We start from the raw sequence: 70,473 nt of genomic DNA, 5'->3' as shown, positions 1-70,473 counted from the left end.
GTGAGTACCCTAATCATGTCTATAGGCTCTCTAAGGCGCTTTATGGGCTCAAGCAAGCCCCAAGAGCATGGTATGAATGCCTTAGAGATTTCCTTATTACAAATGGCTTCAAAGTCGGCAAGGCCGATCCTACACTCTTTACTAAAACTCTTGAAAATGACTTGTTTGTATGCCAAATTTATGTTGATGATATTATATTTGGGTCTACTAACGAGTCTACATGTGAAGAGTTTAGTAGGATCATGACACAGAAATTCGAGATGTCTATGATGGGGGAGTTGAAGTATTTCTTAGGATTCCAAGTAAAGCAACTCCAAGAGGGCACCTTCATCAGCCAAACAAAGTACACTCAAGACATTCTAACCAAGTTTGGGATGAAGGATGCCAAACCCATCAAGACACCCATGGGAACTAATGGGCATCTCGACCTCGACACGGGAGGTAAGTCCGTAGATCAAAAGGTATACCGGTCGATGATAGGTTCTTTACTCTATTTATGTGCATCTCGACCGGATATTATGCTTTCCGTATGCATGTGTGCAAGATTCCAAGCCGACCCTAAGGAAGCTCACCTTACGGCCGTAAAACGAATCTTGAGATATTTGGCTTATACTCCTAAGTTTGGGCTTTGGTATCCTAAGGGATCCACATTTGATTTAATTGGTTATTCCGATGCCGATTGGGCGGGGTGTAAAATCAATAGGAAGAGCACATCGGGGACTTGCCAGTTCTTGGGAAGATCCTTGGTGTCTTGGGCTTCAAAGAAGCAAAATTCGGTTGCTCTTTCCACCGCCGAAGCCGAGTACATTGCCGCAGGTCATTGTTGCGCGCAATTGCTTTGGATGAGGCAAACCCTGCGGGACTACGGTTACAAATTAACCAAAGTCCCTTTGCTATGTGATAATGAGAGTGCAATCAAAATGGCCGACAATCCCGTCGAGCATAGCCGCACTAAGCACATAGCCATTCGGTATCATTTTCTTAGGGATCACCAACAAAAGGGAGATATCGAAATTTCATACATTAACACTAAAGATCAATTAGCCGATATCTTTACCAAGCCGCTTGATGAACAATCTTTTAACAAACTTAGGCATGAGCTAAATATTCTTGACTCTAGAAACTTCTTTTGCTAGATTGCACACATAGCTCATTTATATACCTTTGATCAAATCTCTTTCATATGCTATGACTAATGTGTTTTCAAAGTCTATTTCAAACCAAGTCATAGGTATATTGAAAGGAAATTGGAGTCTTCGGCGAAGACAAAAAGGCTTCCACTCCGTAACTCAACCATCGCCGTCGCTCCATACCACTCTCCATCCTTGGGGGAGAAAGCAAAAGGACTTCGTCTTTGGTATACTCTTAACTCATTTGTTTATGACCAAAGGGGAAGAAACTACTTCGAGGGCTCTAATGGTTCCGTTTTTGGCGATTCATGCCAAAAAGGGGGAGAAATGAGCCCAAAGCAAAAGGACCGCACCACCACCAATTTCAAAAACTTAAGTGTTGAATATTTTCAATTGGTAGCCTATTGAGTTCAAAAGGGGGAGAAAGTAGTATTTCAAAATGATATATCAAAACCCTCTTGAACACTAAGAGGAGTATCTCATTTAGGGGGAGTTTTGTTTAGTCAAAGGAGAAGCATTTGAAACAAGGGGAGAAATTTCAAATCTTGAAAATGCTTTGCAAAATCTTATTCATTTACCTTTGACTATTTGCAAAAGAACTTTGAAAAAGATTTACAAAAGAATTTGCAAAGACAAAACATGTGGTGCTATCGTGGTCCAAAATATTATATAAGAAAGAAACAATCCTTGCATATCTTGTAAGTATTTATATTGGCTCAATTCCAAGCAACCTTTACACTTACATTATGCAAACTAGTTCAATTATGCAATTCTATATTTGCTTTGGTTTGTGTTGGCATCAATCACCAAAAAGGGGGAGATTGAAAGGGAATTAGGCTTACACCTAGTCCCTAGTTAATTTTGGTGGTTGAATTGCCCAACACAAATAATTGGACTAACTAGTTTGCCCAAGTGTATGGATTACACAGGTGTAAAAGGTTCACACTCAGCCAATAAAAAGACCAAGTTTTGGATTCAACAAAGGAGCAAAGTGGGAACCGAAGGCTCTCTGGTCTGGGAGCACCGGACTGTCCGGTGTACACCGGACAGTGTCCGGTGCACCACCGGACAGTGTCCGGTGCACCAGAGGACTCCAGCTCAAACTCGCCACCTTCGGGAATTTCCAGAGGCACTCGCGCTATAATTCACCGGACTGTCCGGTGTACACCGGACAGTGTCCGGTGCGCCAAGGAGGAGTGGCCTCAGGAACTCGCCAGCTTCGGGAAACTCCAACGGCTAGTCCGCTATAATTCACCGGACTGTCCGGTGTGCACCGGACTGTCCGGTGCGACTCCAGAGCAACGGCTAGTCGGCGCCAACGGCTACCTGCGGCGCATTAAATGCGCGCGCAGCGCGCGCAGAAGTCAGGCGCGCCCATACTGGCACACCGGACAGCAAACAGTACCTGTCCGGTGTGCACCGGACACCCAGGCGGGCCCACAAGTCAGAAGCTCCAACGGTCAGAATCCAACGGCAGTGATGACGTGGCAGGGGGCACCGGACTGTCCGGTGTGCACCGGACTGTCCGGTGCGCCATCGAGCAGACAGGCTCCCAACGACCACATTTGGTGGTTGGGGCTATAAATACCCCAACCACCCCACCATTCATTGCATCCAAGTTTTCCACTTCTCAACCACTTACAAGAGCTAGGCATTCAATTCTAGACACACCAAAGAGATCAAATCCTCTCCAATTCCACACAAGGCTTTAGTGATTAGCGAGAGAGATTTGACGTGTTCTTTTGAGCTCTTGCGCTTGGATTGCCTCTTTTCTTTCTCACTTGTTCTTGAGATCATAACTCCATTGTAATCAAGGCAAGAGGCACCAATTGTGTGGTGGCCCTTGCGGGGAAGTTTTGGTTCCCGGCTTTGATTTGAGAAGAGAAGCTCACTCGATCCGTGGATCGTTTGAGAGAGGGAAGGGTTGAAAGAGACCCGGCCTTTGTGGCCTCCTCAACGGGGAGTAGGTTTGCAAGAACCGAACCTCGGTAAAACAAATCTCCATGTCTCACTTGCTTATTCGCTTGGGATTTGTTTTCCGCCCTCTCTCGCGGACTCGTTTCTTTATTACTAACGCTAACCCCGGCTTGTAGTTGTGTTTATATTTGTAAATTTCAGTTTCGCCCTATTCACCCCCCCTCTAGGCGACTTTCAGGTACAACGACCAGAGATCGTCAAAGAATAAATGCCGCACATGATTTATATGATCATTGCTCCAAAATGCATCTTCTGGCACAACAAATGTGAATTCCTCGAGTTTGTATTTGTTGCTAGCCACCATGTACCACTCATGCATTCTAATCTCCGGAGTCGACAACTTAGAAAGTTGCACCGTCGTTAAGAACGGCCTCCCATTCACAAATTTAGGAGGAACATCCTCCTTCTTGTATACCGAGATATTGGTTTTAAGACGTAATGATTCTCGAGTATGAATCATTCCATCTTCTTCCCATACTTCAAAATTGTCTATTTGGGTCGACCGTGTGCCTACTCCATGAGATGCTGATACCGCTTTTGATTGATTAGTCATAACTCTCTGCAATTTATGCAGGTAGCGTGCCACTGATTCTGACGGTTTCTTGACATCGTCAGTGGCGATTCGCTTATGAATTTTCTTTGAAATAGTTGGTCCTTCAACATTGGTGCCAACCTTTGGTTCCTTTTTGATGTTGACGTCGACATTCTGAGGAACAATTTTGTCTACGTCCCCCTCGTCGAGTTCCTTCGCAAGAGGCAATATGATTGTTTCAACGATTTTTTTGGAGGTCGGTGTCATATTTTCCTGCACCATGGGGTGTGGAATGATCGAACTAGCTTTTTGTTGCATTGGTGTTGAATTCGGCTCATCACCAAACTTGATGTCGCGTCGATGCCAAAGGACCAACTCGTTCATTGCCTCCTGCAAAGTTATGATCCCCTCAACTGGAAAATCTATCTCCCAATCTTCACAACCACTGTCTGTGATTTCTAGAACTTGGACCACAGCATAGTGTGGCGGGACAGGATTGTCCTTGTAGTTAACAAGTCCTGGTTTTACCATACCAGTAGCAGCTTGCTTTGTTTTTGTCCCAGATCGATTGATTGGAATATGAAGAAAGCAAGGCTTGTCCTCAACAATATCGTCTACAGGGTACTTGGTCAAGTCTTGCACAGATCCAACGCTGCTAGGGACTATAGGTGGACTCATGTGGCTTGGCTTGAGTTCAAATGATATGCATTCTGTTTTCTTCATTTTGTTCATCACGTCATTAATAGCCTTTTGTACCCTTTCATCAATAGTCTCTTCAAGGGTCCTTTTTGACTTCTCGTGTTTCCTATATGACGACGCATACTCTGGAAACGCCTCTCTCCAGGAAATCTTAGAAGAGATTCCCCGAGCCCGTCCAGTGTGTTCAGGATTGCCTAGTGCTGCAGTTAGTATGTCATTCTCCCTCCTAGGCTTAAATTCTCCTTTTTTTTCTCTTATCTGCATATTCTTGAATTTTTGTCGAAACTTCGCCTACCAATTCTGGATGCAAAAGTTTGCCGTCCTCACTCAAACCTGCCCGACCTAAGATCCAACGAATAGCTCTCTCATCGATATCTTTTAATATTGGGTCCAAAGTGCCGTTAGTTATAGCTTCCTCGATAATCCTGTTCCACTGCACAACTTTATGGTGATATTCGCTTGACCCCAGACGATGGGGGTGTTTGTTCATCTTCGCTCTCTGAGAATTAGTTTCGCCTAGTTCTTTGGCCTTCAGTTCGGTCTTCTGACGAACAAATTCCTCCCACTGAGCTTGAGTGATTTCCCCATTTTCTTGGGCGGAGGAACCTTATTCTTCTTAACAAAGTCCCTATTCATCTCGGCCTTCCACCCACGAAACATCTTGGCCATAGCAGAGAGCATCGACTTCCTTACTGCATCCTCTGTGCCTTTTGGGAACTTGAATGACTCAGACAACTTAGCCCATAGCTTGTTGCGGGTGTCTTCATCTAAATCCTTCCATTTTTGAAGTGTGATTGGCACTATATCTCTAACAGTAGACCCGCAGGAATTTCGAAACTTTGTAACCACGTCAAGTGGTTCTTCAGGAAACCCCTCTGCATTTAGTTTTGTTACGTACATAACTGCACCTTCTTTCATCTGATTTGGACCTCGTCGTCCTCGTTTCCGCTTATGTGAAACGGATGATTCAGGCATCGGAGCATCCTCCGTGTTTCGTGTAGAAGATGCATCCTCTTTCTTCTCTTCATTTGAAATCTATATAGTGAAAAAATTAATGGCCTTTCATATATGAACATTATTTTACAATATAGTCGGCATATTTCTATTTACCTCTTCATCGTTGGGAATATAGTCGGCATCAAGCTCATCTGATGTTTTTTTTCTTCCTTGGAGGTATAGGAGTACAAGGATTGTCGTCACTAGAACTATCCTCCCCGCTCCCTTCACCGGAGCTGCTCGTTGTCTGCCATTCAAGTTTGGTCGCGTCTTCATCAACTTTGTTAGACGCACTGGTGCAGACCACATCCATACTAGGCTGCTCGTTGTCTGCCATTCAAGCTGGTTCCATCAATAAAGGGATATACTGTTAGTCTGATATACTGGTTCCATCAATAAGGGAACTTGGAGAAAAGGTGATTCAAAAGAAATCGAGCCCAAACCCCCCTACAGGGCAGGATCGGGTCGGGAAGCAAGCTCGCAGATAGAAGGGCACTTTCCAATGCAGTTAGACAGAGAAGGCATGGCTGTGATGTTATAATGCTGAAGGACCCCCAAGAAGAGATTATGCCCTATAGTCTACCACCTCTCGTTATTTGTGGGCTTCACCGAGGGCGGGAAACATTTGGTGACATCAAACGACCTTCGGGCTGGGGACGTCTGCGAGCTTGTTAAGGGGCCAGACGATGGTGAGCCGGTGTACTCTGTCCGGATGTGTGGTCACAAAATTTAAAGCCGCCCCGGCTTCATCTGTGCGCTTCTCTTCTCTTATGTCGGCTACTAAGATCACTTAGCACCCCACCTAAGAGAAGAGAAGCACACACATGCAGCCGGGGTGGCTTTTAATTTTGTGACCACACATCCGGACATAGTACACCGGCTCAACATCGTCTGGCCCCTTAACAAGCTCGCAGACGTCTTCAGCCCGAAGGTCGTTTGCTATCACCAAATGTTTCCAGCCATCGGTGAAGCCCACAAATAACGGGAGGTGGTAGACTACAGGGCTTAATCTCTTCTTGGGGTCCTTCAGCATTATAACATCACAGCCATGCCTTCTCTGTCTAACTGCATTGGAAAGTGCACTTCTATCTGCGAGCTTTCTTCCCGACCCGATTCAGGCATTCCGCCGATGCCATTCTCCATATAAGTCCCAAACAGAGAATAGGGATGAGGTAGTCAAGATTGTAGGTTCCATCAATAAGGGAATTTGGAGAAAAGGTGATTCAAAAGAAATCGAGCCCAAACCCCCCTACGGGGCAGGATCGGGTCGGGAAGCAAGCTCGCAGATTGAAGGGCACTTTCCAATGCAGTTAGACAGAGAAGGCATGGCTGTGATGTTATAATGCTGAAGGACCCCAAGAAGAGATTAAGCCCTGTAGTCTACCACCTCCCGTTATTTGTGGGCTTCACCGAGGGCGGGAAACATTTGGTGACATCAAACGACCTTTGGGCTGGGGACGTCTGCGAGCTTGTTAAGGGGCCAGACGATGGTGAGCCGGTGTACTCTGTCCGGATGTGTGGTCACAAAATTTAAAGCCGCCCCGGCTTCATCTGTGCGCTTCTCTTCTCTTATGTCGGCTACTAAGATCACTTAGCACCCCACCTAAGAGAAGAGAAGCACACACATGCAGCCGGGGCGGCTTTTAATTTTGTGACCACACATCCGGACATAGTACACCGGCTCAACATCGTCTGGCCCCTTAACAAGCTCGCAGACGTCTTCAGCCCGAAGGTCGTTTGCTATCACCAAATGTTTCCAGCCATCGGTGAAGCCCACAAATAACGGGAGGTGGTAGACTACAGGGCTTAATCTCTTCTTGGGGTCCTTCAGCATTATAACATCACAGCCATGCCTTCTCTGTCTAACTGCATTGGAAAGTGCACTTCTATCTGCGAGCTTGCTTCCCGACCCGATTCAGGCATTCCGCCGATGCCATTCTCCATATAAGTCCCAAACAGAGAATAGGGATGAGGTAGTCAAGATTGTAGGTTCCATCAATAAGGGAATTTGGAGAAAAGGTGATTCAAAAGAAATCGAGCCCAAACCCCCCTACGGGGCAGGATCGGGTCGGGAAGCAAGCTCGCAGATAGAAGGGCACTTTCCAATGCAGTTAGACAGAGAAGGCATGGCTGTGATGTTATAATGCTGAAGGACCCCAAGAAGAGATTAAGCCCTGTAGTCTACCACCTCCCGTTATTTGTGGGCTTCACCGAGGGCGGGAAACATTTGGTGACATCAAACGACCTTCGGGCTGGGGACGTCTGCGAGCTTGTTAAGGGGTCAGACGATGGTGAGCCGGTGTACTCTGTCCGGATGTGTGGTCACAAAATTTAAAGCCGCCCCGGCTTCATCTGTGCGCTTCTCTTCTCTTATGTCGGCTACTAAGATCACTTAGCACCCCACCTAAGAGAAGAGAAGCACACACATGCAGCCGGGGCGGCTTTTAATTTTGTGACCACACATCCGGACATAGTACACCGGCTCAACATCGTCTGGCCCCTTAACAAGCTCGCAGACGTCTTCAGCCCGAAGGTCGTTTGCTATCACCAAATGTTTCCAGCCATCGGTGAAGCCCACAAATAACGAGAGGTGGTAGACTACAGGACTTAATCTCTTCTTGGGGTCCTTCAGCATTATAACATCACAGCCATGCCTTCTCTGTCTAACTGCATTGGAAAGTGCACTTATATCTGCGAGCTTGCTTCCCGACCCGATTCAGGCATTCTCCATATAAGTCCCAAACAGATAATAGGGATGAGGTAGTCAAGATTGTAGGCGCTAGTGCTCAACTACTAGCATCTATAGATATGGACACAAGTCCAAATTTGGTGCTACTCGGCACCATCGATATCACTAGAAAAAAAATACATCAAAGAGATCCACTTCCCAATAGTACTCGAAGATAGTTCATTGACTTGACACTCTCTAAGAGGTTCATACAAAATACATTATCTCTAAGAGTGAAACCTACGATACTCATATCGTGTTGTTTAGGACTAAACATCAACAACCCCTTGACTGGTCGCTATCATACTCAATTCCAAAATATTTTTCCAATATGTCGGCTTGAGTAAGGAGATCTGGGCTTGGGAGTTCCTCCAAATCATCTGCAGCTTCATCATCTTCAGCATATTGCAGGGCTTCATCTTGAATAATTTTAGCCCTCTTGGAGTCAGCATACTTTTTGATGGACAGAGCACACTTCTCAAGCATGTCGCATACATCTCCAATTTGAAACAAAGTGGTCTTAAGTGTGTACACTGATTCCGGTTCACTAGTATCCACAACCCCATCAGTCACTAGACTGCGAATGATGTCAACATGTGTCTCGATGACTCGAACTGAGCTCTCAACCATGTCAAGTGGCTCTTTTTCCATCTCTAAAACTGAAAATGGCCAAGTCTCACAATCAAAATTGAGATCGCAACAAAGGCAGGGATCAGAGGGAAAACAAGGATGTGGCTTATAGGGCAAAAAGAGGGGTCCAAATAACATTGTCATGGCTATGAACAAGTCAAAGATGGGAGATAAGAACAAGTCTTATAACATAGGGTTGGGAAGCAAAGATAGGTAGTCAAAAAACTAAGAAGGGAGATAAGAACAAGTCTTATAACATAGGGAGATAATAACATTGTCATGGCTATGTACTTCCATGATGTATGTGGCCATAAGCACATTTGCCCTAATGATTATCAAACAAAGATAGGTAGTCAAAAAACACTAAAAATAGTTGCATCAACTATCCATGACAAGATCAAACAACTGACATCGATGGAGGGACACAAAATTCTTCATTCGAAGGATACTAACACCTTAATGGTATACAAACATTTAATCACAAGGGATACAAGCTACTAAAGCAAAAATGGTGACCTTAACAAAATATGTAAGTGAAAACACCAATAATATAAGCATAATGACCAACATTAACAATATAAGATTAACAATAATTAATCTAAGCACTGATAATTAATCTAATGTACACTATCTGCAATGTAGTGCACCATGATCAAGGAGTGCACTGAGGAATCAAGGCATGACTAGCAGAAACAAGTAATCAAGGCATGAATTTGTAACAAGTAATCAAGGCATGATCAAGGAGTGCACCGAGGAATCAAGGCATGACTAGCAAAAACAAGTAATCAAGGCATGAATTCGTAACAAGTAATTAAGGCATGAACAAGGAGTGCACCGAGGGCTCGGAGATGGGCACGGCGGCGCACTCGACGCTCGGGCTCGGCGGCGCTCAGGCTCGGGGACGGGGACGGCGGCGCTTGGCCTCAGGGACAGGGACAGAGGCACTCGGGCTCGGAGATGGAGACGGCGACGCTCGGGCTCGGAGATGGAGACGGCGACGCTCGGGCTCGGAGATGGGGACGGGGACGGCGGAGTTGGGCTCGGGGACGGCGCGGCGTGGCGGGCGCCCAGCTCGGAGACGGTGGCGCTTGGGCTCGGGCTCGGCGACGGCGTGGCGGGCGCTCACGGCTCGGAGACGGGGACGGGAACGGCGGCGCAGTATCAGCCTGGCGGCGTAGTATCAGCTCCGGGCGAAACCTAAACCCTAAACCACCGTACCGAGGCTTTTATATTGTAAACACATCACAGGCGGATTTTAAGAAAAACCGCTTGTGATGTATAACATCACAAGCACTTTTCTATTTCGACCGCCTGTGATATGTAAACTTCACAGGCGGTCGAAATAGAAAAGCGCTTGTGATGTTAAACATCACAAGCGGTTTTTCTAAAAATCCGCCTGTGATGTGTATGTAGTATAAAAGAATCGGTGGTTCCAGCGCAGGAACCCTAACTTCCGGAGCCCGACACGCCACTAGGCTGCGCACTGTAGCGGCGACGGATTTTTTTGATCTACGGGGAGAAGGTTTTGTTTTTGATTTTCGGGCTTGATTTCAAGAGTTTATGCATATATATGATCTCCGTTTGTTTTCTTTCTCATTTTGATACGAATTTTTGCCTCAATTTTGTAATATAGACCGGAATTGAAGAAAAACTCAGGAATTCCAAGATTTGGACTTGTAGTTGATCTAATTTAAAGATTTTTTATGAAGAGTTGTCTCACCTCAAGGTACCTATATTGCTGCAATCTTGTTTCATTTTCATGCACATTAATTCGTTCATGATTTAGGGATTAAATTCAATTAATTAGGGATATTTTAATTTTTTTGTCTCATGTGCTAGGTACATCTCGATATGATCTTGTTTCACTTTCATGAACATTTATTTTTTCATGTTACATCTCGATATTGACGTTAATCAATATAGGGATAGGTAATGGACCGAGGTTGGATGTACAATGTGCCAAGACCACATCCGTCGTACATTCGAAATTTGAGAAGCTTTATTGAAGTGGCCAACAAGCACGCGAATTTGCGAAAGAGCAAGGAGATATTATGTCCGTGCATCGATTGTGATAATAAGATAGCTTGGAGAGATATAGGAGTAATCCAATCACATCTGCTAAAAAGAGGGTTTAAAAACAATTACACGATATGGTCAGAACATGGTGAGTTGGATCCGTGTGAAGTGCCTGGTAATGACGAGAGAGTTGTCAGAATTTTAGATCTTAAAGTTGATGGTAAAGTGGATAATGTGGATGCTAATCAAGATTTTGAAGAATTTGATTGTGAAGAGATGTTGCGCCATATGGAACCAGAAATGTTAAGTTCTGTGGGATCGCAGAAAGGGCTATCTAAAATGGAGGGACTGGAAAGTGCCTCAAAAGAACCTTTATATGATGAATCAAAGGGTTGTGACAAAGAGTTTACTACACTGCGTACAGTTCTAGAACTTCTGAAGTTGAAGGCTAGCGCCGGATGGTCTGATACTAGCTTCACAGATCTTTTGAATTTTCTGTCTCAATTACTACCAAAACCCAACAAACTACCAACAAGCACTTATAAAGCGAAGAAGCTTATATCTCCCATAGCTCTGGGTGTGCAAAAAATTCATGCATGTCCGAACCATTGTATTCTGTATCGTGGCGATTTTGAGAACGCATCAAGATGCCCAGTTTGCAATGTCAGTCGATACAAGAAGAGCTACAATCAAGACTGTGTAAAAAAATTCCCGAAGAAAAATAAAAACAAGAAATCCACTATTGGACCTGAAAGTGACGATGACACTTTTGATGACATGGATGGGAAAAAGAAGTCAAAGAATCCAGCTTTGGTGATGTGGTATCTTCCAGTAATTGATCGCTTAAAACGTTTGTTCTCAAATCCTAGGGAGGCTGAGCTTATGCGTTGGCATGCTAAAAATCGCAAGCAGAATAACAAACAGATTTGACACCCTGCTGATGCATCACAATGGAAAAATTTCGATCTTATGTATCCTGAGTTTGCCAAAGAAACCAGAAATGTAAGATTTGCTTTGGGTACAGACGGAATGAATCCATTTGGTGAAAAAAGAAGTGTACATAGCACCTGGCCCGTGACTTTAACGATGTACAACCTTCCATCATGGCTGTGTCACAAAAGAAAGTATATTATGTTGACTATTCTTATTCAAGGTCCGAAATCAGCTGGTGTTGATATTGATGTGTTCCTAGAACCTCTTATGGAAGATATGACAAAGCTCTGGAATGAAGGAGTTAGAATATGGGATGAGTATTGCCGTGAGTATTTCAACTTAAGAGCAATTATATTTGTTACCATCCATGATTCTCCCGGTGGCGCCACACTATCAGGGCAAAAGACTAAAGGAAAGAATGGTTGTGTAGTGTGCGTCGATGGAACTGCTTCCATGTACCTTAAATCATCCAAGAAGCTGGTGTTCATGGGACACAGACGGTTCTTGATGAAGCAGCATAAGTACCGAAAGATGAAAGAGGAATTTAACAATCAACTGGAAAGTGAAGGTGCACCAAAGCCTTATAGTGGGAAACTTGTTTTTGAAATTGTAAAGAACATTCATGTTGTATTCGAAAAGGGAAAAAAACAAAGGAGAAAAGAGAAAGAGAACTGACCCTTCAACTTACACAACTTTCAAGAAGCAATCAATATTTTTCAAGTACCTCCCATACTGGAATGATATGGAAATTTGCCACAACATTGATTTGATGCATGTAACAAAAAATGTTTTTGACAGCATCATTGGAACCTTGCTGGGCATGCCGAGTAAGACAAAAGACGGACTTAAATCACGCAATGATCTAGTAGATCTTCAAATCAGACCGGAACTTCATCCAGTGGATAGTGGCAAAGGGAAGCCTTACCTCCCCCCAGCTAGCTACAACTTGTCAGTTGAGGAGAGAACAAAGATTTGCAAATGTTTGCGTGGGGTCAAAGTGCCCACAGGTTTCTCATCCAATATCAGCAGACTAGTCAGGATGAAGGAATTGTCTCTATTTGGCTACAACTCTCATGACTGCCATGTGATGATGACGGTGTTCCTCCCAATTGCGGTAAGAGCCCTCGAAACAGAGCATGTCAAAGTTGTCATCACACGCTTGTGTTACTTTTTCAATGCGGTTTCACAAAAAGTAATAGCTTTAGAAGACTTGGACTATCTAAAGGCATACATCATCGAGACTATGTGCAAGCTTGAAATGTGTTTTCCTCCATCATTTTTTGATATGCAAGTACACCTAATCATACATCTCGTGGATCAGATAAAAATATTAGGGCCACTATATTTACATCATATGTTTCAGTTGGAGCGATACCTGGGAGTATTAAAAGGTTATGTGCGAAATCGCGCTCACCCAGAGGGTTCAATCATGGAGGGATACACTACAGAAGAAGTGATTGAGAGCTGTATAGATTACATCAGTGACGGAACAATGATAGGTGTGCCTGTACCTAAACATGAGGGTAAACTATGTGGGAGAGGGAGAATGGGCAAGAAAACTTTTCGCGTTGAGGATTACAAGCTAGTACATTGTGCTCATGGTAGTGTACTACAACATCTCACGATAGCCGAGCCTTACATAGAGGAACACCTGAATGAGCTTCGTAAAGAAAATCAGAACCGCACAGAGGACTGGATCATGAGGGAGCACAAACATCGTTTCAGCGAATGGTTAATGGACAAAAACATCCCATTCGGAGACTCTTCAGAAGAGAAAACAATGAAGAATTTGGCTTCTGGGCCATCGTGTTTTGTGACATCATGGCAAGCATATGACATCAATGGGTACACATTCTACACTAAATCAAAAGACATGAAAAGTGTTGCACAAAATAGCGGTGTTCGTATCGATGCTTTTGACCTACATGGACAGAAGACCACATATTTTGGATTCATAGAGGAAATATGGGAACTTGATTATGGCCCAAGCATGAAAATACCCTTATTTAAGTGCCAATGGGTACAACATCCCGTGGGGGTGATAGTGGATAACTACGGACTCACACTGGTAGACTTAAAGAAAGTAGGATATAAAGATGACCCGTGGGTTCTCGCCGAATGTGTTGCACAAGTGTTCTATGTACTCGATCCAGCAGATGAGAAGATGCATGTAGTTATTTCTGGAAAGCAAAAATTGTTGGAGTTGAGAATGTGGGAGACCAAGATGAGGAATACAATAAGTATGAAGAGATGTTCGTCTTTAACGGTCCAGAGAGAATCAAGCGTGTGGAAAAGAAAATTGATAAGAACTTAAAGCCATACATGCGGAAAAATGGTAGTTCATGAAAAATTGTATGAATCAAATTGTATTTGCTATCATGTATGATCGACTATGAATTGTGGTTACCAATTAATTTAAAATCTCTCTAGTTATCTATGTGTGCTATTATAATTCATTTAAATTGTATTTGCATATTATTGTTAAAAATTAAATATTAATTCATTTAAATTGTATTTGCATATTTCTGTTAAAAATTAAAATTATTTTCATATTTAAATTGTATTTTTCATATTTTTACAATCACAGGCGGTTTTGTCTTAGGGTCCGCTTGTGAAAAGGATAGAGCACCACAGGCGGTCCTAAACAAAAACCGCTTGTGATACTATTACATCACAAGCGTACTAAACCGCCTGGGACATCACAGGCGGTTTTCTAACCGAACCGCCTGTGATGTAAAAAGCCTACCGCTTGTATAGAGCCAAATTGTACTAGTGGAGCAACCAGGTACATAAAATAAATTTAAACATGATATGACTATATAATACGTAGGCAAGGAACTAAAATATAAGTAGATAACGTTGTTTTTCCTTAATAGTTGATACCAGTTGTAGAGTGCATTTAGAGTACAATACATACTAAGTAGTATTCAACCATCACACATCAACACTTAGCAATAGTGTGCTTGCAGGTGTTAAGTCAATATGTACAGATCCATAAATAGTCTACCAGTAGGTTCATATGTACAGGGAAGCATTCATGGTCCAAAAGTGATGGTTGCTCTTGATAGGTGCGCAAAAGCAAATACCTGTGTAGGAAGGAGGGAAAAAATATTAGAGTTGTTGGAAGTTTTTTTCCGAATAGTTTGCTAATGTTGCTGTGTAAAAGGGTGAGTGGAATACATTATGTTGACTGTGTATAAGTATATTTGCGGTGTATGAATAAGGTTTGCACATGGTGTTATACCTCCATGAACTTGATGACGATCTAGGAGCTTTTCTTTTTTGGGTCTGTAAGATCTGGTGCGCCTTTGTTAGTGTGGCTATGTTTTATCCTGTATAATATCATGAATGTTGTATTAGCGTGGAAAATAAGATGTATCATTTAAAAGAAGGTCGTCGTTGGTACTGCTATTATGTTCAACTATCTTTGTAATACATACCTTTTCGGTGGTGACGATAACTCTTGGTTGTTGACTTCACTTATGTGCTGGTCATCACCCTGTGATTAAGTGCATAAAATATATGAATGTAGTTTGCTATGACAAAGTGGAAGTTCATTTTGTCTTAGTTTATTTATTCTGTGGGTATTGTTTGTATCAATTTATATCTGGTATTAAAATGCAATAGATATGTACCTTTGTGAGTGCATGGAAATTAAGTATTTAGCAGTACTAAAGGTACCTCTGTGTCATGCGGCATATCTGAATATATTAGAACACGTCGTGCCTGTTGAATAGACTTCATTAAGTTGTATGCATGAAGGAATGATATGTTTATAATAGGCTGTACATGGCAAGAAAAATAAGAAGTTTCGTACCTCGTTTTTTTCGTTGCTACAGGTAGATAGTTTTGCCATTGATGTTGCTGGAGAGTCTTGTGTGGTCGGAAGGCTAGGTATTTCATCTTGTGTATGCAACTCTTGTTGAGGATGGCTAGGCATGTTAGATGGTATGAAGGACTGTCTTCCATGATTTGTTAAAATAGACAGAATAGAGAAGACTCTATTTGTGACTGAGTAGGCTGACATATTGATGGCAACTGCAAGGGTAAATTTCAGACACACAATAGCGGCTAGGGCTGCTGGGGGACCCTGAGAAGTTGTAACTGCTGTAACAAGGTTGTCACAAGGTTTTCCTACTATTTTTCTGGCTATGCTATCAAAACAAAAGAACTCTGCTTCACATGTCCCATCAGTAGCAATGAAGCTGAGCTTGTATCTGTCAATGGAAAATATGAGTATTTCGAAGCAGCAATTAAGTTTGTAGTAAAGATAAGATTTTATCAAGATGAAATAAATGGTAGTAAATCAAATGTGTGTGCTAAGATTTACCTAAAGTTAATATCTGTGCAGCCACCTGATGTGCAGTGATATCCAGTTGAAGTTTGAGATGAAGATTTGTGGCACCTGGAGCAAGATGGGTACCACCATTTGCTGTTTTGCACAATGCGTGAGATAGTAACAGTGCATCTGTAGCCTTCTGGCTGCAGTATAAAAGAGAAAAAAGATGTACCAAGTCAGACAAACATATCGTAGATGTGTTAGATAAGTGAAATATAGGAAGATTTAGTAATGAATACGGGAAACATGTCTGGATCTATGTCGAGCAGCTCTTCAACAGTCTTGTGTTCCAAATTTGGTGGTTGAGAAACCTGGATTTCTTCTTCGGCTGCTGTGGGTTGTATTAGTTGGAGGTCATTGTTTTGCAACCTTCAATTGATGTCACAACCATGATCAAATAAGACTTAGTTTTAGTATATTTTTTTAAAAGTTCCTTTTATGTTTTATACTATCATCTTTTTATAAGTGAAAGAGTGATAAGAAATACAAGCAAATATAACACTATTCAAAAAACAATTCTTTTTTGTAGATACTGATTCTAGGCATCGACGATTTTTGTTTTGCACTGTCTTTGATTTTTTTGATAGAGCAAAAGAAATGAAAGTCTTGTTTAGTTTTAGTTAAAAAATAAATGTAAGTATTGAGTATTTTCTAAAGAGGGAGACCAAATTGGTCTGAATGTAATATATAAAGAGGTAATGGTAAAAACAAGGTTTATGTACAATTTCATTTTAAATATTACTACTGGTAGCTTAGTACATTGTAGCTTAATAAACTGTTAGATAATTGTGGGCATAAGATTAGATAGGAGCATATTTGAAATGTGATATAAAAATAGTGAGTGTTTGAAGGAATTGTATCCAAATTTTATTTCGTTTTACCTGCTGTAGTAGGTCTGCGCCTCAGGAATTCCAGGATTGAAGTACCATGAACTTGCTGTAGTACCACTTAGGTATGGTTGACTTACATTACATGTAGATTATGTGTTATCATATTTGTTGGAATAAATAATTCAAATGTTTTTTTTGAAAAGCTTGGATCATAACCTTTGAATCGTTTAGCAAGAAATCCAACAAGCAGTATGACAATAGGCTGGTTGATGCTTTGATTGTAAACATCACTGATAGAAAAGTTTGATGCTTGATTTCCCCAAAGAGTAATTTTTAGAGACATGTCACTGAAGAAATAAGAACAATATAGCTAGTATGAATACACAATCTGATGTAAGGATTAGTTGTGTAAAGATTTTGTAGTACTTGTCATGCATTTTATATGGCAAGATTGTAGCAGTAATACATAAAGGAGAATTTTATACCTTGCATTCTTGATGTAGATGTCTCTGATGATGGTTGAGTTGTTGTAGCCAATTAGATGTGGAGGATCAATTTGTGTCAACATTCCAAGGACATCTATATTATTGGAGAAGTAAATTATTCATTTGTAAATGATGTGTATATCCTTGTAACCTAAGTGAGTGTACTATAATTTATCAAAATGTTTCTTACCAATCAAGTAAGTTCTATTGTCAATGTTATCTTCGATGTTTTCAAAGGATGTGAGCTTGTAGATATATCTTGGAAACATTTGTGGTGGATCTTTGACTACTTTGGCTTGAGTGTACAGAGTGAATTGTATCATGAAGTTATTGTCAACAGGTTTGAAATAGTTTCTGGAAGGCGTGACCCGAAAGCGTTTGAGCTCATATACTTTTTCAATTTCTATCAGTGAGCCTTTGTCAACTGCCAGAGCCGCTGCAATCTCAGCGTGGATGGACGTACCCTGTCATCATAGTAAGATAATAAGTATAGATGACATGACATTGTATGTCAAGTAAGTATTGTGGCTACTTATCTTGAAACACATCGAATTTAATTTTATATAAAATCAATGAGAAAGTGGCCAAAATCTAGGGAGAAGACTATGAGAGATGTAAGTGACATCATATGTATGAATAATAATATGAGGTTTTATCTGAAGTGATTTGGTACTCAAATTCTATAGTGAACCCAAATTACATGTAGAAGATAATACTAGGGATCGTGCTAGCTAATAGTTACTACAAAATTGGCTGTTAGGATATATACTTGATGGTAAAATAAAGATACAAAGTCAATGAGAGGAACTACTTGTGGTACCGGTACTGAAAGCAAACTGAAGCGTGCAAATCAAGTACTAGGGGTGCGCACCAAGTGCTAACATATTACTGTAAAAACAGCCATTGAAGTACATGGTATATGGTATGCAGTTCTCATTTTTTTAAAAAAATACAATTGGGTTGAAGGATATAATATGCCCTGCAGATATACACAATCTATGTCAACCTTATAAACAAGACTATGGTATGCTTGTATTTCCCAACTGGTTGGTTTATATTCTGCAAAACTCCCAAAATTTGAATAGAAAGTTTATTGCTCTCCAAGTTAGTTTTGATTCAAGACATCATTTTTGTGTTGATACAATAATTTTAAACAAAAGCTACTGTATGATGTGGATTGTCTTATAGATCAACTAATCTAGAATAGGATTTTCTGTAGTGATTTAAGTTGATGCTGAGCATGCACTTTGGGGATCAGGGATCTGTAGAGCGGCCAAACGCCCAACATTTGTTTCAGTCATTTTTTCACCAATAGAAATAGGATCTAGTTCCTGCATGCAGGATATAGATTGGGTGCTTAGGGAAGGGATAAATTTCAGTTTATTAAGCAAGGCAAATATCTTTGCTGGCCTTCCCACATATGCTGTTGTCTATATTGTCAAGATAAACATATGTAATTAACTGGTTCTGAAGAAGACGACGAAGTAATAAAACGATGATAATGTTGTTCTAAGTTTAAAAACATTATTGTATAAAACAACATGTAAATGTTCTTTGAAGCGGCTCTGGTAGTTGACAAAGGCGGGTCATGATAATGTTGTTCTAAGTTTAAAAATATTTGATCTAACTATTTATTCAATCATTCAAAAGAAAGCCTAAATGCATAAAGAAATTTATTCAATCTTTTAATTTATTAAAAAATGTTCTGAATAAACAACATGTAAATGTTCTCCACGAGGATAACATGTTGTTTAGGTGTATAAGCTGTAGTTTACGTGCAAATGCTCTGAATACTGGCAACAATATGGAAAACATATAGAAGAATTATATTGTTTTCATGTAGTTATCTTTAAAACAGATTATTTAGTTTAGTATACACACTCGTCAGCTAGCATTAGTATATGTGCAAATGGCTTGAATAATGGAAGTAACTTTGGAAACACTTAGTATAGTACCTGTTCATCAGCTAGAACCAAATTAATGTGTTGCAGAGGGCCGTCATTTGTAGCACCTCGGAATTCCCATTTTCTGATCACACACACTCTTATGACAACATTGGTAGATTGAGGATGTAATTCTGCCACAGGTGTGAATAACATTGTTACTTGGTATATCTGCACATAGAGAAGTAGAATTGCTTAGCAAGTTATTGGCAATGTACAGTGACAGACACAAATTTGCACTGTATAAAGTGGATAATGAGATTGATAATGTGATAGTCGCCTAGAGGGGGGTGAATAGGGCGAAACTGAAATTTACAAATATAAACACAACTACAAGTCGGGTTAGCGTTAGTAATAAAGAAACGAGTCCGCGAGAGAGGGTGGAAAACAAATCGCAAGCAAATGAATGGTGTGACACGCGGATTTGTTTTGCCGAGGTTCGGTTCTTGCAAACCTACTCCCCGTCGAGGAGGCCACAAAGGCCGGGTCTCTTTCAACCCTTCCCTCTCTCAAACGATCCCACGGATCGAGTGAGCTTTCTCTTCTCAATCACTTGGAACACAAAGTTCCTACAAGGACCACCACAAGTTTGGTGTCTCTTGCCTTAATTACAAGTGAGTTGATCACAATGAAAGAATCAAGAACAAAGAAAGCAATCCAAGCGCAAGAGCTCGAAAGAACACAAGCAAATCACTCTCTCGAGTCACTATGGTGTTGTGTGGAATTTGGAGAGGATTTGATCTCTTTGGTGTGTCTAGAATTGAATGCTAGAGCTCTTGTAGTAGTTGGGAAGTGGAAAACTTGGATGCAATGAATGGTGGGGTGGTTGGGGTATTTATAGCCCCAACCACCAAAAGTGGCCGTTGGGAGGCTGCCTGTTCGATGGCGCACCGGACAGTCCGGTGCACACCGGACATGTCCGGTGCCCCCGCCACGTCATCACTGCCGTTGGATTCTGACCGTTGGAGCTCCTGACTTGTGGGCCCACCTGGATGTCCGGTGCACACCGGACATCTACTGTTCCTTGTCCGGTGCGCCAGTATGGACATGCCTGACTTCTGCGCGCGCAGAGCGCGCATTAATTTCGCTGCAGGTAGCCGTTGGCGCCGAATAGCCGTTGCTCCGGAGTTGCACCGGACAGTCCGGTGCACACCGGACAGTCCGGTGAATTATAGTGGACTAGCCGTTGGAGTTTCCCGAAGCTGGCGAGTTCCTGAGGCCGCTCCTCCTTGGCGCACCGGACACTGTCCGGTGTACACCGGACAGTCCGGTGAATTATAGCGCGAGTGCCTCTGGAAATTCCCGAAGGTGGCGAGTTCGAGTTGGAGTCCTCTGGTGCACCGGACATGTCCGGTGGTGCACCGGACACTGTCCGGTGGCACACCGGACAGTCCGGTGCGCCAGACCAGAGGTGCCTTCGGTTGGCCCTTTGCTCCTTTGTTGAATCCAAAACTTGATCTTTTTATTGGCTAAGTGTGAACCTTTTACACCTGTATAATCTATACACTTGGGCAAACTAGTTAGTCCAATAATTTGTGTTGGGCAATTCAACCACCAAAATTAATTAGGGACTAGGTGTAACCCTAATTCCCTTTCAATCTCCCCCTTTTTGGTGATTGATGCCAACACAAATCAAAGCAAATATAGAAGTGCATAATTGAACTAGTTTGCATAATGTAAGTGTAAAGGTTGCTTGAAATTGAGCCAATATAATTACTTACTAGATATGCATGGATTGTTTCTTACTTATATAATATTTTGGACCACGCTTGCACCACGAGTTTTGTTTTTGCAAACTCTTTTGTAAAACCTTTTCAAAGTTCTTTTGCAAATAGTCAAAGGTAAATAAATAAGATTTTGTCCCCCTGTTTCAAATGCTTCTCCTTTGACTAAACAAAACTCCCCCTAAATGAGATCCTCCTCTTAGTGTTCAAGAGGGTTTTGATATATCATTTTGAAATACTACTTTTCACCCCCTTTTGAACATAATATGAAAACCAATTGATAATATTCAACACTAAGTTTTTGAAATTGGTGGTGGGCGGTCCTTTTGCTTTGGGCTCATATTTTCTCCCCCTTTGGCATGAATCGCCAAAAACGGAATCATTAGAGCCCTCGAAGTGCTATCTTCCCCTTTGGTCATAAATAAATGAGTTAAGATTATACCAAAGACGAAGTCCGGTCCTTTTGCTTTGGGCTTTTACTTTCTCCCCAAAGACAAAGTCCTTTTCTTGGTGCTCATGCTTTCTCCCCCAAGAATGGAGAGAGACTTGGAGCGTCGGCGAGGGATGAGTTACGGAGTGGAAGCCTTTGTCTTCGCCGAAGACTCCAATTCCCTTTCAATATACCTATGACTTGGTTTGAAATAGACTTGAAAGCACATTAGTTATAGCATATAAAAGAGACATGATCAAAGGTATATAGAAGAGCAATGTGTGCAATTTAACAAAAGAAGTTCCTAGAATCAAGAATATTGAGCTCATGCCTAAGTTTGTTAAAAGATTGTTCATCAAGAGGCTTGGTAAAGATATCGGCTAATTGATCTTTAGTATTAATGTATGAAATCTCGATATCTCCCTTTTGTTGGTGATCCCTTAAAATGTGATACCGAATGGCTATGTGCTTAGTGCGGCTATGCTCGACGGGATTGTCGGCCATTTTGATTGCACTTTCATTATCACATAGCAAAGGGACTTTAGTTAATTTGTAACCGTAGTCCCGCAGGGTTTGCCTCATCCAAAGCAATTGCGCGCAACAATGGCCTGCGGCAATGTACTCGGCTTCGGCGGTGGAAAGAGCGACCGAATTTTGCTTCTTTGAAGCCCAAGACACCAAGGATCTCCCCAAGAACTGGCAAGTCCCCGATGTGCTCTTCCTATCGATTTTGCACCCCGCCCAATCGGCATCCGAATAACCAATCAAATCAAATGTGGATCCCCGAGGGTACCAAAGCCCAAACTTAGGAGTATAAGCCAAATATCTCAAGATTCGTTTCACGGCCGTAAGGTTAGCTTCCTTAGGGTCGGCTTGGAATCTTGCACACATGCATACGGAAAGCATAATATTCGGTCGAGATGCACATAAATAGAGTAAAGAACCTATCATCGACCGGTATACCTTTTGATCCACGGACTTACCTCCCGTGTCGAGGTCGAGATGCCCATTAGTTCCCATGGGTGTCTTGATGGGCTTGGCATCCTTCATCCCAAACTTGTTTAAAATGTCTTGAGTGTACTTTGTTTGGCTAATGAAGGTGCCCTCTTGGAGTTGCTTCACTTGAAATCCTAGAAAATACTTCAACTCCCCCATCATAGACATCTCGAACTTCTGTGTCATAATCCTACTAAACTCTTCACATGTAGACTCGTTAGTAGACCCAAATATAATATCATCAACATAAATTTGGCATACAAACAAGTCATTTTCAAGTGTTTTGGTAAAGAGTGTAGGATCAGCCTTTCCGACTTTGAAGCCATTAGCAATAAGGAAATCTCTAAGGCATTCATACCATGCTCTTGGGGCTTGCTTGAGCCCATAAAGCGCCTTAGAGAGCTTATAGACATGGTTAGGGTACTCACTGTCTTCAAAGCCGGGAGGTTGCTCAACATAGACCTCTTCCTTGATTGGTCCATTGAGGAAGGCACTTTTCACGTCCATTTGATAAAGCTTAAAGCCATGGTAAGTAGCATAGGCTAATAATATGCGAATTGACTCAAGCCTAGCTACGGGTGCATAGGTTTCACCGAAATCTAAACCTTCGACTTGAGAGTTTGGCCACAAGTCGAGCTTTGTTCCTTGTCACCACACCATGCTCATCTTGCTTGTTGCGGAAGACCCATTTGGTTCCTACAACATTTTGGTTAGGACGTGAAACTAAATGCCATACCTCATTCCTAGTGAAGTTGTTGAGCTCCTCTTGCATCGCCACCACCCAATCCGAATCTTGGAGTGCTTCCTCTACCCTGTGTGGCTCAATAGAGGAAACAAAAGAGTAATGCTCACAGAAATGTGCAACACGAGATCTAGTGGTTACCCCCTTATGAATGTCGCCGAGGATGGTGTCGACGGGGTGATCTCGTTGGATTGCTTGGTGGACTCTTGGGTGTGGTGGCCTTTGCTCTTCATCCTCCTTATCTTGATCATTTGCAAATCCCCCTTGATCTATGCCGTCATCTTGAGGTGGCTCATTTGATTGATCTTCTTTTTCATCAACTTGAGCCTCATCCTCATTTTGAGTTGGTGGAGATGCTTGCATGGAGGAGGATGGTTGATCTTGTGCATGTGGAGGCTCTTCGGATTCCTTGGGACACACATCCCCAATGGACATGTTCCTTAGCGCGATGCACGGAGCCTCTTCAATACCTATCTCATCAAGATCAACTTGCTCTACTTGAGAGCCGTTAGTCTCATCAAACACAACGTCACAAGAAACTTCAACAAGTCCTGAGGACTTGTTAAAGACTCTATATGCCCTTGTGTTTGAATCATATCCTAGTAAAAAGCCTTCTACAGTCTTAGGAGCAAATTTAGATTTTCTACCTCTTTTAACAAGAATAAAGCATTTGCTACCAAAGACTCTAAAATATGAAATGTTGGGCTTTTTACCGGTTAGGAGTTCATAAGATGTCTTCTTGAGGATTCGGTGTAGATATAACCGGTTGATGGCGTAGCAGGCAGTGTTGACCGCTTCGGCCCAAAACCGATCCGAAGTCTTGTACTCATCAAGCATGGTCCTTGCCATGTCCAAAAGAGTTCTATTCTTCCTCTCCACTACACCATTTTGTTGTGGGGTGTAGGGAGAAGAGAACTCATGCTTGATGCCCTCCTCCTCAAGGAAGCCTTCGATTTGAGAGTTCTTGAACTCCGTCCCGTTGTCGCTTCTAATTTTCTTGATCCTTAAGCCGAACTCATTTTGAGCCCGTCTCAAGAATCCCTTTAGGGTCTCTTGGGTTTGTGATTTATCCTGCAAAAAGAACACCCAAGTGAAGCGAGAATAATCATCCACAATTACAAGACAATACTTACTCCCGCCGATGCTTATGTAAGCTATCGGGCCGAATAGGTCCATGTGGAGTAGCTCAAGCGGCCTGTCGGTCGTCATGATGTTTTTGTGTGGATGATGGGCTCCAACTTGCTTTCCTGCCTGGCATGCGCTACAAATCCTGTCTTTCTCAAAATGAACATTTGTTAATCCTAAAATGTGTTCTCCCTTTAGAAGCTTGTGAAGATTCTTCATCCCAACATGGGCTAGTCGGCGGTGCCAGAGCCAACCCATGTTAGTCTTAGCAATTAAGCATGTGTCGAGTTCAGCTCTATCAAAATCTACTAAGTATAGCTGACCCTCTAACACACCCTTAAATGCTATTGAATCATCACTTCTTCTAAAGACAGTGACACCTATATCAGTGAAAAGACAGTTGTAGCCCATTTTGCATAATTGAGATACAGAAAGCAAATTGTAATCTAATGAATCAACAAGAAAAACATTTGAAATGGAGTGGTCAGGTGAAATAGCAATTTTACCCAAACCTTTGACTAATCCTTGATTTCCATCCCCGAATGTGATAGCTCGTTGGGGATCTTTGTTTTTCTCGTAGGAGGAGAACATCTTCTTCTCCCCTGTCATGTGGTTTGTGCACCCGCTGTCGAGTATCCAACTTGAGCCCCCGGATGCATAAACCTGCAAAACAAGTTTAGTTCTTGACTTTAGGTACCCAAATGGTTTTGGGTCCTTTGGCATTAGACACAAGAACTTTGGGTACCCAAACACAAGTCTTTGACCCCTTGTGCTTGCCCCCAACATATTTGGCAACTACTTTGCCGGATTTGTTAGTCAATACATAAGATGCATCAAAGGTCTTAAATGAAATGCTATGTTCATTTGATGCATTAGGAGTTTTCTTTCTAGGCAACTTAGCACAGATTGGTTGCCTAGAGCTAGATGTCTCACCCTTATAAATGAACGCATGATTAGGGCCAGAGTGAGACTTCCTAGAATGAATTCTCCTAATTTTGCTCTCAGGATAACCGGCAGGGTACAAAATGTAACCCTCGTTATCCTGAGGCATGGGAGCCTTGCCCTTAACAAAGTTAGACAATTTCTTAGGAGGGGCATTAAGTTTGACATTGTCTCCCCTTTGGAAGCCAATGCCATCCTTGATGCCAGGGCGTCTCCCATTATAGAGCATACTTCTAGCAAATTTAATTTTTTCATTTTCTAAGTTATGCTCGGCAATTTTAGCATCTAATTTTGCTATATGATCATTTTGTTGTTTAATTAAAGCCATATGATCATGAATAGCATTGATATCAACATCTCTACATCTAGTACAAATAGTGACATGCTCAATGGTAGATGTAGAGGGTTTGCAAGATTTTAATTCTACAACCTTAGCATGCAAGATATCATTCTTAGTTCTAAGGTCAGAAATGGTAGCATTGCAAACATCAAAATCTTTAGCCTTAGCAAGTAAATTTTCATTCTCAGTTCTAAGGCTAGCAAGAGAAATGTTCAATTCTTCAATCCTAGCAAGCAAATCATCATTATTATCTCTAGGGTTGGGAATTGAAACATTGCAAACATGAGAATCAACCTTAGCTAACAAATTAGCATTTTCATTTCTAAGGTTGTTTTTTGTTTCATGGCAAGTGCTTAGCTCACTAGATAATTTTTGACATTTCTCAATTTCTAGAGCATAAGCATTTTTAACCTTAACATGCTTCTTATTTTCTTTAATAAGGAAGTCCTCTTGAGTGTCCAAAAGGTCATCCTTTTCATGAATAGCACTAATCAATTCATTAAGTTTCTCCTTTTGTTGCATGTTGAGGTTGGCAAAAAGAGTACGCAAATTATCTTCCTCATCACTAGCATTATCATCACTAGAGGATTCATATTTAGTGGAGGATTTAGATTTAACCTTCTTTTTGCCGTCCTTTGCCATGAGACACTTGTGGCCGACGTTTGGGAAGAGGAGTCCTTTGGTGACGGCGATGTTGGCGGCGTCCTCGTCGTCAGAGGAGTCGCTTGAGCTTTCGTCGGAGTCCCACTCCCGACAAACATGGGCATCACCGCCCTTCTTCTTGTAGTACCTCTTCTTCTCCTTTCTTCTCCCCTTCTTGTCGTCGCCCCTGTCACTGTCACTTGATAATGGACATTTAGCTATGAAGTGACTGGGCTTACCACACTTGTAGCAAACCTTCTTGGAGCGGGACTTGTAGTCATTCCCTCTCCTTTGCTTGAGGATTTGGCGGAAGCTCTTGATGACGAGCGCCATTTCCTCATTGTCGAGCTTGGAGGCGTCTATTGGTTGTCGAGTTGGTGTAGCCTCCTCCTTCTTCTCCTCCGTCGCCTTGAATGCGATGGGTTGAGCTTCGGATGTAGATGGATTATCAAGCTCGTTGATCTTCCTCGAGCCTTCGATCATGCACTCAAAACTTACAAAATGCCCGATTACTTCCTCGGGGGTCATTTTAGTATATCTAGGATTACCACGAATTAATTGAACTTGAGTAGGGTTAAGGAAAATAAGAGATCTTAGAATAACCTTAACCACCTCATGGTCATCCCACTTTACGCTCCCGAGGTTGCGCACTTGGTTCACCAAGGTCTTGAGCCGGTTGTACATGTGTTGTGGCTCCTCCCCTTTGCGAAGCCGGAACCGACCGAGCTCCCCCTCGATCGTTTCCCGCTTTGTGATCTTTGTGAGCTCATCTCCCTCGTGCGCGGTTTTGAGCACATCCCAAACCTCCTTGGCGCTCTTCAACCCTTGAACCTTGTTATACTCCTCTCTACTTAAAGAGGCGAGGAGTATCGTTGTTGCTTGAGAGTTGAAGTGCTCGATTTGGGCCACCTCATCCTCATCATAATCTTTATCCCCTACGGATGGTACCTGTGCACCAAACTCAACGACATCCCATATACTTTTGTGGAGTGAGGTTAGATGAAATCGCATTAAATCACTCCACCTAGCATAATCTTCACCATCAAAAGTTGGTGGTTTGCCTAATGGGACGGAAAGTAGAGGTGCATGTTTAGAAATGCGAGAATAGTGTAGGGGGATCTTACTAAACTTCTTACGCTCTTGGCGTTTAGAAGTTACGGAGGGCGCATCGGAGCCGGAGGTCGATGTTGATGAAGTGTCGGTCTCGTAGTAGACCACTTTCCTCATCCTCTTTTGCTTGTCCCCACTCCGATGCGGCTTGTGGGAAGAAGATTTTTCCTTCTTCTCTTTGTGGTGAGAAGAAGATTTCTTCTCCTTCCCTTTGTTGGAGGAGCTCTTCTTCTTCTCCCTCCTTTTGGTGCGGGACTCTTCCGATGAAGTGCTCCCATGGCTTGTAGTGGGCTTTTCGCCGGTCTCCATCTCCTTCTTGGCGTGATCTCCCGACATCACTTCGAGCGGTTAGGCTCTAATGAAGCACCGTGCTCTGATACCAATTGATAGTCGCCTAGAGGGGGGGTGAATAGGGCGAAACTGAAATTTACAAATATAAACACAACTACAAGTCGGGTTAGCGTTAGTAATAAAGAAACGAGTCCGTGAGAGTGGGTGGAAAACAAATCGCAAGCAAATGAATGGTGTGACACGCGGATTTGTTTTGCCGAGGTTCGGTTCTTGCAAACCTACTCCCCGTCGAGGAGGCCACAAAGGCCGGGTCTCTTTCAACCCTTCCCTCTCTCAAACGATCCCACGGATCGAGTGAGCTTTCTCTTCTCAATCACTTGGAACACAAAGTTCCTACAAGGACCACCACAAGTTTGGTGTCTCTTGCCTTAATTACAAGTGAGTTGATCACAATGAAAGAATCAAGAACAAAGAAAGCAATCCAAGCGCAAGAGCTCGAAAGAACACAAGCAAATCACTCTCTCTAGTCACTATGGTGTTGTGTGGAATTTGGAGAGGATTTGATCTCTTTGGTGTGTCTAGAATTGAATGCTAGAGCTCTTGTAGTAGTTGGGAAGTGGAAAACTTGGATGCAATGAATGGTGGGGTGGTTGGGGTATTTATAGCCCCAACCACCAAAAGTGGCCGTTGGGAGGCTGCCTGTTCGATGGCGCACCGGACAGTCCGGTGCACACCGGACAGTCCGGTGCACACCGGACATGTCCGGTGCCCCCGCCACGTCATCACTGCCGTTGGATTCTGACCGTTGGAGCTCCTGACTTGTGGGCCCACCTGGATGTCCGGTGCACACCGGACATCTACTGTTCCTTGTCCGGTGCGCCAGTATGGGCGCGCCTGACTTCTGCGCGCGTAGAGCGCGCATTAATTTCGCTGCAGGTAGCCGTTGGCGCCGAATAGCCGTTGCTCCGGAGTTGCACCGGACAGTCCGGTGAATTATAGTGGACTAGCCGTTGGAGTTTCCCGAAGCTGGCGAGTTCCTGAGGCCGCTCCTCCTTGGCGCACCGGACACTGTCCGGTGTACACCGGACAGTCCGGTGAATTATAGCGCGAGTGCCTCTGGAAATTCCCGAAGGTGGCGAGTTCGAGTTGGAGTCCTCTGGTGCACCGGACATGTCCGGTGGTGCACCGGACACTGTCCGGTGGCACACCGGACAGTCCGGTGCGCCAGACCAGAGGTGCCTTCGGTTGGCCCTTTGCTCCTTTGTTGAATCCAAAACTTGATCTTTTTATTGGCTAAGTGTGAACCTTTTACACCTGTATAATCTATACACTTGGGCAAACTAGTTAGTCCAATAATTTGTGTTGGGCAATTCAACCACCAAAATTAATTAGGGACTAGGTGTAACCCTAATTCCCTTTCATAATGTATGTAGTACAAAGCATACCTGTCATGTATATAATGGTCTGTCTGCACATGGTTATATATACATACACATGATTGTAAACAAACTTTTGTGTGTGTATATATATATATATGACATTAGAAACACAGCTTGCTATTGGTCGGAGCTTTGCTCAGCAATACGTGCGAAAACCTCTTTGTACACTATGTTTCGGGTCTTAGAACTGCATTTTCCCGAGTCATCTTCAATAAGGATTGAAATACCTTTTTTAGATGTAACTCTTGATATGGCAACATAGAGTTGTCCATGTGTGAAAACAGGTTTTTTCAAGTATACACCAACATTTGAAAGTGTTTGCCCCTGACTTTTGTTAATTGTCAATGCGTAGCATACCTTTATAGGGTATTGACGTCTCTGAAGAACAAATGGCCATTTCGTATTCTTCAGTGTTAATGATATACGAGGAATAAGCACATTTTTTGACTTATGAATACCTGTCATAATTTGACCTTCAATCACTTTGTCACATAAGGAAGTTATGAGCAATCTTGTACCATTGCATAGACCTTCTGATTGGTTCAAATTTCTGAGAAGCATGACTGGTGTACCTTTTTTGAGAATTATTCGATGTTGTGGAAAGCTGTTTCCGTTCAATGTATTCAAAAATTCAACATGATATAAAAGATCATAGGATTCATGAGTGTTTGGTGCTTTGATTATCTTGTCACAACTTAGATACTCTCTTGCGTCCCAGGATTAAGAGAGACAATGTACTCATTTATTGAGTCAACTATATCATTTGTTGGAGTCAATATGGCACGACTTTTTAGATACTCAAGTCTCATATAATTTTCATTGAGTTTTTCATAAATTGTATGAACTATACAAGCGATTTTATCACCTTGAGGCATTAGGAGCAATTCTTGTGGAATCTCTATCCATGTTGGCTCGTCTTCACCTTCTTGTGATGTGGCGTCTATTTTGCCTTCTCCAACATCGAGCATCCACTTGCTAAATTGAGATAGTTCTTGTCGTTCTTCTTGTGACAATGATGGCATTAGAAGTCTCATATTCTGTGTAAGATGTAGGATGTGTACATGAGACCAAAGAGAAGAATTGATTATTGCTGAATTAACAATTTGTGAGCGGTTGCCTCCTTCAATCACAGGCAATGTTTGTCTAAGATCACCACCTAGAACAACAACCTTTCCACCAAAGGGTAAGTCCTTAGCTATAGGTGATGAAGATGCCAAGATATCACGGAAGGACCTGTCTAGAGCCTCAAAAGCAAATCTATGTGTCATTAGTGCTTCATCCCATATTATTAATGATGCAACTTGAACTAACTCGGAAAGCATCGTGCCACATTTGATGTCACATACCATTGTTTCTTCTAATTCACATGGAATTTTGAAACGAGAGTGTGTTGTTCGTCCTCCTGGTAGAAGTAAAGAGGCCACACCAGATGAAGCTACAGATAGAACTATTTGTTTGCGACTACGTAGGAATGTTATGATGCAATTCCATAAATATGTTTTCCCTGTACCGCCATAACCCGACACGAAATAGAAGCCTGCTTTGTTTGCCAAAATAGTTTCTGTAATAATCTTGAATGCGTGCAACTGGTCATTATTTAACCTTGATGTCATCATTTCAGACTCAGTTTGCATAATGGAAATGTCATATGATAGTTCATCGTCAATAAAGCGATTTGAATTCACTAAACAAGGTGAGTCAGATCTAGTTGGTAAATTGAAATCTTGTATTCGACTTCCTCTTCTGCTGAATAATGTAGTGAGTTCTTCTATCAACTGATTTTTTAGGGCGTCGTCACTCATTTGATAAGTTGGATGATTTAGTATTTGTCTCGCGTTGTACTGAATATCATCAGCCAGTAACGTCCATACTTTTTTCAAAGAAAGTAAATTCATCACCTACTTCACAAAAAAGAAGCATTGTGACAAATAGATCTCGAAGTTGACTGGACGTTGCCCACGAAGCGGCCTCATCAAAGGCATTATACCACTCTTGGTCATCCTCGAGGAGCCCATGAGCTCTACACGTTTCTTTGAAGCTGGGGTATAAAACATTATTGTATGTTCGCAACGATTCAAAATTCTGGGCTCCTTTTGCAACCATTAGAAGCATTCTAAGATAATATCTTTCCCCTGCAGATGGATGCACAAAGTGTATGCGGCCTATGTTACCGTGTCTATGTCTTAGTTCCCATGATCTTTTTTTCGTCCCACCTCCACTCGGATGGAAAATCAGGGTAAGTTAAAGACCTAGCACTTTCATGTAATTGGTTAGCAACAAACCACTCTGTTAACATTGTTCGGCGTAGAAATTCTTGTGACAAGATTTGTGACATGTTGGCGCTGGCATGATATGTAATGTAATTCTCATTAGGCAAATGAACTGGCAATCTAGTAACAGGAGGAAAGTGCCTATGGATTTCGTAACCAAGAATTCTCCAACATGAATCATATGGGCATATGAATCTAGCATCTAAGTATTCTTTGACCTCATTCCTTGTGTTTGTCTCCTCATCAATAGGAGTGTCTTGACCATCTAAAACTCGTTGTAGGTATAGTTTGCTCCGGTCCGGACCTTTTGTCACATACTTGAACAAATATTTGATGAATATGCTTTTGTTACACCATTCTACATTGATGTGTGCTTGATATTTCTTGAGCAATGTCAAGTTATATGGAACAATCCATCTGTTATCTAGTTTGATGTTAGACTTCATGACAAATCTATTATTTTTCGATCTTTTGTAGACAGCAAATCCATTTGTATCTACTACAGTATCATTTTGAAATTTTTTGGGATAGTGTTTTGAACATTGACCCTTTTTCATGCAAGGTGAGTTCTGATTATAAGATCCACATGGCCCATGAACCATATACTCCGCAATCAAAGAGTATCCTAAGGGATCAATGCCTGGATCTGGTATCTCAGCAGTGATAAAAGAGTCTATAAATTCAGTAGTTGGTTGCGCAGTGTTGGTGGAAACCCAGAAAATAATGTGTGCATGGGGCAATCCACGTTTCTGGAACTCTACTGTGTACAAAACTGCATAGGGCAAATAATAAGTTGAATCGAAAAAAGGATAAAATTTTCATAACTAAGGTGGCAGGTGCACTACAGTAACAATATATTAGTAGGGAAGATACTACTGGAACCATGTCTGACAATAAAGCAAACAACATTTTTCCATTGTAATTCTAGAATTAGCTATGAAAAATCTGTTGTGAATGTTTTGTAAGCCCACTATTTAGTATCTTATAAAAATAAGAGGGTGCATATCTTCAATTAACCGAAATAATAAACTTGTGGACAAGCAATATAAGCAATAATTTAACCAAAAATATGTTCTTTTTTGTAAGTACTAATTGTATGTAGCAACATATCTTTGTTGTTGTAAAAGAAATCTATGATGAGCTTTACGTGAATGTTCTATAAGTCTTTTTTTTAAAAGATGAGGATTTGTATGTTCAATCAATTTTAACAGTAAACTTGTGCACAAGCAATATAAGCAATAATTCCAGCCAAAAATAAGGGTGTACTGGAATATTATGTGTATGTGATTATTTACCGAAGGAGGAATATTATGTGTGGTGGTTGTACTGGAACAAAAAAGGCCATTTCACTACAACTAACAAGCTATAGTAGGAACTATGCAATATAAATTTCAAGCAAAGGAAAATTAAATGCCATAAGAACCAAGGAAGCAAAGGACAAAGATGTCAACAAATGTGCTCCGCAAAGCTAATCACAACAACTTTGTAAAAGAGATGTGCGAATGAGCAGCATGGGTGGTATTACACATACAGTTATGTCTGAATCCCAATTGAAAAAACACAATGCTATAGGAATGGTCCTTTTAAAACATATTACAAGGATGAAACCAATGTTTTTAGTACAACCAATAATCCAGTTGATGAGCAGTATGATCAATATTAGACAAACAATCATGCTGAATTTGATGAACACAATGTTAAGGGAATTAGCCTAAACATAAGGTACAAAACCGAAGCCAGTACTCATAGTATGATCAATAACATACTATCCAAAATTTTAAAAAATGAAGTTGTTATTTGTAGGTAATGTTTGTGGACACGTATGTGAAAAAAAGAAATAGAGGGATAAAAAACTTTTTAATCATGAAAACATGGCAGAACGGTATCCGCACCTGCTTTGCATGGACCAAATATATTACCGGATTTTATGTCTAGTAACAACTCCTCCAACTTCATGTGGAATATTCTTACTGCAATATCGGGTGCATCTGAAGTTTTTTGGCCAGAGTGATAAAGGCTTTCAACAATTTCAGGCCACTTTGCATTACATGTGAATGTTATGAAAAAATCTGGTGGCCCATGGACTCTACATATGGCTATGCTATCATGATAATTTTGAATCATATATCGTCTTCCACCGATATATGAAGCTGGAAGTACAATTGTTTTTCCCATTTCATCACCATTTATGCAACCTCTGCTAACAGCATCTGATATACCTTGCAAGTTTTCTATTCGCAATCTATCCTGGTTATGCAAAATGTATGAAGTCTATTCTCATCAATGCAGGCCCGAGCATCAACCTTAGCTTGGTTTGACAATGTCCCGTAGGACAGAAATGGATTTGGTTGGCCAGATTTGTAATGAAATTGATAGCAATAGTAGTCTTGCATGGTCATATGTGTTCTTGAATTTGTTTCCCTGGCCTCTAGACCACTATACACAACACCAACTTGGAATCCACGTTCGCCATATGGGAATAGAAGTGGATATTGAAGGGCCATATATGCTGGATGCAATGATGAAATGCGCCTCAATTCTGAATTCCTTGTCTCTATGATAATGTCTCTTTTAAAGGTATCAAGTGAGAAATCACCAATAACAAGCATGGCTAAATCATCAGTTGTTGGCATATTGTACTGCACAGGATCTCCCTCTCTAGCTCCAACAATTCTAATGATAAATTCTTTGTTTGTGTGTTCATTAAGTCTTTCTCTAGCAAGTCTAAACTTTTTAGCAAAGGGATTGTGCTCATCTAACATCTTTAGCAATTCATGAACAATTTCTGGTCGTATAGGAGAAGCAGGGGCATCAGTACTAGATAACGATTGTATTCGATTGTTAACCTCATGTGCCGTATCATACACGTAAAGCTGAAGAAACTTCGGAGGCTCATTAGTCATCGGTAGTAATGATCCTATTCGATGGTGCACCTGACCACATACCTTAAAAATGGGTGGACTGTGGCCATCATTCATTGATCTATCAACTTGAGCACCCATGGATGTAAATGCAAACAAGCAGTTGTATTGCCGAATATTTTGCATGAAGGCCTTAGATATCGAATCTCTATCAAATCGTGCTAACGATAGTAATGGCTCAGGTCTAGGACTATAAGGAGGAAGACAGACTTTGCCATTTTTACAACAATTGTTGTACACGATGGCGCGCGATCCACCTGATGATCTTATTCTTTCGTTATACCAGAAAAGAGCAGAGCAGTGACTACACTGGTATGATGGTGTTCCATAGTAGGATCGAGAATGGTATGAAGCTGCATTTTGGCGCACAATTTAGGAAAGATAGCGACATATAAATAGAGAATAATAACATTTTTTTATTCCCCACTTTTCACAAATTAGGAAAGATAGCGAAGTATACCTAGTAATGTAAACGTTTAATGGATTAGATATATATACGACTGTACCTTTGAGTGTTTTAACAAATTCTGGGTCAAAGTGACCACATTGCAATGTCGGAGCCTGCTGAGCAGATATGCGATTACCTAATACAATTTATTCTCTTTATCATCACTAGATAGTCATGGAAACCCTATTTAAAAATTATCTGGTAATGATGCTACCTGCGGATAATAACCTTCGTTCATTCAATAAATGCCTACGTATACGACGAGCTTCGCCAGGAGGTATAGCTGATGGGGCACAACATGCATTACTATGATCTGTTACATTTAATGTGCCATGAGCATATCACAATCCGTATGGTGGAAGGGAAAAAAGTCTATGGAAGAGTTCTAAGGCACTTACTCCTTTTTTTCTGCTATTTACATTAATATGCTCCATTTTGGATATCACGTTGTAATTATGATTGTAAAATTTTTATCGTAGCAGCATACGCTGCCTATGTTATCAATCTGCAATTTACTAAGATTATGTAAATTAACTATATGACTTAGACATATAATCAGATGTACATGTATCAAAACATGCAATGACACAATTACACGGAAATGTAGAACAACGGAAGGCAAGAGCTAATTACCTCTTCAGATGAACCGTAGATACGTGATATTGCTGCTACTAATGGGATTCAAAAAGGAGAAGGAACACTGATACAAAATATTGACAATACAATGTTAATATCAAGGTCCATGTGCAAGGAAAAAGAAATACAGAGCATATGTTGCATGCCGCATATGAATAAATTGTGATGAAATTAAATGTTGGACAGAGGAGCCTAATAAATAATCGTTGTATTCGATATATAAAAATATTTTATGAAACAAATATATATAATACGAAAGCATTAGTGGTTGGTCGGTGAGGAGTCAACAGTCAAGCATCATATGGGATGTTATGCCAAAAAAATAGGCACACCGAACAGGCCAGGCATACTCGAGGGAGTAAGTAAAAGGTTCAATAAAAACACGGCAGAAGATCTCTATGAGCTAATTTGGGAAACACATGATGCTAATACGCAAGTTGTCTTCATGCAGGAGTTATAAGAAGACATGCTGTTGTGTCTGAAATCGCTTGTCGATGGAGTTGTAATGCATATAAGAAGAGCGTTAGAGTCTAAATCGACCACACTATTTTTTGTTACAAAGTGCTGACAATAGAACCGAACATCTAAATGTGAAGTCCGTTCAATACTCAATGCACTGCATAAGAAGAGGATTCGAACCTAAATCCCCCCCACAAAAAAGATATTGTAGCATGATCTTATCTAAAGTGAAAGCATTAATTGCGAAGTAGATAAAGCTGACATTTAAGCGAAGCATAACATGTAGCCGACTAATGATACCTTAATAGAAACGGAATAATACAAGAGATAGTTACCTCGTCGTTGCAGTCCTTAAAAAGAGGTATTACTCAACGTGTTTCGAAAGGCAAGCTGCAATGAAAATGGGTATAGCGGAGTAACACATTAAACCATCAGAAAGATTTTTTTTATTTAATAGTGAAACCTAGAAGACTGACAAGATCACTACGTCACTCGTAGGCGCTTTGTAATGTACGAAAAAATTTCTTAGACTCTGAGAAAGCAAAACGTAAACCTTTGAGTATACAGTAACATCTGGAAAATTGTACAGGCGATAGACGCAAATTTATAAACGATTTGTGATGGAAGTCAATGATTGTTTAGCGAAAACTGAAACTCTAAAATAGAGATAGCGAATAAACTTTAAATCAAAGCGTGGCCGGTCATAAAAACAGGAACCCTAAAACGAAGGAGGCGTCAAAAAAAATGGCGGTGCGCGGCTGGTCAAAAAACAGGAACCCTAAAACGAAGGAGCCGTAAAAAAATGGCGATGAACCGGATCAGCAGCTATGTCTAGTGCACAACAGAGAAGGGAGCGTGGATGAGAAGTACCTGTAGGTCGTGGCGGCACAGGACGCTAGGACGAACAGGCGGCGGAGCGGGCGGTGCTGTCCATGTCGTCCAGGCAAAGGTTGAGCGCGGTGGACTGGTGGGCAAGAAACAATGAATACAGATGAAGTTTCTAGAGCCGTATGGAATGGGAAAAGGCACTAGAGCTCCGACGGCTTGTAGCACCTGGGCAGACAGGGATCGTAGATGAAAAATCGGACGGTGTATAAATAAAGACATAACGTGGATAGCCTAATCACACCCGTTTTGAACCGTGTTTGTAAATAAGGAAATAATGTAAACTGGTCTTATACACGTCCACATGCACACTATCGCACCCGCGGGTAAAATTTCAAATCCACACCCGAACCCGTCGGGTTTTAGGAGGGTTTCATATCACCCGTGGGTTTTTACTCATTTCATACTTATAAACAATAATTCAGCAACAAGCAATTAAGTAACAATAATAATTGAGTTATATATACGGATTTGAAGCTTTCTCACATTGAGCAGCAACACATCATTTAATGAATCTTTAGCCAAGTTACTTATTCAAAATAATTACTATTGTATCTTAATAATTTTTTGCACAATATAAATAATGAACCAAATTTCAGGTCGGGTGCGAGTCACCCGCCGGTTGAAATAGAAACCCACACCCACATCCGTGAAAACTTCAGGTAGGGTGTGAGTGCACCAGCGGGCTCAAGGTCTTCACTCTTACCCATCGGGTTTCGGGTCTACGAGTTAAATTGTCATCCATATCTGCTGTCGTAGACTTAGGTAGCGAAGTATCGATCTAAGGATGAGATTTTCTCAATCTATGTGACAGGCAAAATGCTCAGAAACTATATTATAGCCTACGAAACAAGTTTTTTCCCTATAGCCATTATATATTCCAAACATGGAACAGAGCCATCCCATTTTTAGAAACCGGAACATGGCCATTTCATCCAACTAGGCTCGAGAACCAAATACTACCTTAGTCTATCTATGTTCTAGGTACAAATTTTCCCCTCTCTAGCTTGGGGCTTGTAATCTTGCACATACCCTTCGTAAAGCTATCTTCAGTAGCTTATCCATCCTCATACCCATATTCAAAAACTCGACTCCGCGAACAGTACAGTCTATACTTTACAGTGGAAAACAATGTTTTGGGTTATATGAGTGAACTGCTGGATACAGTTTAAGTAACTCATTATCAACAAGAGAACATATGATATTACAGACTATATGGCCCAAACATCTATATAAAAATTCTTATGTGTTAGTCTTGTAATGTCATAATCTGATAGATATACTCTATGGCGCCAGGACTCATGCTCCCCGCTACCCTAGAATTCATTCCACGGGTACTTTTGGTACCCTAGTGTCATGGCTACGAAAATATCTATTGTCGTCCAAAATTTTTTAAATACAATTCGATAAAATCAATTAGTAATTCGATAATAATTGTAAACTTATAATATGATTAGAAATATATATACTAAATAACATAACAAATCTTAAATTTGAAGATTAAGTTGAAAGCATCCCGAAATTACAGTATATTCAGTTTAAATAATAAAATGTATATGCATGAAAGAAAGTGACTTCACTTTTTAGCTCATGCTTCTCAATCCTAGTACTTGCAAGTTCTCGTTTAACTCACTAAAGTTTTTTTAATAAAATAATTTAGTACTTGTAAATCGTACCATAAAATCCCTAAAATTGTATTAATGTGATATTATGATCCAAACACATCTGCACGCCCACACCTACTTCCACCACATGAAGAACGCCAGTCTTAGACCAACTTCAGTAGATTTGCTTCGGCATACCTTAAAAATGCCTCTCCATCCATCTATGGGTCTCATAGTCAACATAGTTCTGTCGACGGCCGCCCCTTTTCAGTAACCTTTCGACTGATGCACACATATTATCCCCAACTAGGCGATGGTTGCCGTGAGCACCACTGAGGCTAAGGCAACGATGTTTGCTTGCCAGACGAAAGAGACATTGGAGGAGGGAGATCTAAGGCGTGATCGATGGAGAAGTGCATGGCGAGATGGAGCACAATGACGGTCATGATGATAAGCGCCGCAGGGGGACAGGAGGCGGTGGGGGAGGAGGTGGAAGGTGCCACGGGAGGAGCAACTCGGTTCGGTCCTCGGTCGGATCGTTTTGATAACGATCGCAGCCGCACCGCCACTACATGGGAAATGAGGAGGATGCGGGAGAGGAGGTGGAAGGCGTCACAAGAGGAGTTGCTCGATTCGGTCCTTGGCCAGATCTTATCAATCGACGGCTACAGCCGCACCGCTGGTGCAGTGGACAATGGGAGGCGGCGGGGATGAGGTCAAAGGTGCCATGGGAGGAGCAGCTCAGTTTGGTCCTCGGTTGATAGTCTCCAATGACGGCCACAACTAGTGGCGGAGGACAAAACATGATGCAACATGCAATACTCGAACATGGGAAAAGAGGAGGATGCGGGGGAGGAGGTGGAAGGCGTCATGGGAAGAGTTGCTCGATTCGATCCTTGGCCAGATCTTATCAATCGACGGCTACAGCCGCACCGCTGGTGTAGTGGACAATGGGAGGCGGCGGGGATGAGGTAAAATGTGCCATGGGAGGAGCAACTCAGTTTGGTCCTCGGTTGATCGTCTCTAATGACGACCACAACTAGTGGCGAAGGACAAAACAATAATCAGGTATGGCTGAAGAAGGAAAAAAAGAGAAAACATGATGCAACACGCAAGACTTGGCGGACGACAAAACAATAATCAGGTATGAAAAAGAGAAAACATGATGCAACACGCAAGACTCAAACTTGGAACCTGTTGATTGCAAGCAGTATGCACTTACCACTACACCGAACATGATTTTTAGTTATGGCCATAGTTCGCCATAACGGGTGCTCCTCCACTGGCCACAACCGTACCGCCGCTACAATGGAAAAGAGGACGAGGCATTAAGGTAGGAGGTGGAAGGCGGCGTGGGAGGAGGGGCTTGATTCAGTCCCCCAACAGGATCTTCTACCACATCCGCAACAAATCGGCAGGGGAGCTATATAGGTTGGGAGGCGGTGGGGGAGGAGGTGGAAGGCACCGCGACGGAGGGAACTAGAAGCGGAGCACGATGTCGCGGGTGAACGGATGAGGAATAAAGGCAGTTGAAGTGTTGGGAGGGCTATGATACACAGTGGAAGAATGCGCTTCTATTTTGCAATAGTATCGGTCAGACGTGAAAAAAACGGAGCCATTTACGAAGCCCTTGCTGGAGTCGATCTTACCCGTGTAGCCACGTAGAGGTGCACCAAGCATACTCAACCTACTAGCGTGCACCTGGCTATTATGTTGCATATGGTAAGTGCGATGCCGCACCCATATTGTCGTCACGCTAGGCTACATCGTGGCCGCCCACGCCGCTATACCGGGAAGTACACTCATTTTACTGTATATGCCGCAACGACGTCTCTATCATTGCTAAGAGAGGTGATGAAGGTTGTGAGGGTGGACCGGTGGAGAGAACCGAATGCAAGGAGATGACGAGAATATGCATGAGCGATGGGGGAGAGGAAGGATTGTGACGGTGGCCACGACGACGACAGTGTCGAATATGACTAGCCGTACGTTGCTACGTTGAGACGGAGCATGCGGTGATAAAATGTTCGCGACGTGCGGAAGGAGAAGCTCGCGATGTCTTAGAATTTCTTAAATACTTTGCATTTTATTTAGGACGGAGGGAGTATTAAGGGACCATCGATAACCTCGTAATCACATGCATGATGCATGCCACGCGTGCGCATGTCCTGATGCCCCCAAATAAATAAAAACCTTCCGTCGTGGAGGAACTCGCGGCCGAGCTCGCGCGGGCCTCGCAGCAGCTCTCCACGCCGAGGTCGCCCGCATCTCCCTCTCCTCTCTCCTCAGGATTGGGCGGGATCCGAGACGGCCGCGCCGCTCGCATTGCTCGATCGAGAAGAAGAAGAAAAAACATTCAGGAAGCAGGCAGGTCGTCGAGAGGGGAGGATCGGAGAATGCAGCAGCAGATGGCGGCGACGGTGGAGGAGCAGATGATGGTGAAGGCCATCAGGGAGGAGTCGCCGTGGGAGGTCCTCCCCAAACGCATCCAGGCAGCGCTGGTCTCCAAGGAAGAATGGCACCGCAGGTACGTAAATGTCCGCGAGAGATCAAACCCCGACAATTAGGGGGCGTTTGTTTGAACTACTGATAGTTGCTGTTGACATCTGTTAAAAATGCGAAGAGAATTAGAAGCATTATATGCGTCCTTAAAAACGCAATGATTCTAGCTACCTAAAAAGACCAGTATGCAATGGACATGATGAAAAAAAAATGTAAATAACCATAATAAATATCTCTAGACCATGCAGTTCGTGAATACCAAATTTGTTGCAGAACATAATTCAAAGCCATCATCCCTGTAGTATAATGAGCAGCAACCTTTTGATTGCACAGCGCCTCATTCAGTTGTTGTCACACATGTTTGGATTAATTCCTCTGGTTTACATACAAACACTGCCACAGGGTTGTGGATTACTGTATACGTAAGAGGTTGCCATGGAGCTCCTGTTTCGCCAGAAAAGTATGCAAGGAAGGGGACTACTATGAGGACCTGATGCGCTATCTCCGCAAAAACCTTGCAGTACGTTGTCCACATCTTTCTTATTCCGATGCCCCGCAGAAAAAGAGAAAATGTTGTATCCTGCTGTTTTACATCTTGTTTATAGGCTGCTTTCTAGAAGTAACTGGAAAACTTATACTGAATAGCAGAGTTCCTAGCCAGGCTTCAAAGGGATCATAAACGATTTTAATCTACCTGTTTCCATACTTCGTTGTTTCTTAAAAAATGCTAAATACTATGACTGAAGCTTGCTCAAGTAACACAGTTCCTTTATTAATATTCTTAGGCCTGTGTGTAGAAGGACGAAGTGGATATATTGATAGGAGATGGGGTATATATATAGAGACTCAACCCTAACCCTAACCCTAATGGGCCGGCAGCCCAACAGTGGTGCCGACCCACACACTCACACACACAGTCTAACATCCCCCGCAGTCGCAACGGGGGCACCAAACACGATGAGACTGAAGTAGAGGCCGAAGGTAGGAGCCGACGGGCTGAAATCCCTCCGCAGTCGCAGCGTCGTGATGGTGCGAATGGTGCGGCTGGAGCAGAGACCGGTGTGTGCTCCAAGAAGACGATAGCCCCTAGAAGCCGAGGTAGCCGAAGTCGAGGTGGTCGCGGTTGGAAGACGCGCAGCAAAAACCTGATCTTCGGGAGGGTCAACGTTCGAGCGTCAACGATCGGCAGGGCGACACGACAAAAGGGCACCGGCAGGCCGACCTTCCTGCTTCTTCGATCATCCGGGCCTCAAGGAGCCCCGCCAGGGAGACCGACGGCAGCGCACGCGACTGCGCCGGTCAGGGTGTCCGCGCCCGCTGCAGAGTAGAAGGGGTATCGGTGGATCCGGCCGGGAAGGCCACGGCAGCGACGAATCCAGCCACGAAGATGGCGATCCGGCCAACGGGATGGCGGATCTAGCCGAGAAGGCCGCAGCAACGTGGATCCGGCCGGGAAGGCCGCGACAGCGACAGAACCAACGATGGCGGCGATGAAGGGGAGAGCGACGGGGCGGGTCCAGCCGAGCAGGGGCCTGTGCCGGACCTGGCAAGGGGTGTTGGCAGCACCGGCAACGGGAGAAGTTCGAAGGGTGGTGCTACTTGGTGCTGCTGGTCGAGGTGATCGACGCTAGGGAGAGAACGCCGGCGCGCGCGCCGGCAGGCTCGCGAATCTGGCAACGCAGACACAGGGGCGCGCGGATCCGGTGGCGGCGGCTTGGGAGGCCGGGGAAGGGGAGGGCCGCGACCACGGCCAGTGAGGCGGCATGCGTGTAGCCAGGGAAGGGGAGGGGCTGGCCGAAAGGGGAGGGCCTGGGCGGCATGAGGGGAGGGGCGGCCACGACGCCGGGCTGCAGGGAAGGGGCGGCGTCCCGGCGCGACCGAGTCCTGGGCGCGTCGGGCGCGGTCCCTGGTGGCTGCGCGCGGGAGCAAGGGAAGGCAGGGAGAGAGAGAAGAGGAGTGGGAGAGGAGAGCGCCGACGATTGGCGGCGGCAGCGTGCAGGTCGACGTAGCGGCGGCGGGTCCGCCCTTGGCCGGTGAGGGAGCGCAGGGAGTCCATCCATGGTCGTGTCGGCGTCGGCGTCGCCGTTGGGGAGGGCCGAAGCACGAGGCCGCCATGGCCATGCCGGGGCCGGATCTGGGGGAGGAGGTCGCGGCTGCTGCAAAGGAGGAGCTCAGTGGAGGAGTTCGAGCGCCGCGCAGGGTCGGAGGCCAGGCCCAAGCCGCCGGGGCTGGGGCCGGGGCCGGCCGCCGTGCGGGGCCGCCAGGGGTGGTGAGGAGAGAAGCTCGAGGCCGCCCTGCGCCCGCGTCGGGCAGCCGTGCCGCCGAGGATCCGCCGAGCGGGGGAGCACGCCCGTGCCGTGTGCCGTGGCTGGGTCGCCACGCCCGCACCGTGCGCCATGGCCCCGTGCCGTGCGCCGCCGGGGTCCGGCCGGTGGGGAAGACGGTGCAGGGTCGCGGCCTGGTGGGAGGAGAGGGAGGCGGCCGGCGGCTGCTGAGCAGGGGAGAAGGGCCGCCCCGGGAGGGTTGGATGAGCCTCGCGGGGCGGCGGCGTGGAAGCCAGTGGCGGCTAGGAGGAGGTGGCGGCTGCAGTGGGAGGAGAGGAGGAAGAAACCCTAAACCTAATCCTCTGATACCATGTAGAAGGATGAAGTGGATATATTGATAGGAGATGAGGTACATATATATAGAGACTCAACCCTAACCCTAACTCTAATGGGCCGGCAGCCCAACAGTGGTGTCGGCCCACACACACTCACACACAGTCTAACACTGTGGCTACTTTTGTAAATCGTTTATATCATGACTGCCTTGGAACAATATTTTTTGCAGCTATATCCATACCATCTTGCAGACTTCATATGCCGAGTGATGAGGATATCACCCTTCAGATATTACTGTGATGTCCTTTTCGAAGCTATGAAGAATGGTAACCGTTTGTTATAGATAACATTAATTTTTACGCCATCGCATTCCACTTGACTAGTTCAGCTGCCGTCATGCCTAAAACCTTAATTAATAGGGATATTTCAATACTTTCCACCATGAAAGAAAGGAATGATATAACTCGTAAACATCATTTATCGAGAACCTACGACACAATCTTCGCATCATGCTAATAAGTTTTGTTTCTTGTATATGTCCTATTTGTAATTGGTTTCTGCTCATTCTGGAGACTAGAAAAGTCTGACTAGACTTACGGCAATATGCACTTTTCACTTTTTAAAACATTTATATTATGGAGATTATTGTACACCTGTTATTTGGTCCTTTGTACTAATACTCGGTTCAAATTTCAGCTCACTTTAGCTTTGTTCGAAGTCAGATTTGTTAGCTTTGACTAAGTTTTTAGAAAAATGTATTACCATATACAGGCTCAAATAAATGCACTATCAAGACAGATTTCATGGAGAATTTGAGGAAACTAGTTTCATTTTGGTGCATTATATAAATTTGGTCAACGTTAGAGAAGTTTGACTTAGAATAGTTAAAGTGGTCTATAATTTAAAATGGGGGAATACATACTGACTGAGGATACCTTTTTTTGGTTGCAAATAATAGTTTTTTTCTGACTTGTTTATACTATTGGCAGAGCAACCATACGACAGTATTCCAAATTTCAGTGCTGCAGATGCTCTGAGGATTACTGGTGTAGGAAGAAATGAATTTATTGATATCATGAATAAGTGCAGATCAAAGGTATTTATCACAACTGTACCATGACCTTTCAGTAACATTGTCGTTGCCATTGGAGTGCATGTGTAGTCATGCTGTGATGTAGGAATTAACGAGAACGTACTAAAAATGACATTTTTCCATGTTTTCTCCTGTTACAAAAATAACCTTTCCGTTTTCGGATAATTCAGAAGATAATGTGGAAACTGAACAAATCAATTGCCAAAGAGTTGCTGCCAGCAGAACCTGCAGATTTAGCAATAGAACCATGGTGGGGCGTTCGGTTTGTCAACTTCACATTGGAAGAATTTAAGGTTAGATCCATCCATGGTGATTTTTATTTTTTGACAGAAAAAAAAGAAAATAAATACAGCACTGTCTTCCTATCATGTAAAGTGCACATCGTTTGCTCTCAATGGAAGAAAATAATACATTAGTAGAATCTTGCATTGGTGGGAACTGATGCGCTACATTACTGTAGAAGCTTTCAGAAGACGAGACATCAGCGATAGACAAAATATGTAAGGAGGAAGTCAATTCATATGTTCTATTTGACCCGGAGGTAGTACGGGGCCTTTATAGGAGAGGGATGGTATACTTCGATGTCCCTGTTTATCCTGATGATCGTTTTAGAGGTAAGCAGCATCAGCAAAGCTTTCAGCTTTGTCACTGTTTAACTCTATGATTTCATGACTTGGGCCCATTTTAAGATCATTGCCATGCGGGCCCATATGGCCATATTCATCTGCATAGTTGCCTCTCTTTTTTTCTCCTTTTTTTTTGCTTCAGTTTTGAATTCATACCACCACTTCAGTTTCCAGGCTTGAAGGTTTTGTTTCAAACAAGGATCAGTCCTACGAAGATCCAATTGAAGAGTGAGTAGTTTCCATCAGTAGTCTTCTGTGAAGCTGTAACGAACTGCATTCCCTACTTAACTGTAGCCAACTGCTAGATTTTTCTGTAGCTGTTAAAACCAGTGTCCGATTTTTTTTACACCGCAGGCTACTGTATGCTGTATTCGTTGTATCAAGTGAAAACGCTACGGTTGCTGAACTGGCTACAACCTTACAAGCCGACCTTTACCAGCTCCAGGCAGCTGCATCATTTGCTTGCCGACTAGGATGGGCTGTGAAGCTTCTGGATACCGACTCTGTTCTTAGGGATTCGAGCACTCCTGCACTGTCCAACAACATTCTCAGCGATGAAGTTGAAAGCTCTCGTACGAGTGTCGCCTCAGAAAAGTCTGGTCATGAGTTGCTTAGCAGTGATTCTGATGGGCACAAGAACTCCGGGATGGCTTATGTGGGCTTCATTGTCGATGCTAATGTAACTTCATACTTAATGATGGGCTCACTGTCTCCAGGTTAGATAGATTTCCCTTGCATTTAATTGCCTGAGATGTATCTGAACTTTCTAACTGACAGTACAGTTGCCACTGACCTGTTGCAGGTTTGAAGTCGCATGCTGTGACACTATACGAGGCAGGAAAGCTTGGCGAGTCTTGTATTGCTGATCTATGCAATGATCTTGCCAGTTTAGAGGGGAAACGGTTTGAAGGTGTGCTGCAGGAATTCGCAAACCATGCTTTTAGCCTTCGATGCTTCCTCGAGTGCTTGCTGTCTGGCGGAACTCCAACTGAAACAGCTGACCTGACTACTAGTGAAGCAAATAACCAGGAGAGCTCTGTCCAGGACGGTTTAGATACCACTTGTGCTAAGGAAAACAAGGGAAACGGCGGTGTCAATAATGCTGCTGAGAACTCGACTCAAATTTCAGAATCCTCTGATGGTGGCCAACTATCACTGCAGGACAACAAGATGGGTGATTCTGATGCTGCAGATGCGAATAGATCATCAGCATCTTCGACGATCGTGTCTGAAGGCAAGGAAAGCATACTCAAACACGACTGTGACAGCGTCCAGGCTCCAAAGCTGGGTGCTTCAGCTGCTAACGGTCCATCGTCCAAGAGCAAAAGAAGTTACCGAGTCAACATTCTTCGCTGCGAGAGCTTAGCTTCTCTGGCCCCATCGACGCTAGAGAGACTCCTTGCTAGGGACTACGACATCGTAGTGTCCATGATCCCTCTCCCATCTTCCTCAGTCCTGCCCTGCCCATCTGGTCTAGTGCATTTTGGTCCGCCTTCCTACTCTTCCATGACACCTTGGATGAAACTGGCGCTGTACACGTCAGGGACCTGTGGCCCGGTATCTGCTGTTTTCATGAAGGGGCAGCGGCTGAGGCTGCTGCCTGAACCATTGGCCAGCTGCGAGAAGGCGCTGATATGGTCCTGGGATCAGTCTGTGGTGGGTGGACTAGGCGGCAAGTTCGAAGGGAACTTGGTGAAAGGAAGCCTTCTTCTGCACTACCTGAACTCCATGACAAAGCATTCTGCTGTGGTGGTGCAGCCATTAAGCGAACACGATCTTGACGAGACAGGGAGCATCGTCACCATAGACGTCCCGCTGCCGCTGAAAAATGCCGATGGGTCGATTCCATCCACGGTAGTCGGCACCGACTTGCCGGAGGACCAGGTCTCGAGTCTGATCCTCTTGTTAGAGGACCTGTCCAATAGAGTCGAGCTGAGCACGGTTGGGTACCTTCGGCTGCTAAGGCTTCACAGGGCGAATGAGTCGTCCGAACACGGAAGCTTTGAGTGGGTGCCTCTGACCATAGAGTTCGGCATCCCTTTGTTTAGCCCACAGCTCTGCGAGAGGATCTGCGAGAGGGTCGTCGAGTCACAGATGCTTCAGAAAGACGACATCGCTGAGCACTACGAGACGATGCAGAACGTGAGGAGGAGGCTGAGAGAGCTGTGCACCGAGTACCAAGCGACCGGCCCAACGGCGAGGCTGTTCAATCAGCGGGGAGGCTCCAAGAACACCTCCCCGCGCAAACTGGTGCAGATGGTCAGCGGTAGATGGAGCCCGTTCCATGATCCGTCTACGCCCACTCACTCCAGTAGCCCCCCCGCTGAACACGACAGAGCCAAACCAGCGAGACGGCAGAGATGCTTCACCGAAGTTCTGAGCTTCGATGGGAGGATCCTCAGGTATATAGATACATGCATAGTTCGAGTAAGGTTCTCGCAGTCCTAGTTTTGTTGATTCGTTGCATTGCTTGTGGATCTCGACAGGTCATATGCGCTTACTCCTGTGTATGAGGCTGCTACAAGATCGGTCTCCGAAGAGCAGCCTACCACGCCCGCAGCGAAACCGGATCACGAGGACGCTAACACCAAGGACGTGGCCTTGCCAGGAGTCAATCTGATATTCGATGGAACTGAGTTGCACCCGTTTGACATCGTTGCCTGCCTCCAAGCTCGCCAGCCTCTCTCGTTGATCGCCGAGGCGTCGGCGACATCTTTGGCAATGAAATGACGACGAGAGTCCAGTACGCACTAGTAAATTTTTCGGTAGGTGACGGAGTTTAGTAGTGTATGCCATTGCATTCCTTCTTGCTGTTGTATGCAGAATTGCATTCTTCAAGGGGAGCTTCTCAAAGCAGACATTTTTCTTTTAAAAAAAAGATTGCTGCAAGGACCTGTTTTGCACTAGCGTTAGGTTTTATTGTTATTATTATTATACACCACTGGTAGAGAAATTTTCGCACGTTTATCCCCTATCGTGTTGGGGTCCAGGACTCATGTAAGCAACAATCCTAGGTCTAAATTTTATGGCCATCAAAGGGTCTTTTGTTTTGGTTGATGTTTAAAAGTCACTTTTTAGTCATGGCCCGGTTGAACCTTTTGTCCTAGTTGGTGTTACTGTTAGAATCATGCCCTAGAAATAATCATAAAGATGAGACACCTTGTCTTGATTGCCAATTATGTGAACTGTGTGTGACATCTTTTACTCATTTGATTATCCTAAAAGATGCCCTTGGGCAGATTCAATGACTAGCACATGTATTAGTTGATGACTATTTTTCATAAGTCATGGACATAAAGATGTAAAACTAATAATGTTGGCACATGTATGACAAGAGGCTGGACTGACCCAATGTGACTTTTATAATATAGTTCTCTTTTTACAACATACACGATGTGTCTTTAGACCTGAGATTTTCGCATGTTATCAAGATTTAAATTGACCTACTTAGAGACTATCAAACGCTACACTGAAATTGGATAGTTATAAAGATAATTTTGGTTTTTGTCAGGAAGCATGCTGTGAGATATCTAGACCTAAAAGATCCTCCGTGGGAAAATTCAAATGGTGAGCACTTTGGACTTGGTCACGTACTGAGTTAGTAAAGAAGCTACACAAAAGAAAGAGGGCAAGAGGACTTACATTACTAGCATATAGCCCGTGCTAACTCTATGATCGTGTAGAAGGGAGGGGTTGACGGTAGCGGCGACACGAGGGGAGGGGGTGACGGCGACGACGACGCGAGTGAGGGGGAGGGGGAGGTTGAGGGCGGCAGGGTCACGAGTGAGAGATGATCCAAATAATATTGTCCATTGCATTTGAGTGATTAAGAGATGATGGATTATCCAACGATCTGAATCGTTGGTTTTGATAGTGTGTCAAATCTATGTGCAATTTGTTTGGTGTATTTAGTGGAGATCATGGGTGTGAGAGTGATTTAGTTGGGTGGGTTTTGTGAAGTTTAAAGTGATGGATTGTATTGTGGTATAGATGAGGTGTCAATGTGACTAGTACTCACTTGCTTATTAATTTGATCTTAGTAACCTTTTTATGGTGGCAAATGTGATATATGTTGTTCGTCTAGTATGAGATATCTGTATTTACAACACTATTTAGGGTGTAAGAAAATAAAAAGAGACAATATCTTCGCGAAAAGGATGTCTCTACACAACTCTCTATAGATATTGTCTCTTAACTATATTTATGATCTAGGTACTTAGGATTGTACACTACCGAAAAGACCACATTTGCCTAGTGTCAAATAGTTTACCGAGTTTTTTCGAGCACACAGTAACTATGCCAGGTGCAAGGTTGATAGGAAGAGCACATCAGAGACTTGTCGGTTTCTAAGAAGGTTGAAAGTCGCCTAGAGGGAGGTGAATAGGCGAAACCTGAAATTTACAAACTTTAAACACGCACTATGCTCGAGGTTAGTGTTAGAGATAATTCAGAGTGCGGAAGATAGTTCTCCTTGTCAAGAGTTGCTCAATCAATACAAATAACTTTGGGAGCCAACTCAAACCAATATGTGCAAGTAAACTTTTAGAGAGAGGAGAGGGGATAAACAAATCGAATGGAGATCAACACAAATGAACACGATAGTTTGTTTACCGAGGTTCAGTTCCAAAGAACCTAGTCCCCGTTGAGGAGGCCACAAAGGCCGGGTCTATTCCATCCCTTTCCCTCTCTCAATCGGTCACTTAGACCGGTCGAATGCTTCTTCTTAATCACACGGGTTACTAAGACCCCGCAAGGATCACCACACAATTAGGTGTCTCTTGCTTGCTTTATAATTCACTTAGAAGGTTGAGAAAGAGATGAAGAAAGCACGATTGCAAAAACCAAGCAACAAGAGCGACAAATAACACACGGATCACACTCTCTCAAGCCACTAAGCACTAATGATCACTTGTCTTAATTGTGGGACTTGGAGAGATTGGAAGCTATGAGTGTGTCTTAGAATGGATTGCTAACTCTTGTATTGAATGTGAATGAGTGGAGTGCTTGGATGTGGTGAATGGAGGTGGTTGGGGTTGTATTTATAGCCTCCAACCACTTCCTACCCGTTGCTCCTTTTCTGTCGACCGCGGACGGTCCGCGACCCTGCACATCAACGGCTGAAATCACAACGGTCAGCAGCAACGGCTACATCAACGGCTGTAATGCATTTAATGTGTCGTCAGATGTCAGATAAAGCAGTCACGGACGGTCCGGCCGTGCACCCCGGACGGTCCGCGAGGACACTAAAAATATATTTTACCGAACCCGTCACCTTCGGGTTTTTTTCTAGTTTTTCAACGACTGGACGGTCCGCACCTGAGGCCGGACGGTCCATGCCTGGTCTCAGACGGTGCTTGCTTCTCCTTCGGATGGTCCGTAGTGTTAACGTATGTTTTTGCAGAGTTCCTATCCGAGGCTCACCCTAGTGTCGCGGACGGTCCGTCGCAAGGGCCCGGACGGTCCGCGCCTAGGTGTTTTTCTAAAAAGCTTCTCCTGTCCAGAATAATCTACAGTATTCCGGACAGTCGACTTAGAATAGTTGTAGATGAACTTATGTACCTGAGAAATGATCAACTAGGCAAACTAGTTAGTCCATAAGGTTTGTGATGGTCGTCAAACACCAAAATCGATTATAGGAAATGTTGAGGCCATTTCCTTTTCAATCTCCCCTTTTTGGTGATTGATGCCAATACAAACCAAAGTAAATACAAAATGTAGAAATGTAACTAGTTCACATTTTGACAGATGTGCATAAGTTACCTTGAATTTAAACCAACTGAAGGTATTTCTAAGTATGTATGATTGTTTTCTTCTAGTTTAACATTTTGGACCACATTTGCACCACTTAGGTTATTTTTGCAAATCTTTTTGGAAAAGTCTTTTCAAATTCTTTTGCAAATAGCCAATAGTATGAGAGTATGATTTCATAAAGCATTTTCAAGATTTTGAAAATTCTCCCCCTGTTTCAAATGCTTTTTCTTTGGCTAAATAAAAGTTTCCCCTAAAGAAGTTCTCCCCTTAGCTGTCAAGAGGATTTTTGTAATTGAAATAATTTCTTCCCCTTTGTGAAATAGTTTTTGAAAACAATTTCTTCTCCTTTGTGAAATAGTTTTTGAAAATGGGTGGGTGGTGTGGTCCTTTTGCATTGGGCCTATTAATTTCTCCCCCTTTGGCATTAATCGCCAAAAACGAAGAAACTTGAGAGGCCTTTTAATTCTCCCCCTTTGGGCCTATTTTCTCCCCTTTGGTAAAAGGATATGAGTGAAAGTTTATGAGGAGGGCAAAGGATAAGTGATACCGACAGAGTTGTAGTGGAAGCCTTGCCTTTGTTGAACACTCCGTTTCCCTTTCAATTTAAGATTACAAGAAGAATAAGAAATATGCATTTGTACAAAAGAAAAGAGACATGATCAAAGATATATAAATGAGCAATATGAGCAAGATTTCAATCAAAGTTCCGAGAATCAAGAATATTGAGCTCATTCCTAAGTTTGCTAAAGGTCTTTTCATCTAGTAGCTTGGTAAAGATATCGACTAATTGGTTGTGAGTGCTAACATAAGCAATTTCGATATCCCTCTTTTGTTGGTGCTCTCTCAAAAAGTGATACTAGATGTATATGTGCTTAGTGCGGCTATGCTCAATGGGATTATCCGCCATACGGATGGCACTGTCATTATCACATAGGAGAGGGACTTTGCTCAACTTTTAGCCATAGTCCTTAAGGGTTTGCCTTATCTAGAGTAATTGTGCACAACAATGTCCTGCAGCAATATACTCGACTTTAGTGGTGGATAGAGCTACTGAGTTTTGTTTCTTTGAAGTCTAAGACACCATGGATCTTCCCAGAAACTGACAACTCCCTGATGTGCTCTTCCTGTCAATTTTACATCCAGCATAATCGGCATCGGAATACCCAATTAAATCAAAGGAAGATCCCTTGGGGTACCATAGCCCAAACTTAGGAGTGTAAACTAAATATCTCATGATTCTTTTCATGGCCCTAAGGTGAACTTCCTTAGGATTTGCTTGAAACCTTGCACACATGAATACTGAAAGCATTATATCCGGTCGTGAAGCACATAAATAGAGTAAGGATCCTATCATCGACCAATATACCTTTTGATCTACGGATTTACCTCCCGTGTCGAGGTCGAGATGCCATTTGTTCCCATAGTTGTCTTGATGAGTTTGGCATTCTTCATTCCAAACTTCTTGAGTATATCTTGAATGTATTTAGTTTGGCAGATGAAGGTGCCCTCTTGGAGTTGCTTGATTTGTAATCCAAGGAAGTACTTTAACTCCCCTATCATAGACATCTCGAATTTTTGTATCATAATCCTACTAAACTCTTCACAGGATGACTTGTTAGTAGACCCAAATATAATATCATCAACATAAATTTGGCATATAAACAAGTCTTTAGCAGTAGTTTTGGTGAAGAGAGTAAGATCAGCTTTACCAACTTTGAAGCCATTAGTGATAATAAAGTCTCTTAGGCATTCATACCATGCTCTTGGGGCTTGCTTGAGCCCATAAAGCACCTTTGAGAGCTTATAACATGGTTAGGATACTCACTATCTTCAAATTCGGGAGGTTGCTCAACATATACCTCTTCCTTGATAGGGCCATTAAGGAAGGCACTCTTCACGTCCATTTGATATAACTTAAAGTCATGGTAAGTAGCATAGTCAAGTAATATACGAATTGACTCAAGCCTAGCTACGGGTGTATAGGTTTCATCAAATTTCAAACCTTCGACTTGTGAATAACCTTTGGCAACAAGTCGGGCTTTGTTTCTAGTCACCACACCATGCTCATCTTGTTTATTGCGGAATACCCACTTGGTACCTTCAACATTTTGGTTAGGACGTGGGACTAAATGTCATACCTCATTCCTCGTGAAGTTGTTGAGCTCCTCTTGCATTGTCGCCACTCAATCCGGGTCTCTTAGTGCATCCTCTATCCTGTATGGCTCAATAGAAGACACAAAAGAGTAATGTTCACAGAAATGAGCAACTCGAGATCTAGTGGTTACCCCCTTATGGATGCACCGAGTATGGAGTTGACGGGGTGATCTCTTTGAATTGCTTGGTGGACTCTTGGGTGTGGTGGTCTTTGATCCCGAATTTCTTGATCATCTTCCTTGTCTTGATCATCTTCATCTCCTCCTTGATCAATGTCCTCCTCTTGAGGTGGCTCATCGTCTTGATCCTCGTCCTCTTGAACCATTTACTCATCTTGAGTTGGTGGAGATGTTTGTAAGGAAGATGAAGGTTGATATTGTGCTTGTGAAGGCTCTTCGGTTCTTTTGGACACACATCCCCAATGGACATGTTCCTTAGCGCAACGCACGAACATGTTCCTTAGCTGCCGAATTCAACAAGATATCGTTCAATCCAAAACAGAAATATACTAAGCAAACGGATGATGCTCTACTTATCACACACACAAACTCACCACAGGATTCTGTAGTACCAAGCGGCTAATTCTAGTCATTTCAGAAGGGCCTCCCGCTGCGACTTGGGAAACCTCTTTGCTTCCTCCTCGACTGCCTTTCTGTTCAAAGTTGTGACTGCCTTCTCTCGAGCTCTCTTAGGCGTCTTCTTCGGTTTGTGATCGAAGACCATCCGTTGAACACCAAAATTGACGGACGACTCGTGATTAAATTGACTCGGGTGCGTGCAGGGACGAAGCTAGGATCCAAAATTAGGGGGGCCAAATTAGATTAGGGGGGCTGTTAGAAGCATTTTTTACACTATTTACATGAGAATTAGCTTAAAAACTAACATCTCCTATAGAATTAGGGGAGCATTAGGGGAGACATTGCCCCCTGTGCCCCCCTGTCGTCGCCCCTGGGTGTGTGGTTATGTATCTAATCATGTTAAATTTATTGACTATCGTCTAGAAACGGATCCAGTCATCCCCTTATATATATATGGAGGGGTACGACTGATTAATAAGCTCTGAACATATTCCAATCAACATCTTGGTTGATAGGAAGATGGAGTCCATACCAGGGTTTAGGTATTGCGTGGGTTTCCAAAGTGTCGAAGCTCTGTTTAGTCGAAGCCGTATCTGCCGTGTTTCATAATGCCATAATGGCAATAATCTCACCTAAAATTGGCTGGCAAGGCCGACACTCCACCATCCTCCATGGCCGTTAAGCCCACATCCATCATCGCCGCCTCCGCCACAGCACGCCATGGAGACCAGCAAGTCGCCACCGCTCTACTCGGCGCCGCGGGAGCCCTCTGCCACGACAGTGATGCTGTGTCCGTGCCTGGCGTTCTTCCTCCTCGCTCTCATCATCACCTCCATCGCACTCACTGTCCACTTTCGCCTCTACTGCCACACTCCTCTTGCCCACCTCATCTCCCCGCACCGCTGCCCCCACCACATCTGACCTCCGTCTCCGCCCGCATCGCTGGCGTGGTCCTGCTTCCCAGAGGCGTGTTCCCTCTGCTGCCGCCGAGATCCCGATACGTTATGGGTTCCCCTCTCCTCGCGACGCCGGCATGCGGGGCTTACGACGTGCTCTGGGGCTTCGCAGCCGGAAGGTTCCTCTCCATCTTGGCTGCCTCCGACGAAGATCAGGGCTCGTCGGAGCAGGAGGCGGCTGCGAGCAACCCGGAGGGCGTGGACCGCGTCTGCGCGGCCATCGCGGACGTCGTCGCCTCCGGTGCCGACGCGAACCTGGAGGCGGCGCTATCCGCGCTCTCGCCACCGCTCTGCGAAGCGGTCGTGCTCGCTGTGCTCCACCGCTTCAAGCACGCACATAGGCCGTCCTACCGCTTCTTCAGGTGGGCCACAGTGTCCGGTGGCTTTACCCACACCACCATTACCTACTGCAAGATGTTACACATCTTAGGCAAGACGAGGCAGTTCGAGTCGATGGTTGCGATGATCCAAGAGATGGGGAAGGCGGGGGCCCTGTCCATGGACGCCTTCAAGGTTGCCATTAAGTCCTTCGCTGCGGCTGGTGAGATCAAGAATGCGGTTGGCGTGTTCGAGTTGATGAGAAAGAACGGTTTCGATGATGGGGTGGAATCATTCAATTGCTTGCTCGTTGCTTTAGCCAAAGAGGGATTAGGTAGGGAGGCCAGGCAGGTGTTTGACAAAATGCATGGCCAGTACTCTCCAGACCTGCGCTCTTATACTGCACTGATGCTGGCATGGTGCAATGCGAGGAATCTGGTTGAGGCGGGGCGGGTTTGGAATGAGATGCTGGAGAAGGGAATGGATCCAGATGTTGTTGTCCACAACACAATGATTGAGGGGTTGCTGCGTGGGCAGAGGCGACCCGAGGCCGTGAAGATGTTTGAGCTGATGAAGGCAAAGGGGCCTCCACCAAATGTGTGGACTTACACAATGTTAATCCGTGACCATTGTAAGCAGGGGAAGATGGACATGGCAATGGAGTGCTTTGAGGAGATGCAGGAGGCTAAATGCCAACCAGATGTTGCTACCTATACATGTTTGCTGGTTGGATATGGGAATGCAAAACAAATGGACAGAGTGACTGCTGTGTTGGAGGAGATGACACAGAAGGGATGCCCCCCTGATGCTCGGACTTACAATGCACTGATTAAGTTGCTAACAAATAGGAATATGCCAGACGATGCTGCAAGGATATACAAGAAGATGATCAAGAAGGGACTTGAGCCCACAATCCATACTTACAACATGATGATGAAGTCATATTTCGTTGGTGATAGCAACTATGCAATGGGTTGTGCAGTGTGGGAGGAGATGCACCAGAGGGGTATTTGCCCTGATGTGAACTCTTACACAGTGTTCATTAATGGGCATATACGACATGGCAGGCCAGAGGAGGCATATAAATATATCGAGGAGATGATTAATAAAGGGATGAAAGCTCCACAAATAGACTATAATAAGTTTGCTGCAGATTTCTCAAAGGCTGGGAAACCAGATATATTGTTTGAGTTGGCTCAGAAAGTGAAATTTGCTGGGAAATTAGATGTATCTAATGTGTTCTATCAGTGGGCAGATAGAATGAAGAGTCGGGTGAAGAGAAATGTACCTTCAGATTGGTAATAGAATGTTCTAAGATTACTATGCTGCCAGCAGGAATGTGGCATGCTGTGATGGTGCTTGAAATTTGATTACTAAGGAGAACTGCTACCTTTTTCAGTTTGCCATTGTACGGTAATGTGCCATTGAAGAATTGCGTGCGTTAATATCCGTTGGTCTGACAATGTTTTCTTGAATATGCTCAGACTGAAAATGTTGAGTCAATTTATGTTGTAGCTGTCATATTTCTCGTTAGGGAAGATTTAGATGCTTTGCGATTTTATATTGCTGATTTGTATGCTCATAGCTTAGACCTAGCTGGAAATTAAATCCACTGCTTGATTCCAGCTAGCAAGCATGTTTATATTCTCTTTAATGTTAAAATGAAGCATTGGATAGCCACTAGGCAGCTCATGAGTCAAAATCAGCTCTTGTGTGTGATTCAGAACTGTTGATCTTAGTTTATGCAAAGTTTTTTTTTTTAAAAAAAAACTCGACCTGCGAGGGGTACCTACCCATACACAGCGGCATCGAAGCCCATGTGAGAACGACCACGACCGGGGCTGAGCCTTAAGACCTGTGCTTTGGCATGGGACAGACGAGGAGATTTTTTTAACCACAGCCTGAAATTCGCTCACACGGGGAATCGAACCCAGGACCTGAGGAGTGCTACTCAGACCACATAACCAACTCAGCTAGAGGCCCTTTCGCAGTTTATGCAAAGTTAAGGACATGAGGACGTTACCTTTGATCTTTTGTGCTGGGAACTGTCAGAGAGAGATTTCTGTATCAACAGTTTGAGCCTGGTATAGTAGTCCTTGCACTGACATAAAACTGTTGGGGATGTTAAAGACGTGGGATGCTTGGACTGGTCGGAATATTTATATTAGATTCGTGAAGGCTGACCAGATTAAACATCCTACATAATCCACAGCAATGCAGAAACATTCTTTGGTGTGAAGCAATCTGAATTGCAGATCTTGTGTCATCCTTCCAAATCAAGCTTTAGTGTACAATTTTGGCCTGATGATAAAAAACTTTTTTTTATCGAACACCAGTCAAAAAAATCTAAAAGATAGAGACCACTGAATGCTATTATAGCTATTGCCTTTTAACTTTCTTCAAGACACTTAAGCTTACTATTCTTTCGCCTACTAATTATAACTTCTAAATGCTTCTTCACTACTCATTGTTTGACATGTGGCATTTAACAATCCATTAAGAAAGCTTGTTATTGGTGGTTACCAGTCAATTTGAACTACAAATCTTGTTTCATCTTTGCAGGTCAACTTTAATATAATTGTGACCTGACATTCAAAAAAAAGTGCAAGATGCAAGGCCTACCATGTGCTTATTTACGGTTGATGTCTTTTAACAATCTTCAAGGCAAACCTGTGACATGCAAAATCTTTCTTATTATCACTCGTTTTGACTTTTGTGATTGATGCATTTATCACATCGTGTTAAACATAGCTTGTTATTCACATGTTGATATGTGTAGCTCCTTCCTTCTTGTTTACGTTTGTTTGTTTCTTTGATTAAACAAGTTATCTGAGCTATTTCTTTGTATCTTTTTTGATGCCATGACATAGAAAACACTACATTATCAAATATTCAAATGCGTAGATTTGGTAAAAGTTTGACTATGATATTGATGATCTTTCGTGGTCTGAGTGGTGGAGTTTTTGCAGCTATTCACAGGCTGGAAAGTTCATGCACTGCCCTCCTTGTGGATACACTTTCTGTTAACAAAATGCTATACAGTTTCTTTCTACTTACCTTGTGATTTTGATGGAGCTCTGTTCCTGTGGTTCTTTGACATTTGTTGGTCTCTTGAGCATTAGTTCTGCAATATGCATTATGCTCCTCTATTGAACTCTATAGCCCATATTGTGGAGATCACTAACATGTTAGTAATTTTACTTCCCATCAAACTTTCAGTTCCATCGAATTGTACATTATTGAAATGCTCTTCTGTCTTCTTATACTCGGTATTCCTGTAACTAGATTTAAACAAGGGTACAAGACAACAAACCTTAATAAATGTATTGCATGCAGCACATGCAAATCTTTTGGTCTACCATGTGCTGGGTGTTTCCAGCATGGCACTCTGCTGGTATGAGGCTAACAAATATCTACTATTGAGTTTGTTAGCTCCCGTGACTCTGGGCACTGCTTCACCATTTTGTGACTTTGGTATGGTTATTATGTTTGGTGAACTCAATTTTCTATGTTCCAATCCCTGCTCTTAGTTAATTCTTATATCTGCAGTCTGCAAATCTTGTTTTCTATTGCTTCGCTCATAATTAATCTGTTTGGATCACTAGATTAGTAGGATAAAACTGAAAGAAATGAGAATGACATGACTCTGGGCCTGAATTTTGCACAAGATCCGACTGTTCATTTGGTTCGAATCTTTGCGTCTGAACTGCATCTGCTGGTCATTGAGTTCTTTACTTCTTTTAGTACTCCCGTGGTCCTTCGACAGACTGCACTTGTGTATTTCACGTGAATAAATACATAAGCATGTGAAACCTGACCTGGATTAATGTATTATCCTAATTTATGTCAAAAAATATCTGACATCCTGGACGCATGATTTTTCTAACACACAGAAACTGTGTGTCCAGAGTACAAGCGAGATAGCAGTAAATTGTTTCTTCCCTGTATAATTGACTGACATCATTTTATTATTTGAGGTTGTCATCTTGCTTAGTTTCTCCACTTGCCACTGGAATGGAGATGAAGCACGGTGCTCTATTAGTTATGTTTTTCTTTTCTTCGTTCCTTGAGGTTATATTAGGATTTTCCCTCTAAATTATTGACTTGCTAGATTAAAATCATCTCCTTGATACCACCAATATCATCTGTGAAAAATTGATAAATATGAATGTGTTAACTTGACTCCATTTTATCTTCTCCTTATTTGAGCCTATATTCTTCTTTTTCTACTGAGAAAAACCAAAAGCAAATAAGTGTAACTTTACATTCTTATTGAAGATATGCGATAATGTTCTGTTTGAACATTCCCTGCAGCACCTACATAGCAAGGGATATTTTTTTTCATGCAACCCAGAATCTGAACGCCATTGCGAAAAGCAGGGATAAAATGCTGCTGTTTCACTGCACCAACTGTATGTATACTGAAAGTTTACAAATGATGTTCTGTTTGAAAGTTTTCCCATTAATACAACCTTCCATAAGATTTATTTAAATGAATTGGCTAATGAATATTAATTACTAGCTGGTCCTCTTCCTGGACACGCATATAATTCATATAGTTGATGCATTTCTTCTTTGTTCCTGTAGAAACAGAGAAAGAAAAGGAGATGAGAAAACTCAGCATGTTTTGATTCGACTACAGTCTGCGCCCCCAAGAAACCAGGGAACAGGAGTCAGGACTAACCTCCAGCAGCTGCAACCGGTACTGCCTCTGCCCACTTTGGACGACGCCAATCATTCGCATGACAAGGTAGAGCGGCAGCAGGATACCAGCAGCACGAAGTAAGTACATCTGCAAAGAAACATAACCTCGGCTTTTAGTTCATCGAATCAGGTTTACTTGCTTGAACTCTGCCTTTTTTTCCTGCTGGGCCATGCCAGCAAATGAACTCACTGTGAGGAGACTGAACGCGCAGTGCTCTGCTGCTTCAGCCGTCGCCACTGCAACCAGATGCCATGCGAGCGTCACAATGGTGAACTGCACAAGTCAGAATCCAGGGGACAGCATGGATCAGGACTCGTCCTAAAGGATGGCTATTTTTCAATTCGCTGCATGACTTAGAACCACTACATACCGTGATCGCCAGCGACCGGCACCATGTGGCGCATTGATCTGCGGCGTAGGAGCACCTGGTGTAATCTGCACCGTCAACCAAGCCCTCCGGAGGTTCCAAATGTTGCATGTCCTCGTGTTCACTGCACGATCACTTGAGAAAATTTAGATGGTTGCCAATTTGACTGGAACCCAGTTACAAGCCTACTTGAAAGCTTTTTTTATTTTAGATTTTCTTTCCGAACTTTATGAAACTTTTGCAGGTTAACGGTTTTTTTTTTGAAAGAATGGTTAACATTCTCAAATTCAAATGTTGGTCCGAACTCCGAAGTCTCTCGACCAAACGTTCCAAGTCCTGGTCGCCACTAGTAAGGTTTCCTGTAACCGGAGCGCTTTGACAAATGGTGTATCTCAAACCGGTGTAGGGGCGAAAACGCGACGTATATGGATAATATTTGGCTGGATCTATGCAAATAGATTCAACATAGTTGTTGGATGATGTATGAATTGCTTATTATTCACTGGAATTCAGTTCGGCTCTAAGACAGATAAAAATTGCGTAGACCCTAGATTAATATGATAATATAGCAACAAGTTGTATATGACAATATAGCAACAAGTTGAGATCATACAATAGTGTAAACACAGTAGTTTAAATGTAATGACAAGATTCGAATCACACAATAGTCTAATACAAATAGTTTGCAAATATCGTAAGATAGTCCAACACATCTAACACCAGCAGTCCGTGCAAATAGGCGTGCAAAACATTGTTTTGTACTGTAGGCAACACTATTTACAGAGTGAAGTTTAAAGTAGGAAGTGAGATAGGTAGCGAGATAGGTAGTCTGTTGGAGATAGCTTTAGATCGGCTATAGTAACCATCTTCCCTCATAAAATCTGGTCTAGTCAATCTTAGTGGTCGGCTAGGTCGATTTTTATTGGTTTTCTAAATTGATTCATTTTTAAATCAATTTTTGAAATTGGAAACTTGGCAAACGGATTTTTGCTCCTTAGATGTGTGTTGTTGTCAGAGGGACTGTCACCAAGGATTGATGTATGCACCGACCCCTTAGACAATATATATAGAGTTCATGAAACATGACATAGGAGATAAGGACAAATCATTGATGTAAAAAGCAATAGATGTATCATCTCTGCACCCTAATGGAAGATAAACAGAGAGGTGTCCGACTTTGCCTCGTGAAATCCCAACATAGCAAGAAACAAAGCAAACTAGTTGTACCAGGCTTAGGGCATCCGCTTAAGCCCATAGAGGGACTTATTGAGGCGGCAAACCAAGTCCGAATGTGTTGGGTCGATGAAACCAATTGGCTGAGTAGCATATACGGTCTCAAAGAGCATGCCATGTAGAAAGGCATTCTTCACGTTGAGTTGGTGCACCAACTAGTCATGTGAGAGTGCCAAGGACAACACTATGTGAACAATGGTCGATTTAACAATTGGGATAAAAATCTCATCATAATCAATGTCGGGGCGTTGAGTGAAGTCGCGACACACCCAACATGCCTTGTAGCGCTTCAAGGATCCATTAGCGTGTCGTTTATGAGTTCAAACCCATTTGTCAATGATGATGTTGCTAACCAGAGCCTCAAACTCCTCCTTCATAGCCTAATGTCAATTAGGATCAGCGAGGGTAGAACAATCATTCTTCAAAACTAGTGATGTAGCCAGAGGAGATGTCATGGACACAACCATACAATGAACAAGCTACTAGAACATACACTTGGCATGCATGGTTATGAGATGCGGGTTAACTGGTGGGATGATTAGCTCAGCACCAGCCAGAAGAGGCAGCGATAGGGTCGTAGGAGCAGTAGTCGGTGAGGGGCATCACGAGTAGATGAATGTGGCATGAATGTTCGCGGAGGGATCAGCACTACCACTGGCGCATCTCTTATGGGCGCACTGGAGAGGAGAACGCTAGGGCAACCATGGTTGCTGAGAAAGCTAGGTTCTCTTGTCGTGTGTTTGCCTAAAGTGGAGCCACACGTGACACAATATACGACATTAGAGGTACACCAGGGAGTGGCACAAAACTTGGATGGACTTGGGGAGCAATTACCCGAGCTAGTAACAACGCAAAGCCTAGTGACACTTCAGGGAAGGCGTATCCTGAAGAGGCACCAATCGAGAGGGCATCACTGATGCCCCCATCTTTGAAAGTGCACCTATCTAAAAGATAACTAAATCATTTGTAAGACCAAGCAAGATAGAGAAAGGAAACTCTACATCATCAAATGCAACATGTTGAGAATCAATGATGCGACTAGTGGAGAGATCAAGACACCAACAAGCCCTTGTGATCAAAAGAGTATCCTAAAAAGACACATATAGTAGACCGCATGGCAAGCTTATGTTTAGCAGACACAGAGAGGTTCGGGTAGCGCGCACACTCAAAAACCTAGAGATGCAGTTAGGAATGCTAGGTATGGACAGGAAGCGTTGACTGTCTTGGTGGGAATATTGTTCAACAAATACATGGCAGTGTGGAGACCCTCAATCTAGTAATGTGTGGGCATGGATGCCTATAAAAGCAAAGATCAGATGATGTTATTAGTAGAATGAATAACACACTCAACTTTACCATTTTGCTGTAGGGACAAGACATTCGAAGCAGTGCACCCTAAAACAAGAAGAAAGTATGAGAGGAAGCATTGTCGAACTCAGCCTATTGTTGTATTGGACAAACTTGGTGCTATAGCCGAATTGAGTGGACACATACGCAAAAAATGAAATAGTAGAAAAGTACCATATTTTATGCTTGAAGGAAACAATAACATATAGTGAGAAGAATTATTAAGAATGACTAGATAGTATTGATACACTAAGACACTGACAACTGAAGAGATCTATAAATCACAATGAATAATATCAAACTTGTCAGTTGCACATGAGGATGAACTATCAAAAGGTAACTACATGTGACAACCTAGCTAGGTAGCATGAGGAGCTCATGCGAGTGCTTATTACATACTTCATCATACACTTTAGACAACCAATACAAGGTACTAGGACCAAGATGACCTAGATGACGATTGGCTAGTAATTGTGAAGTCCCATTTCTCAACTGGAAGGGACCCCAAAGGACTCTGCCCTCCCTCTATTTATCCAAGAGATGGAAGGGTAAAACTTTTCTTTGGTTTTTTCATCTTTTCTTTTCATCAAAGAGTTGAATAATGAAGATAGATGGCAAGTGCCTGATTGATTTTGATCAGGTCGTGTATGCCATGTAGACACTGAAACAACTAAGACCAAGCGAGTAGTGGAGACATGGCATGTGGGCAGGAGTAGAGTGTAGAGAGGTCCCAAACTATTGGACCTAGTGATCACGTTCCCGAAAACCAAATCCCTCACAGACACACCAAATGGATCAAACTCCATAGAACAAGAGTTGCTGGTTGTGAAACAACGAAAAGATAATAAATTCTTAATAATGTTAGGAGCAACAAGAACATTGTTTAGGTAAAATCGGGTTGGGAAGTATCATGTCTCCTACTAAGGTGATCGAAAGAATAGTCCCATTACAAACAATGATAGAGGAAGGAAAATTAGTTGAATGAGAAGGATGACAAGTTCTTAAGTTACCAACATATGGTGTAGTATGATTAGAGCCGCTGGAGTTTACCACTTAAGCAGTAACCATCAAAGGAGTCAAAGTCATGATGCCGAAGGAGCCATGTAGTGACTGATGATCCCACACCTAGGGGTAGGAGGGTCTCAGCTGCTGTCGTGGGAACTGTGGTAGTGTCACGAGAGGAGGTACTAGCGTAGGCGAGAAAAGAGGGCCACTAGGAGGACCAAAGGGTCACAACATAACCAAAAATGCCTACGATGGAGACTATATCTACTTTCATGTTGATCGTGGTCCGAGCCACACAGTGCAAACACAAGGTTGACTTGTCCCTTGTGGCTCAGGTTGATAATGAGTGATTATCAATGGGTAGCGTCTCGGGTTGAGTCGTGGACTAACTGGGGCGTGAGTATATGTGTTGTGCAACCATGTCTCTCGGCTTGTGGTGTGCAGGTGTGGAGCACAAGAAATAAGGCGGCTGATGGCGAAGGCGAAGGTCATATGCGGGTTTGTGTCGATGGACTGGGAGCGGTGAAGGACGAACGCTAGGACTTGACTGAGGGACTAGAGAAGCTAGGGGACTAGCTCTGGTGGCTGACACTTGACACACATGGATGTGAGGATGTGGCAGAGCAGATCGTGTCGCCGACGCGGTCGAGAACTGGCGGGACACGTGTCTAGGATGTGGGGGACGCGCATGCAGTGCGCTACTCGTAGTGGTTTCGTGGTTGAGCCTCAAAACCACCCACCTACTGGTTTTGCTGAGTTTTGGCCTCAAAACTTGGCAGTGTGATTCCCACAGGAATAGAGACGACACATGGCGTCATCACGAAGGGTGCGTCAAGGCAAAGCAACTTCATGTGGAGCGTTTGGCCGTCAGATCAAAATTCTAGGAGTTGCTTCATTTCTCCTCTGGCTAAGTGGATAAGCTCTATGTATTTAGGGATAGTTTGGACTAGTGAAATAACCCTATATAAATAGATGGGTGGGTTGTTGTGGACAACCATTTCTTTGGCTTACACATTAGTATCCTGTTTGGAATACGCTAGCTCTCATTTCCTAGTATAGCTTGAGATCCACAGATGTTTTGAACTTGTCGTCTCTGCTTTTGTAATCTTCATTGAATCATTCAAAGGAAGGGTGGCTAGATCTATCCATAAGTTTTGTTGAATCATTGTGCTCAATTTTGTGCTTGCTGCAGTTCTGATTTGATTTAGTTCTCTCTCTCTTCTCCTCCCCTCTTCTTCGGTTTTTGGAAGAACCATCGAGTGCTTGTGTTTTGGGTGTTGTTGGGAATTGCCTTGGGTGAAGGTCACTTCTTAGACAACTGCGAACATCTGGTTCAAGCAATTTTTGATCATGATCTCAGTTCATCCCATTTTGAGTTCTTTTGAGAAACCCCAACCAAAGCAGGAATTCTAATCTGCGCATGGAGTTTTGTTTTGCTCTGGTTTAAACTTCAGGAATCATCGTCTTTCCTTCAGCGCAAGTTTTCCTGCGTGACATTATCGCTCCCTAGCACTATCAGCCTACTGTGCGGCACTACCGCTCCCTCTGATTTGTTATTTTGCCTTTGATTTTCTCCAGATAGTCGAGCAAGTTCTTCTCTAGCATTTTGGTGTAGTCAATTGACACTAGATTGATCTGCACAATGCTTTTATGCTTTTTGTGTCCTATGGGGTTTGTGTTTGAATTTGGGATTAAGTCACGGTGTTATCAAGCAAAGAATTTTTAGTGGCTCCCATTCACCCCCTCTAATCGTCTCACCGGTCCTTCATATAGAGATAGTGCAGGTCCATGGGTTATAGAAGGAAGGCTAACCAAAGGTGCACCCTACACCTGTACGCATTTTAGAGAGAACCTAAGCTGCCTCTGTCGCCTTTCCCTTGCCTTGTTTTTTATTGCTGGTGATCAGAAGTCAGAATAGAGGGATGAGGAGGGTCATGAAAGGGCACATAGGACGTTGGTGACGCGTAGATGGGAGGTACAACCTATGGTTGTTGGGGCCGTGCGCCATCACGTAGAGGGCGATGGCCTCGCACCTCGTCTTGGAGTTGCACTAGTTGGTGCCATCACATATATAGGAGAAAAGGTGACATGAGATTGTAGTGTTAAAGGTCGACTAGAGCAGTTTGACTAGAGGAGGAAGAAGACACGTCACACACTAGGAAGGCAACAGCCTAGGAGGGGGAGGAGAGGTGGGCGGCACACCCTAGAAAGTTAGAGGCAACATAAGCATAATGGATCTATTAGGCTCTGGTACCATCTCAGGCCTTATTCGGTTAGAGGTGGATCGAGTGGGATCGGAGGGGATCCTCCTATTCAAATTTGAATAGAAGGGAATTTAATCCTTTCTAATCCCTCTTCATCTACCCCTAACTGAACAGGCTCTTAAAAGGATTACCATCAAGGATTGATGTATTACTGTGAGCCGTTAGGTGGTTTATATAGAGTACATGGCGTAGAAAGATAAGGCAACCCACGAATACATATGAGAGTATGCGAGACATAATATCTAAATTAACAAATATGCTCTAACACATATATGACAGTCTACGAGACACAATCTAGACTACCAAATATAATCTAACACATATAACAGTCTACGAGACACAATCTAGACTACTAAATATAATCTAACACATGACGGTCTACATGACAAGGTATCTAGACTACCCGATATACTTTTATCAGTTTTTAGTCGCTATAGAATTATAGATGGTGGGCGCTCCACATATATGACAGACCACAGTCCATCCACACCCTCCTCTGGTACCTGAATACTTTGCCTTGGCTTGAGGTAGCTGAGTTACGTTTAGGACTTGGGTCTACCTGTCTGACCATTTTTAAATGTCCATTGGTGACATTCATGGATCAGATCTCATCGACCCCCGGTTGTTAGCAGCCTAATCGCTTTTGTCGCGGCTCGAATGACTGTATGTTGTTCGAAAACAATGTGCTACCTAATGATCTGTACTTTTCCGTTGAAGGGCGGGCATCTCTATTACTGGTCTCTGCTAGAGGACATGCATGGCAGTTGGTTGCATTGCATGACACTGGCCAGCTAAGCTTGAATATATATAATAACGAGCTAGGACATATATATATATATATATATATATATATATATATATATGTTGTTTTTTTTCCAATCCTGAAGCCTGTGACCTGATTGGACAATGCGATGCAATAGATTGTGTACATTTAGAGGAAAGGAATGTGTGCGTGTGTAGCGAGCTAGTATTACCTGATAGTGACCGCCGTTTCAACCACCGGGGTTTTCTTGGGAGGCATTGTGTAGCCTGGCTTGAAATTCTGGAAGCAGAAAAAAACATCAGTTTTCCTTTCCTTTCCTCTTAGAAGATATATCATAGATCAAAAGGATGAATGGAATGTTTTCTTTTGGCTATATTTCGTAACAAAGTGTGCTACTCATGATTCACATGTCGTCACTGATGAAGATGGCACACACAAGATAATCTATTATTTTACACCGCATTGCACTTGCTTACGGTTGAAACGTAGACCTACTTTGTTCACCCTCGAAGAAATACCTCTTTGCTTAGGTTTCACGAACCATGTACATGCATGTCAACCCTTAATCGCGCAGTCCATGCATAAAAAAGAAGGAAAGTGAGCTAAGCTGACACCTTTCCCCTCTAACTCTACTGCAGCTCTGTAGCCACCCCCAAGAAAAAGCAGCATTTCGATGTCTTCATTATTAGTAGCACTAGTTAACAAGGCACCTATATATGATGAACAAGCAACAGGCAGAAACAATATGTGCAAGCAAAACCAACCTGAAGGCAGATCTCACAGAGGGTGCTCCCCTTCTCGTCACACCATCTCTGCACACATCCCCTGTGAGCGTACTGCATGCATATACGCACCGTCTCACGTCGTTGCATTCGCATACCACCAATACAGTGTCGAGACACCACCGGCCGGCAGTAGTTTCAAGTAATAAGAAATTGCCTCAAGAAACCTACTATATGTACCTTGAGAGAGCCGGAGCATCCACAAGGAGACTCCATGGTCGCACGCCCTTGATCCTCTTCCTCATGGCAGACCCTGCACTGCATCATGTAACCCAAGGAAGAAGAAGATGAAGGCAGCTCCTCTTCACGTTCCATTAATTCCTTTCTCTTCTCCCTTTCCTAACGCTTGCAAATGCACCGAGGAAGAAGAACTGAAGGGGGGGGGCTTTAAGTAGCCATGGAGGCACTGGCAGTGGCTTCTCTTGTCCTCGTGGGAGGATTAGGATAATCCAAATGCCACCACCCGCCAGTGCCTATACCAGCCAGTGTTAAGAGGGGCCCAACCTTTTTGGGGTGCTCCTGTAGCTACTAGCAGTATAATTAAAGAAGCTGCCCATCGAAGCAAAAATGAAGAAAAGAAACACCAGCAGCTAGCTGTTATCAGTATCATCTCCGGCCGCCTGCCGGCCCATCATAACTATTGGACGATTGTTAAATTAGGCACGTAATCTTTGGCTTTTGAATGAAGCTTAGTGGATGATAGTTAGATATTGTCGTCATTTCAGCAGGCCGGACAAGGGAGACACCAACCAACCGCTAGCTAGAAGGATGAAACTAAGATATGGGTCTCTTTTTTGAACTGTATATACATCAACATACTGTTTCTGCCACCGTCTGTATGTGCCATCTCTCCCTTGGCTTTTATGTTCAGAGGTGGAAGCCCAACTCAACACACCAAGAAGTAAAAGCCGAACATAAAGACAAAATTAAAGTTGAAGCTACCGAAGTCGAGGCAAAGAGATAGATAAATTAGAATTTTCTCGTAATTTTGAATCTACTGAAATCAACATGACTGTTTAACCATCTATCCGACCAGTAACCAACATTATCTCATATTTGAAAGTCGCGTAGAGGGGGTGAATAGACGAAACCGGAAATTTATAAACTTTAAACACGTGCTAAGGCCGGAGTTAGCGTTAGAATTAAATCGGAGTTTGAAAGATAGTTCTCCTTGCTTAGAGTTGTTCAATCAATGTGGATAACGTTTGGGAGCAAACTCAAATTAATATGAGCAAGAGAACTTTTAGAGAGAGAAAAGAGGGGGAAACAAATCAAGTGAAGATCAACAAGTGAACATGGTGATTTGTTTACCGAGTTTCGGTTCCAAAGAACCTAGTCCTCATTGAGGAGGCCACAAAGGCTGGGTCTATTCCAACTCTTTCCCTCTCTCAATCGGTCACAGAGACCGGTCGAGACTTCTCCTTAATCACTTAGGTCACTAAGACCCTGCAATGATCACCACATACTTAGTCCTCATTTACAAAGCACTTAGAAGAATAAGAATAGGAAGGAGAAAGCAATCCAAGCAACAAGAGCAACAAAAAGAACACAAAACACCCTCTCCCAAGTCACTAAACAATTGAGTTGAATTTGAGGCTTGGAGGGAATTTGATCTTTGAAATGTGTCTTGAAGTGAATGTTATTGCTCTTGTATTGAATGTGAACCTCAGAAAAACTTGGATGTCATTGAATGGAGGTGGTTGGGGGTATTTATAACCTCCAACCACTTCCTAGCTGTTGGCTAAGTTTGCTGTCGATGAGCACACCGGACAGTCCGGTGGTACACCGGACAACACATTTTTCAAGGTCCGGTGCGCGACATGTCATCACGTCGTTGGGGTTTGGAGCGGTTGATCGTTGGAACCCTTTATCCTTTAGTTGCACCGGACAGTCCGGTGCCACATCGGACATGTACTCTGACTTCTTACGCGCACTATTCACTTTGGGCAGTCGACCGTTGGCGCCAGGTTACCGTTGCTCCGTTGGCTCACCGGACATCCGATGAATTATAGCGGAGCGTCCCATGGAAAAACCCGAGAGTGAGCAGTTTGCTGGGTGCTCGACCTAGGGCACCAGACACTGTCCGGTGCACCACTTGCAGCACGCTCTCAAGTCTTTGCTCCAAATTTATTTGAGTCCTCAACTTAATTTCTTTCTTGATTTATGTTGAACCTTATGCACCTGAGATAAAAGACATCTAGACAAACTAGTTAGTCCACGTGGTTTGTGATGGACGTCAACCACCAAAATTGATTATAGAAAATGATTAAGCCCATTTCACTTTCAATGTCTATTTTATTTATTAGTATTCAATGGCAGATCTAGAAATAGCTAAAAATAGTGTAAGAGATTTTTTTTCGACCATTTCAGATATATGAGACTAAATATATACTCCCTCCGTTACAATTTATAATGCTCGACAAAAATTATAATAATTATTAATTTTTATTGTGATATCGTTTAGCATATAATATACTTTAAATATGGTTTTGAATTTTTATTTTTTTCCAAAAACAATTCAAATAAGACAAGTCAGTTAAAGTTGGTAAAAAATCAAACGAATTATAAACTATAAGTGAGGAGTATATATTTATAGACTATCTTGGGTTAAAGAAAAAGAGTTACATTTCTATTTCTATATATATATTAAAGTGTGGCGCATTATTCCTGCGATCTTACGATGTCCACGTCAGTATCTAAATCAACAGTCGTTCGATAATACATCGATGGCAAGTAGCTCACAGCGAGTAGCTACGTGCAGCGGTCAAAAAAAATACCCTCACCGTAAATACTTTTTTCGATGTCTACCCGATTCTCCTGGAGGCTTCCAGTCCACGTACAAAGCAACTCTATGAGCGAAACCTTCTTACCGTCCCTCCCAAAGAGGCGATGTCTGCGGCGTCGGCGACAACAACGGTGGAGAACCACCTCGTCCTCGCGCCTCTCATTAACCATTGTTGGCTCTCCATTCTTCGAGCACAGGTGCGGTCCCCCATGCCCTGCATTTTTTAAAATTTGTCAGAACTCGGATTTCTACCTGCTAGGGGCCGACATGGCATTGCGCGGCCAATGCAGGTCGGGCTGTGCAGCGGCGTGCGGCAGACCGTGGGGTGGGATTGTGCGGCACTGCCGTCAGCGCAGGGATGTGCGGTGGCACGAACGACGGTCGACGGTGTGCGGTCAACAC

General features: G+C 43.2%; 5 protein-coding genes and 1 pseudogene across 32 annotated transcripts; 2 read left to right on the top strand and 4 right to left on the bottom strand.

The window, feature by feature from the left end:
* Positions 1 to 15,312: 15,312 nt before the first annotated feature.
* LOC118472320 (uncharacterized) lies at positions 15,313 to 16,936 on the bottom strand. Its single transcript, XM_035960306.1, has 5 exons — positions 16,862 to 16,936; positions 16,220 to 16,349; positions 15,972 to 16,123; positions 15,459 to 15,858; positions 15,313 to 15,342 (listed from the first exon to the last, which is right to left on the bottom strand). Exons 2-5 carry the CDS (start codon positions 16,226 to 16,228, stop codon positions 15,313 to 15,315), a joined length of 591 nt encoding a protein of 196 aa, XP_035816199.1. The 5' UTR covers positions 16,229 to 16,349; positions 16,862 to 16,936.
* Positions 16,937 to 16,943: 7 nt separating this feature from the next.
* LOC109940566 (uncharacterized) lies at positions 16,944 to 30,371 on the bottom strand. The gene is made up of 5 exons (XM_020540127.2): positions 29,885 to 30,371; positions 19,251 to 19,409; positions 17,486 to 17,759; positions 17,296 to 17,389; positions 16,944 to 17,157 (listed from the first exon to the last, which is right to left on the bottom strand). Exons 2-5 carry the CDS (start codon positions 19,392 to 19,394, stop codon positions 16,944 to 16,946), a joined length of 726 nt encoding a protein of 241 aa, XP_020395716.2. The 5' UTR covers positions 19,395 to 19,409; positions 29,885 to 30,371.
* Positions 29,104 to 29,925, bottom strand: LOC118472319 (ATP-dependent DNA helicase PIF1-like; annotated as a pseudogene).
* A 10,044-nt stretch (positions 30,372 to 40,415) lies between the features above and the next one.
* On the top strand, positions 40,416 to 48,724 carry LOC100280235 (uncharacterized). 3 transcript variants are annotated; one of them, XM_020538920.2, is made up of 10 exons: positions 40,416 to 40,769; positions 41,147 to 41,264; positions 43,574 to 43,670; positions 44,334 to 44,440; positions 44,608 to 44,730; positions 44,901 to 45,051; positions 45,231 to 45,291; positions 45,418 to 45,779; positions 45,866 to 47,465; positions 47,550 to 48,724. In XM_020538920.2, exons 1-10 carry the CDS (start codon positions 40,639 to 40,641, stop codon positions 47,791 to 47,793), a joined length of 2,994 nt encoding a protein of 997 aa, XP_020394509.1. In that variant the 5' UTR covers positions 40,416 to 40,638; the 3' UTR covers positions 47,794 to 48,724. The 3 variants fall into 3 exon arrangements, with proteins under 3 accessions (XP_020394509.1, XP_008649539.2, NP_001146636.2); XM_008651317.3 differs by having other exon boundaries at positions 44,898 to 45,051; NM_001153164.2 differs by lacking the exons at positions 40,416 to 40,769; positions 41,147 to 41,264; positions 43,574 to 43,670; ... (3 more) ...; positions 45,231 to 45,291; positions 45,418 to 45,779 and having other exon boundaries at positions 46,220 to 47,465; positions 47,550 to 47,950.
* A 5,397-nt stretch (positions 48,725 to 54,121) lies between these two features.
* LOC100284086 (uncharacterized) lies at positions 54,122 to 60,184 on the top strand. Of its 23 annotated transcripts, none has more exons than XM_035959622.1 (6): positions 54,122 to 56,228; positions 57,383 to 58,007; positions 58,106 to 58,294; positions 59,135 to 59,232; positions 59,408 to 59,602; positions 59,737 to 60,184. In XM_035959622.1, the coding sequence occupies exon 1, from the start codon at positions 54,218 to 54,220 to the stop codon at positions 56,120 to 56,122; it is 1,905 nt and encodes a 634-aa protein (XP_035815515.1). In that variant the 5' UTR covers positions 54,122 to 54,217; the 3' UTR covers positions 56,123 to 56,228; positions 57,383 to 58,007; positions 58,106 to 58,294; positions 59,135 to 59,232; positions 59,408 to 59,602; positions 59,737 to 60,184.
* LOC100284524 (uncharacterized) lies at positions 59,071 to 67,782 on the bottom strand. Of its 4 annotated transcripts, XM_008649720.4 has the most exons (8): positions 67,467 to 67,782; positions 67,269 to 67,340; positions 66,716 to 66,783; positions 62,482 to 62,520; positions 59,896 to 60,016; positions 59,715 to 59,798; positions 59,505 to 59,612; positions 59,202 to 59,401 (listed from the first exon to the last, which is right to left on the bottom strand). In XM_008649720.4, the coding sequence occupies exons 1-8, from the start codon at positions 67,599 to 67,601 to the stop codon at positions 59,372 to 59,374; spliced, it is 657 nt and encodes a 218-aa protein (XP_008647942.1). In that variant the 5' UTR covers positions 67,602 to 67,782; the 3' UTR covers positions 59,202 to 59,371. The 4 variants fall into 4 exon arrangements, with proteins under 4 accessions (XP_008647941.1, XP_008647943.1, XP_008647942.1 ...); XM_008649719.3 differs by having other exon boundaries at positions 59,071 to 59,612; NM_001157419.1 differs by lacking the exon at positions 62,482 to 62,520 and having other exon boundaries at positions 67,467 to 67,659.
* Between the last annotated feature and the right edge of the window lie 2,691 nt (positions 67,783 to 70,473).

This window comes from Zea mays, chromosome 6 (genome assembly GCF_902167145.1).
Source record: "Zea mays cultivar B73 chromosome 6, Zm-B73-REFERENCE-NAM-5.0, whole genome shotgun sequence".
Lineage (NCBI taxonomy): Eukaryota > Viridiplantae > Streptophyta > Magnoliopsida > Poales > Poaceae > Zea > Zea mays.
Note: the sequence above shows the minus strand (reverse complement) of the source record. Positions and strands in the feature narration are given on the sequence as shown.

Coding starts and splice junctions, on each gene's coding strand:
- LOC118472320 (XM_035960306.1), bottom strand. Junction 15,859..15,971: donor TGCACAGATATTAACTTTAG/GTAAATCTTAGC, acceptor TTCCATTGACAG/ATACAAGCTCAGCTTCATTG. Junction 15,343..15,458: donor GTAGCAACGAAAAAAACGAG/GTACGAAACTTC, acceptor TAATATATTCAG/ATATGCCGCATGACACAGAG.
- LOC109940566 (XM_020540127.2), bottom strand. CDS start 19,394: ATGTTATTCACACCTGTGGCAGAATTACATCCTCAATCTACCAATGTT. Junction 17,760..19,250: donor TGGTTCTAGCTGATGAACAG/GTACTATACTAA, acceptor CTATGATGACAG/GGTACGTCCATCCACGCTGA. Junction 17,390..17,485: donor CAATAGAACTTACTTGATTG/GTAAGAAACATT, acceptor CCAATAATATAG/ATGTCCTTGGAATGTTGACA.
- LOC100280235 (XM_008651317.3), top strand. CDS start 40,639: ATGCAGCAGCAGATGGCGGCGACGGTGGAGGAGCAGATGATGGTGAAG. Junction 41,265..43,573: donor ATCTCCGCAAAAACCTTGCA/GTACGTTGTCCA, acceptor TATTTTTTGCAG/CTATATCCATACCATCTTGC. Junction 47,466..47,549: donor TTCGATGGGAGGATCCTCAG/GTATATAGATAC, acceptor GGATCTCGACAG/GTCATATGCGCTTACTCCTG.
- LOC100284086 (XM_035959622.1), top strand. CDS start 54,218: ATGGCCGTTAAGCCCACATCCATCATCGCCGCCTCCGCCACAGCACGC.
- LOC100284524 (XM_008649719.3), bottom strand. CDS start 67,601: ATGGAACGTGAAGAGGAGCTGCCTTCATCTTCTTCTTCCTTGGGTTAC. Junction 66,784..67,268: donor TCTGTGAGATCTGCCTTCAG/GTTGGTTTTGCT, acceptor TTCTGCTTCCAG/AATTTCAAGCCAGGCTACAC. Junction 59,613..59,714: donor GCGCGTTCAGTCTCCTCACA/GTGAGTTCATTT, acceptor GTTTCTTTGCAG/ATGTACTTACTTCGTGCTGC.